Source organism: Salmo trutta, unplaced genomic scaffold (genome assembly GCF_901001165.1).
Source record: "Salmo trutta unplaced genomic scaffold, fSalTru1.1, whole genome shotgun sequence".
Lineage (NCBI taxonomy): Eukaryota > Metazoa > Chordata > Actinopteri > Salmoniformes > Salmonidae > Salmo > Salmo trutta.
This window is the reverse complement of record NW_021823006.1, coordinates 7,637-70,333: the sequence shown is the minus strand read 5'-3', so window position 1 is coordinate 70,333 and position 62,697 is coordinate 7,637. Positions and strand designations below refer to the sequence as shown.

The 62,697-nt window shown below is 46.4% G+C and overlaps 1 protein-coding gene and 1 pseudogene across 1 annotated transcript; one reads left to right on the top strand and one right to left on the bottom strand.

Annotated features, from left to right (window-relative positions):
• Positions 1 to 5,995: 5,995 nt before the first annotated feature.
• On the bottom strand, positions 5,996 to 39,108 carry LOC115188035 (protein Jade-3-like; annotated as a pseudogene).
• Positions 30,346 to 35,598, top strand: LOC115188037 (uncharacterized protein DDB_G0271670-like). The gene is made up of 2 exons (XM_029747072.1): positions 30,346 to 30,413; positions 34,911 to 35,598. Exons 1-2 carry the CDS (start codon positions 30,346 to 30,348, stop codon positions 35,596 to 35,598), a joined length of 756 nt encoding a protein of 251 aa, XP_029602932.1.
• Positions 39,109 to 62,697: the final 23,589 nt, after the last annotated feature.

Below are 62,697 nucleotides of genomic sequence, written 5' to 3'. Positions count from 1 at the left end.
CAAACATATGACTATTTCACAGCTATTTAAAGACAAGAATCTCGTTAATCTAACCCCACTGTCCGATTTCAAAAAGGCTTTACAACAAAAGCAAAACATTAGATTATGTCAGCAGAGTACCCAGCCAGAAATAATCACACAGCCATTTTTCAAGCTAGCATATCATGTCACATAAACCCAAACCATATCTAAATGCAGCACTAACCTTTGATGATCTCATCAGATGACACACCTAGGACATTGTGTTATACAATACATGCATGTCTGTTCAATCAAGTTCATATTTATATCAAAAACCAGCTTTTTACATTAGCATGTGACGTTCAGAACTAGCATTCCCACCGAACACTTCCGGTGATTTTACTAAATTACTCACGATAAACGTTCACAAAAGCATAACAATTATTTTAAGAATTATAGATACATTACCCCTCTATGCACTCGATATGTCCGATTTAAAATAGCTTTTCGGATGAAGCACATTTTGCAATAATCTAAGTACATAGCCCGGCATTACAGGGCTAGCTATTTAGATACCCACCAGTTCAGCCTCCACCAAAATCACATTTCCTATAAGAAAAATGTTCTTACCTTGCTTGTTCTTCATCAGAATACACTGCCAGGACTTCTACTTCAATAAAAAATGTTGGGTTTGGTCCCAAATAATCCATCGTTATATTCCAACAGCGACGTTTTGTTCGTGAGTTCTAGAATGCTTCTTCGCGGTGTCGCGCATGGCGCATTGGCGTGTCAAAAATGTCTAAATATTCCATTACCGTACTTCGAAGCATGTCAACCGCTGTTTAAAACCAATTTTATGCCATTTATGTCGTAGAGAAGTGTTAATATTCCGACCGGGAGTATGCATTGAGCCTAAACAGCCGAATAAAATTTCTCCTCAGAAGCGACTCATGCACGCGCATCATTGAAAGGTCCTACGAGCATCCACTTACAAAAGGCGATAATATATTTCAACCTGAGGTTCCCTCGTAAACCTTCAGTTATTTCGGGGCTCTGAGAGCCTATTGGAGCCCTGGGAATTGTCACGTTACAGCTAAGATCCTTACTTTTCAATAAAAAGAGGTAAGACGCACGACTCCTTGTCAGACAGGGTACTTCCTGCTTGAAGCCTTGTCAGGTTTTTGCCTGCCATAGGAGTTCTGTTATACTCACAGACACCATTCAAACAGTTTTAGAAAATTCAGAGTGTTTTCTATCCAAACCTGAACAATAATATGCATATTCTAGCTTCTGAGTTGGTGTAGGAGGCAGTTAAAAATGGGAACATATTTTTCCAAAATTCTCAATACTGCCCCCTATACCAAACAGGTTATTAAACTGAAACTTTCAAAGTCATATCCAACCGTTATGCTAATTTAGAGCAACAGTAGTGTGTGGTCACTTAGCTGATAATGTCAGCACCTTTGTGATAGGGACCGCGCCAGAGCGCTGCTTTGAGACAAGCGTGGGGGATTCCTCTAGATAAATCAATACATGTCAGATTTTTGTTTTCAGGGAATCTCCGTTTCGATTTTTGGTAACAATTAGGCTGCTGGGAAATCCGCTGATGTAAAAAAGGACTTTATAAATCAATTTGGTTGATTTGATAGTAAACTGAAAGCCAAAAATCCTGACTTGCATGACAATTACTAACTATATTCAAAGCACATCCTGTCAATGCATGTCAAAATACCTCCAGTAGGAAGGAGGACTGGGCTGTGACTGGTTATAGTGGAGGCCAGTAGGAAGGAGGAGGACTGGGCTGTGACTGGTTATAGTTGAGGCCAGTAGGAAGGAGGAGGACTGGGCTGTGACTGGTTATAGTGGAGGCCAGGTGGAAGGTAACTGGGCTGTGACTGGTTATAGTGGAGGCCAGGAGGAAGGAGGACTGGGCTGTGACTGGTTATAGTGGGGACAGTAGGAAGGAGAGGACTGGGCTGTGACTGGTTATAGTGGCCAGTAGGAAGGAGGAGGACTGGGCTGTGACTGGTTATAGAGGAGGCCAGTAGGAAGGAGGAGGACTGGGCTGGTTATAGAGGAGGCCAGTAGGAAGGAGGACTGGGCTGTGACTGGTTATAGAGGAGGCCAGTAGGAAGGAGGACTGGGCTGTGACTGGTTATAGAAGAGGCCAGTAGGAAGGAGGAGGACTGGGCTGTGACTGGTTATAGAGGAGGCCAGTAGGAAGGAGGAGGAATGGGCTGTGACTGGTTATAGTGGAGGCCAGTAGGAAGGAGGACTGGGCTGTGACTGGTTATAGTGGAGGCCAGTAGGAAGGAGGACTGGGCTGTGACTGGTTATAGAGGAGGCCAGTAGGAAGGAGGAGGACTGGGCTGTGACTGGTTATAGTGGAGGCCAGTAGGAAGGGGACTGGGCTGTGACTGGTTATAGTGGAGGCCAGTAGGAACGAGGAGGACTGGGCTGTGACTGGTTAGTGGAGGCCAGTAGGAAGGAGGAGGACTGGGCTGTGACTGGTTATAGTGGAGGCCAGTAGGAAGGAGGAGGACTGGGCTGTGACTGGTTATAGTTGAGGCCAGTAGGAAGAAGGAGGACTGGGCTGTGACTGGTTATAGAGGAGGCCAGTAGGAAGGAGGAGGACTGAGCTGTGACTGGTTATAGTGGAGACCAGTAGGAACGAGGAGGACTGGGCTGTGACTGGTTATAGAGGAGGCCAGTAGGAAGGAGGACTGGGCTGTGACTGGTTATAGTGGAGGCCAGTAGGAAGGAGGAGGACTGAGCTGTGACTGGTTATAGAGGAGGCCAGTAGGAAGGAGGACTGGGCTGTGACTGGTTATAGTGGAGGCCAGTAGGAAGGAGGAGGACTGGGCTGTGACTGGTTATAGTGGAGGCCAGTAGGAAGGAGGAGGACTGGGCTCCGGAAGGACAGACAGTAGAGACCAGTCTTGTACAGTTAGACCATCCACCACCACCCAGCCTCTCCACCACCACCCAGACCCTCCACCACACCACCACCCAGACCCTCCACCACCACCACCCAGACCCTCCACCACCACCAGTCAGACCCTCCACCCAGACCCTCCACCCTCACCACCCAGACCCTCCACCACCACCCAGACCCTCCACCACCACCACCCAGACCCTCCACCACCACCACCCAGACCCTCCACCACCACCACCACCACCACCCAGACCCTCCACCACCACCACCACCACCCCCAGACCCTCCACCACCACCACCACCCAGACCCTCCACCACCACCAGTCAGACCCTCCACCACCACCACCCAGACCCTCCAACACCACCCAGACCCTCCACCACCACCACCCAGACCTCCACCACCACCACCCAGACCCTCCACCACCACCACCCAGACCCTCCACCACCACCACCACCACCACCCAGACCCTCCACCACCACCACCACCACCACCCAGACCCTCCACCACCACCACCACCCAGACCCTCCAACCACCAGTCAGACCCTCCACCACCACCACCCAGACCCTCCACCACCACCACCCAGACCCTCCACCACCACCCAGACCCTCCACCACCACCACCACCACCCAGACCCTCTACCACCACCCAGACCCTCCACCACCACCACCCAGACCCTCCACCCTCACCACCCAGACCCTCCCACCACCACCACCACCACCCAGACCCTCCACCACCACCACCACCACCACCCAGACCCCCACCACCACCACCCAGACCCTCCACCACCACCACCACCACCCAGACCCTCCACCACCACCACCACCAGTCAGACCCTCCACCACCACCACCACCACCCAGACCCTCCACCACCACCACCCAGACCCTCCAACACCACCCAGACCCTCCACCACCACCACCACCAGACCCTCCACCACCACCAGTCAGACCCTCCACCACCACCACCCAGACCCTCCACCACCACCACCACCACCCAGACCCTCCACCACCACCACCAGACCCTCCACCACCACCAGTCAGACCCTCCACCACCACCACCCAGACCCTCCACCACCACCCAGACCCTCCACCACCACCACCCAGACCCTCCACCCTCACCACCCAGACCCTCCACCCTCACCACCCAGACCCTCCACCCTCACCACCCAGACCCTCCACCCTCACCAGCCAGACCCTCCCCACCACCACCCAGACCCTCCCCCCTCACCACACAGACCCTCCACCCTCACCACACAGACCCTCCACCCTCACCACCCAGACCCTCCACCACCACCACCCAGACCCTCCACCCTCACCACCCAGACCCTCCACCCTCACCACCCAGACCCTCCACCACCACCACCCAGACCCTCCACCACCACCACCCAGACCCTCCACCACCACCACCCAGACCCTCCACCCTCACCACCCAGACCCTCCACCACCACCAGTCAGACCCTCCACCACCAGTCAGACCAGTCCTTTACAAACTGAAAATCATGTGAAGTACTGTATATTTAGTTGGGCTAAATTGGGACGCCTTTCATCTCATGTTTGAATTGGTCCACAGGGGTGCAGCAGAACAAGCTATTTTAATATTACTGCTCGAAAACAGACATCAGTGATCTGAAACTCAGAATAACAAAGAGGAAAGCATTATTATCTATCAGATAGTGGACTCCACCTCCACCAGTCATCCACCCCCACCAGTCAGAACATACACCCACAGTCAAACATAACCCCACCAGTCATGACATACCCCCACACCCAGACAGACCACACCCCCCGACAGACCATGACTACACCCCGCCAGACATGACATACACCCCCACCCGTCAACCACCCCCACCAGACATACACCCCACCCGTCATACACCCCCACCCCCACCCCCACCAGTCATACACCCCACCCCCACCAGTCATACACCCCCACAAGTCAAGATATACACCCCACCAGTCAGAACATCACCCCACCAGTCAGAACTTACACCCCCCACCAGTCAGAACATACACCTCCCACCAGTCAGAACATACACCCCCACCCAGTCAGAAACATACACCCCCACCAGTCAGAACATACACCCCCACCAGTCAGAACATTACACCCCCACAGTCAGAACATACACCCCCACCAGTCATCCACCCCCACCAGACATGACATACACCCCCTCCAGACATGACATACACCCCGCCAGGACATGACATACACCCCCCACCAGTCAACCACCCCCACCCCCACCAGACATACACCCCCACCAGTCATACACCCCACCAGTCAGAACATACCACCAAACATACACCCCCACCAGACATACACCCCCACCAGATCATATACACCCCCACAGAATACACCCCCACCAGACATACACCCCCACCAGACATACACCAGAGCATCAGGTTCCATAACACTGGCAGCTCTTCTGTTCCAGGGGTCAAAATGTCACAAAATATCCAATTTGATTAAATATACTATTTATTCCCTAGTAAAAAGGATACAAAATCATACCAATACACAGTCAGTGAATTTCATATTCATACATATCAAAAACAATAATTCTCTTAGAAAGAGATTACAACACTCCCTCTGGAAATAGGAGACAAATGGAAGAACTGAGTGTTCATCGACAGTTTCCTCATCTGAAATGATGTGAAAGGACAGCTGGCAGTTCAAGAGATCGCAAAAGAAACAGAGGGGGGTTGAGTGGATTCACCTATTATGTAGATGTTAACCTAGATAGGGGGGTTGAGTAGATTCACCTATTATGTAGATGTTAACCTAGATAGGGGGGTTGAGTGGATTCACCTATTATGTAGATGTTAACCTAGATAGGGGGGTTGAGTGGATTCACCTATTATGTAGATGTTAACCTAGATAGGGGGGTTGAGTAGATTCACCTATTATGTAGATGTTAACCTAGATAGGGGGGTTGAGTGGATTCACCTATTATGTAGATGTTAACCAGATTCACCTATTATGTGATGTTAACCTAGATAGGGAGGTTGAGTGCAGAACAGAAAATCATTTATAGAGCGCGACCGATAAGATGAAAAAATAAAATTATAATTATAATAAATTAAAAATTAAAAAATAAAATAAAAAGACATTTCAAGCATATTTATTGGACAATTGCTATTTTGGATGGCAATTTACTAGACTTCAGTGTGGAAAAATTACACTTTAATTTCTCCGATGCAAATCACTAAATCGACATCAGTAAGTTGTCCCCCCCCCCCCAAAAAAGAAACCCCCATCAGTCAGGCTCTAATCATTTCTATCGAGAGAAGAGAGAAATAAAAAAGACAAGTAGTTTAATCAGAAGACAGTCTAAGGGCTTTCCGTTCACACCGAGCATGGAGGGAGAGAGAACAAAAAATCCATTCGAGAAGACATGTGGCTTAGAGTCCCACTGAGGCGATGATCTGGTTCAGGACGCCTGTCATGCATCAGTCCTGTGCTGCTGTCCCAGTGTCCCTGTGTAATAGATAGATGGCCCAGCCATTGTAGGGGCTCTGGCTCTGCCCCGTGACCAGAGAGCTGCTCGTTCTGACAGAGCCGGGGCAAAGGTCATGTCATGGCTGTCACCTCTGTACTGAGGTCCTACTGGACCCCCCCAGGCTCTGCTTTACCCTACCCTGCCTCGACCTCTGACCTTTAGCCTCTGGCTCCGAGTCACTGAGTTCCAGGTCAGGGCAGTATCCATCCGTCTCCTGGTAGGGTGGTGATCTGGTACTACCGAGTCCCTGGGGGACTCCAGGAACTGGTTTGGCCCAGGGTCGGTCCTTGGCTGATCTGGTACCTTTACCCCCTGGGACAGCTTGTCCCCCCGCAGGTCCTCCGTGGTCCGCACCAAGCTGACCGTCGCCTCCTTGAACGACCGGCTGAAGTGCTCCATGGTGGAATCACTGAAACTGACTGATTGGCTGGCCTTGACCCCTGAACCCTCGCTGGTTTCCTGTTCGCTGGGGGTCTGACAAGAGCTGTCCTTCTGGGCCACGGCCACCATCTTCTCCATCATGCCGTTGGATCTAGGGACGGGCCCCGTCTGCTCTTGGTCCAGTTTGCCGTTTCCATTGGAAGGGTGGCCATGTAGAGCGGCGTGGAGTGTCAACGGCTTACCCATTAGAGGCTTGCCAGTCTGTTTAATGGTCAGGGCTGAGCCCTGGCGGCACGGTTAGTCAGTGTTGGTCCAGCGGCATTACTCCCCTCCCTACGTGACTGACCTGAAGCAGACAGCAGACTGCCATTGGAGCACTCCTCTCTCTTGCCTCGTCCATGGAGCTGAGGCTTCCCTCCTCCTTTACCCTTCCCCAGCCCCCTCCCTTCCCTAGCCCCTTCCCTCCCCCACTGCGTTGGTGAACGTTCCCGCTGTTATCTGGACACAGGGGGCCGTTGCCTGACTTGGAGCCGGTCTTCCCGTTACCCAGCGACACTTTGGGCATCTTCAGCTTCAGGGTGATTCTCGGAGGAGGCCGGAACAACATGCTGTCCACCGGCAGACCTGGAGAGACAAAGACCATGAGAGCCAATCAGAATGATGGGTTAGTCCCCATTTCCTCCCACACCATGAGGGCCAATCAGAATGATGGGTGTCATGAGAATTTTCAATCCCAATGATAATAACTAACACTTATTTAAGCTTTGACAATCCCCGAGGTTTGTAAGACCCTGGGTTTAATAATAATTAGGCAAAGACTCACCTTATGCAAAAGGTCCGTACAGTTTATTCAGAGAACGTTCTAAAGTCCATAATACAAAGACATGCCATTTCATAACTTTCCCTCCCTACCTAATACACGCACATACCGACACACAAACAGTAGGTGGGATGTATCTTTTCCCCATAGTTCTCACCACTCGTTTATCCCTTCCGAGATTAGATGAACCTTGACAGAACTCCCTGTCCTGTCGTAAGTTTCTCAGAATTCTAATCAGGTCAGGTCATGAATAGTTCAATTGTTCTCTGTATTTTCTTAGTCACACACATTTCTACTTGTCTCGACCAAACCTTATTGGACTGAAGTTTATCATTCTAATTATATATATTATATATATATAACAACTAACAATTATGCTTCAGGGTGGAGTTCTTTAGTCATTACCTTAAACATATAAATTCCCTTATCAATGGGTTGGCCCCCATCTCCTCCCACAACAGCATGACAGTCAATCAGAATTATGGGTTAGTCCCCATCTCCTCCCATAGAAACTTTTAACTTCTTATGGATGGTGGCAGTATTGAGTAGCTTGGATGACTGACGTGCCCAGAGTAAACGGCCTGCTACTCACGCCTAGAAACTAAGATATGCATATTATTAGTATATTTGGATAGAAAACACTCTGAAGTTTCTAAAACTGTTTGAATGATGTCTGTGAGTATAACAGAACTCATATGGCAGGCAAAAACCTGAGAAAAAATCCAAACTGGAAGTGGTTGTAGTTTTTCAAGTGATTGCCTATCCAAACTACAGTGTCTGTGGGGTCATTTTGCACTTCCTAAGGCTTCTACTAGATGTCAACAGTCTTTAGAACCTTGTTTGAGGCTTCTACTGTGAAGTTGGGGAGAATAAGCTCATTGAGTGAGAGGACTGCCAGCAGGGCATGAGCCTCAGCCATGCGCACTCACGTGAGAGGTAGCTCAGTTCCATTGCATTTCTGAAGAGAAAGGATTTCTCCGGTTGAAACTTTATTGCAGATTTATGATAAAAACATCCTAAAGATTGATTCTATACATCGTTTGACGTTTCTACGAACTGTAATGGGATTTTTTTAGTTTGTCTGACCTGCGCGTCGAGAATTTGGATTTGTGAACTAAAGGCGCGAACAAAAAGGAGGTATTTGGACATAAAGGATGGACTTTATCGAACAAAACAAACATTTATTGTTGAACTGGGATCCCTGGGAGTACATTCTGATGAAGATCATCAAAGGTAAGTGAATATTTATAATGCTATTTCTGACTATTGTTGACTCCAACATGGCGGATATATTGTATGGCATGTTTTTGTGTCTGAGCGCTGTACTCAGATTATTGCATGGTGTGCTTTTTCGGTAAAGCTTTTTTGAAATCTGACACAGCGGTTACATTAAGGAGAGGTTTATCTAAAGTTCCATGCATAACACTTGTATTTTCATCAACATTTATGATGAGTATTCCTGTAAATTGATGTGGCTCTCTGCAAAATCACCAGATGTTTTGGAGGCAAAACATTACTGAACATAACGTGCCAATGTAAACAGATTTTTGGATAAAATATGAACTTTATCGAACAAAACATACATGTATTGTGTAACATGAAGTCCTATGAGTGTCATCTGATGAAGATCAAAGGTTAGTGATTAATTTTATCTCCATTTCTGCTTTGTGACTCCTCTCTTTGGCTGGAAAATGGCTGTGTTTTTTTATGTGTGTAGGCGCTGACCTAACATAATCATATGGTTTGCTTTCGCCGTAAAGCCTTTTGAAATCAGACACTGTGGCTGGATTAACAAGAAGTAAAGCTTTAAAATGGTGTATAATATTGTATGTTTCAGGAATTTTAATTATGAGATATTTGTTGTTTTGAATTTGCCCTGCATTCACTGGCTGTTGTCATATCGATCCCGCTAACGGGATTCAAGCCATAAGAAGTTTTAAAGGGGTACTGAACTTCTGATTTGGCCTCGTTTTGTGGCTTGGTCATAAAGAAATGCAGTGGCCTTGACTGACACCAAACGAGAGTGGCTTTGAGGAGCTCTGGGGCTAGTTAGGGGCTGTCAATAAATTGCACAATGGGAAGATATTTTCATGTTGCACATCTTTTAGTTGTCTCGTTAATATGATTTTTGTTTTACAATTTATAGTTGGTTTGAGGTTAAGTCGTTGAAATTTGGAGCTCTTGACATTTATAATATTGTACCATGTACTTAAATTTACTGATGGTCCCTAACTAATTAGCCCTATAGGGATATCGCTTCCTGAGTGGCGCAGCGGTCCAAGGCACTGCATCTCAGTGCAAGAGGCGTCACTACAGTCCCTGGTTCGAATCCAGGCTGTATCACATCAGGCCGTGATTGGGTGTCCCATAGGGTGGCGCTCAATGGCCACAGTGTCGTCCAGGTTTGGCCGGGGTAGGCCGTCATTGTAAATAAGAATTTGTTCTTAACTGATTTGCCTAGTTAAATAAAAATATATCATTTTTAAAAATGCATAAATGAGTATGACACAACCTGGCATTTAAAGCATGCTAATTTCACATACTATAAAAAGTTATTTTTTTCACATATCCAAAATGCCTATTATTTAGAATGCAAGTACAGGTATTCGGATACGGCACACACACAATCTTACCAGCGGCGATCTCTTGGCTGAGCAGTTTGACGTGGAGGTTGAAGATCTGTTCCTGGGCTTTGCTCTGAGACAGTTTCAGCTTCTCCCTCCGACTCACCATGTAACACAGGTTCCTCACCTGTAGGGGACACAACACTGCCGTCAGGTCAACTAACAAAACACTCACCCTAAGCCACCCAGCAATCTGTCTCCATCTGGTGGCTGTTTTTAGTTTGCATCTCCCCCTTGGATATATGAATTGATTTAGAGGTCAAGCTAGAGATCTATTGCACTTGTCATCATGATGATTATTATGATTATTATTATTATTATTATTATTATTATTATTATTATTAGGTTGGATCCTTGTATAATTATTTTTACATTTGACTACTTGTGTGTGAATTTAGTAAAACTTGTGTGTTGGAAACAATTCTTCATATGCCTATTTTAGCTTAAATTTGAGGGAATATCTACAGGAATTGAGATTTGAGCTCTTCTGATTTGCACTCATTCCCCACCCCAATATTCCCGCTTTCTGAAGCACTTTTATATACCCTAACCTCTTTGGGCCCCAGGCCTGACTCCTAACCTCTTTGGCCCCCAGGCCTGACCCCTAACCTCTTTGGCCCCCAGGCCTGACCCCTAACCTCTTTGGCCCCCAGGCCTGACCCCTAACCATTCCAGAGACCAGAGACTGTCACCCTCCACCCTCACTGACAACCCCCCTCCCTACTGTAACCCCCCCTCCCTACTGTAACCCCGCCTCCCTACTGTAACCCTCCCTCCCTCCCTGACAAACCCCCCTCCCTACTGTAACCTCCCTACTGTAACCCCCCCTCACTGACAACCCCCCTCTCTCTGTTACCGCGGGCAGGTAGCCTACTCTCATTCCTTGCTTAACCTTTTTACATTCTGAAAAGATGGTTATGATATGCACGGGCCATAACCTAATTCCTCTCTTGCCGGGAACAACACGGTGCAGATTCGTCCTGAAAGACCCTGGATTAGAACTGGCAACCTGCCATCCATATAAGCAGCCAACTCAGATATGAAAGAGCTCAGAGTTCATTAAAATAGAAAATCAACATGCAACATTTGTACAGTTCATACAGTTCATTCGAGAATGAATTCACACCCCTTTTCTTTCTCCACATTGTTACATAACAGCCTTATTCTAAAATTGATTTAAATACAATGTTTTCGCCTTGTTTGTTTTTTCAGACCCTTTACTCACTACTTTGTTGAAGCACCTTTGGCAGTGATTACAGACCCGAGTATTCTGGGTATGAAGCTACAGCTTGGCACCCCTGTATTTGGGGAGTTTCTCCCATTCTTCTTTGCAGATCCTCTCAAGCTCTGTCAGGTTGGATGGAGAGCGTTTGCTGCACAGTGATTTTCATGTCTCTCCAGAGATGTTTAAATCGGGTTCAAGTCCGGGCCTGACTGGGCCTACTCAAGGATATTCAGAGACTTGCCCGAAGCCACTTCTGCTTTGTCTTGGTTGTGTGCTTAGGGTTGTTGTCCTGTTGGAAGGTGAACCTTCGTCTCCCAGCCTGAGGTCCTGAGCTGGTTTTCATCAAGGACCTCTCTGTAGTTGTTCCGTTCATCTTTCCCTTGATCCTTGACTAGTGTCCCAGTCCCTGCAACTAAAAAAAGTCCCCACAGGCATGATGATGCTACCCAGGCTTCACCGTAGGGATGGTGCCAGGTTTCCTCCAGATGTGACGCTTGGCATTCAGGCAAATAGTTCATTCTTGGTTTCAGACCAGAGAATCTTGTTTCTCATGGTCAGAGTCCTTAAGGTCCCTTTTGGCAAACTCCAAGTGGGCTGTCATGTGCCTTTTACTGAGGAGTGGCTTCCGTCTGACCAGTCTACCATAGAGGCCTGATTAGTTGAGTGCTGCAGAGACGGGAGAGAAATTGCAGAGGACAACCATCTCCACAGAGGAATCTGGAGCTGTCAGAGGAGACCATGGGGTTCTTGCTCACCCTCCCTGACCAAGGCCCTTCTGCCTCGAGTTTCTCAGTTTGGCCGGGAAGAGAGTCTTGGTGGTACCGAAATTCTTCTATTTAAGAATGGAGGCCACGGTGTGTTCTTGGGGACCTTCAATGCTGCAGACATTTTTGGGTACCCTTCCCTAGATCTGTGCCTCGACACAATCCTGTCTCGGGGCTCTACAGACAATTCCTTCGACCTCATGGCTTGGTTTTTGCTCAGACGTGCACTGTCAACTGTGGGACCTTATATAGACAGGTATGTGCCTTTCCAAAATCATGTCCAATCAATTGAATTTATCACAGCTAGACTCCAATGAAGTTGTAGAAACATCTCAAGGATGATCAATGGAACAGGATGCACCAGAGCTCAGTTTTGAGTCTCATAGCAAAGGGTCTTGATACTTATTTAAATATCGTTTTTCTTTAAATAAATGTACACATATTTCTAAAAACCTGTTTTTCGCTTAGTCATTATGGGGAACTGAGTGTAGATTGATGAGGGGGGGGGGAATTGAATAAAGGCTGTAAAGTAACAACATGTTGAAAAAGGAGAAGGGGTCTGAATACTTAGAATGCACCGTATATGGATATCAGTCAATTGAAATAAGGCTCTAATCTATGGATTTCACATGACTGGGCAGGGGCGCAGCCATGGGTAGGCCTGGGAGGGCATCGGCCCACCCACTGGAGAGCCAGGCCCACCCACTGGGGAGCCAAGCCCAGCCACTGGGGAGCCAGGCCCACCCACTGGGGAGCCAGGCCCACCAACTGGGGAGCCAGGCCCAGCCACTGGGGCGCAAGGCCCAGCCAATCAGAATTAGTTTTTCCATCACAAATGGCCTTATTACAGACTGAAACTGAGGAGTATTTCTTCAGCTGTTCGGGTGGCTTGGTCTCAGACGATCCCGCAGGTGAAGAAGACGGATGTGGAAGTCCTGGGGTTGAGGCCGGTTGGACGTACTGCCAAATTCTCTAAAACAATGCTGGGAGACGGCTTATGGTAGAGAAATGAACATTAAATTCTCTGGCAACAGCTCTGGTAGACATTCCTGCAGTCAGCATGTCAATTGCACGCTCTGTCAAAACTTGAGACATCTGTGGCATTGTGTTGCGAAATAAAACTGCACATTTTAGAGTGTTCTTTTATTGTCCCCAGCACAAGGTGCACCTGTGTAATGATCCTGCTGTTTTATCGGCTTCTTGCCACACCTGTCAGGTGGATGGATTATCTTGGCAAAGGAGAAAAGCTCACTAACAGGGATGTAAACTAATTTGTCCACAAATTGAGCTAAATAAGCTTTTTGTGCGTATGGAACATTTCTGGGGCTTTACTTTTTATTTCACTTTACGTTTATATTTTGGTTCAGTGTAGTATAATTTAATGTGCATGACCATCCGTATGAGTGTGGATAACGTCTTCTAAAACAAAACTAATATAAAGTCCCCCCCCCCCCCCCCAACTCCCTTTTGCCGTCAGAACAGCCTCAATTCGTTGTGTCATGGACTCTACAAGGTGGTAAAGCGTTCCACAGGGATGCTGGTCCATGTTGACTCTAATGCTTCCCACAGTTGTGTCAAATTGGCTGGATTTCCTTTGGTGTGGTGGACCATTCTTGATACACACGGGAAAGGGTTGAGTGTGAAAAACCCAGCAGCGTTTGCAGTTCTGACACAAACTGGTGCGCCTGGCGCCTACTACCATACCCCGTTCAAAGGCACTTAAATCTTTTGTCTTGTCCTTTCACCCTCTGAATGGCACACGTACACTACCGTTCAAAAGTTTGGGGTCACTTACAAAACGTCCAAAATGTCCTTTTGAAAGAAAAGCGTATTTTTGGTCCATTAAAATAACATCAATTGATCAGAAATACAGTGTAAACATTGTTAATGTTGTAAATGACTATTGTTGCTGGAAACGGCTGATTTTTAATGGAATATCTACGTTGTCCGCAACCATCACTCCTGTGTTCCAATGGCACGTTGTGTTAGCTAATCCAAGTTGACCAATGTTGTAAATGAATATTGTACCTGGAAATGGCTGATTTTTTATGGAATATCTACATAGGCGTACAGAGGGCCGTTATCAGCAACAGTCACTCCTGTGTTGTGTTAGCCATTTAAATGATAAACTTGGATTAGCTAATTGATCATTAGAAAAACCCTTTTGCAATTATGTTAGTAGAGCTGAAAACTGTTGTACTGATTCAAGAAGCAATAAAACCAGCCTTTAGACTAGTTGAGTATCTGGAGCATCAGCATTTGTGGGTTCAATTACAGGCTCAAAATGGCCAGAAACAAAGACCTTTCTTCTGAAACTCGTCAGTCTATTCTTGTTCTGAGAAATTAAGGCTATTCATTGAGAGAAATTGCCAAGAAACTGAAGATCTCGTACAACGCTGTGTACTACTCCCTTCACAGAACAGCGCAAACTGGCTCCAACCAGAATAGGAAGCGTGGGAGGCCCCAAAAGATTGTTCTTTTGCCCATCTTAATCTTTTCTTTTTATTGGCAAGTCTGAGATATGGCTTTTTCTTTGCAACTCTGCTTAGAAGACCAGCATCCCGGAGTCGCCTCTTCACTGTTAACGTTGAGACTGGTGTTTTGTGGGTACTATTTAATGAAGCTGCCAGTTGAGGACTTGTGAGGTGTCTGTTTCTCAAACCCACAAACCTCGAACCCACAAATGCTGATGCTCCAGATACTCAACTAGTCTACAGAAGGCCAGTTTTATTGCTTCTTTAATCAGAACAACAGTTTCCAGCTGTGCTAACATAACTGCAAAAGGGTTTTCTAATGATCAATTAGCCTTTTAAATTATCAACTTGGATTAGCTAACACAACGTGCCATTGGAACACAGGAGTGATGGTTGCTGATAATGGGCCTCTGTACGCCTATGTAGATATTCCATTAAAAAAAAAAATCTGCCGTTTCCCGCTACAATAGTCATTTACATTGTTAATAATGTCTACACTGTATTTCTGACCAATTTGATGTTATTTTAATGGACAAACAATTTGCTTTTCTTTCAAAAACAAAGACATTTCTAAGTGACCAAACTTTTCAACGGTAGTGTACACAAACAATGTCTCAATTGTCACAAGGCTAATAAAATCCTTCTTTAACCCGTCTCCTCCCCTTCATCTACGCTGATTGAAGTGGATTTAACAAGTGACATCAATAAGGGATCATAACTTTAACCTGGACTCACCTGGTCGGTCTATGTCATGGAAAGAACAGGTGTTCTTAATGTTTTGTATACCGAGTGTATATCTATTTAAATATAAGTCATACTAACCCTCTCTAAGTCCTGTCGGAGATGCATGAACATCCTCATTCGTGTGTGGATGCTGTCTTCATGAGGCAACAGCAGCAAGTTATCCTCCTCCTCACCAGGGGGCAGCAGAGCACGGTTGAAGTTGCTCTTCCTCTTCAATTTCCAGTACTGGTAGATGAAGTCCAGCAAGGTGGGAGGGAGACCCAGGTTCAGGGCCAGCTCCTCCGGGTGAATCAGAGTAGAAAACTCCTCCTCCAGCTCTAGTAACCTCTGGGCCCTCAGGCCCCCCCTCTCTGGGTCTACGGGGGGTTTGGGCCGGGCCGGACTGAGACCGGAGCCTGGTTCCCCCTGCCTTGGGCTGCTTGTTGTGGGCTGGCTCAGAGGGGGCTGAGACCGGAGCTGGCTCCCCTGCCTTGGGCTGCTTGTTGTGGGCTGTTGACGAGGGCTGACGGCCGGGGGCTGGTGGGTCGGATGGAGGCCTGTTCTTGGGCTTGACTGTGCTTTCAGACAGTAGGACCTGAACTTCACCTCGTCTCCTTCATCCAGGATGGTCTTCATCTCCAGGCTGTACTCGAAGGCGCACGTCACATGGAACGGGGATGGTGCAGTTCTTCACTGAGCACTAAGAGGGATGGAGGGAGGAGGAGAAAGGTATGGGTTCATTAACTCAGGGGTTGTGGAAAGTGAGGTCTGCAGAGGTACTGCAGGAGGTCCGCAGCCAGATTTAAAATATATATTACATTTTCTTTTTTTAACCATGTCATTTTTTAATGAATATCACTAACAAATGAAACTCATTTTGGCCGAGGTAACGATACGTCTGTTCTTACCCCAGAGCATCATGGGCCTTGGAGGGCTCACACGGATGCCGATATCCACAGTACCCCCCACCAATTATACATTTCTCAACTCCAATACTTCTCGTATTACACCCCCCCACCCCTGCCCCCAAAACATTAAGTAATTGAAGCTTTAAACTGCCAAAGTTCTCTCTGCCTCATGGCAAATGTGTAGAACTGCAGGAAACGTGCTTGAAACTGTTAAATGTTCTCTTTGATGCTAGATGGGCCTATAAAACGTTCCTTCCCAGGCCCTGAGACCTGGTTCATACAGCCATGCACTGCCAGTCACATTCCTTATACGCCAATCTCTGTCTCACTGTAGTCGTGTTCTGATATGAGGGGGTCCTGATGAATTTACTATAACAGAAGGGGTCTCAGAAACAACCCCTTACTTAATACACCTTCACGAGCCAATACAAAAAGATCAACCAGACTATATATTACCAAATAAGAGACTACAAATGTGAAACACAACAAAACAACAAAAACAAGAGACGTGTGATATCTAGTCACGTAAATATGTCACACAAACAGTCCAACCACCTCGCTCACCTGTATACAGGCTCCAGTCTTCAGTTTACAGAGGCTGCAGATGAGAAGACCAGCGGGATGGAGGGATGTGGGACACCTTGGTGATGGGCTTCCATCCTCTCTGGACACGCTATGTCTCACCTAGAAATACAGGAAGAACACACTGTTACGCACGCTATTGGTCAGATTTACTGTTGGAGATACACAGGACCGTACCGTCAGTCCAGCTAGAGATATACAGGACCGTCAGTCAGTCAGCTAGAGATATACAGGACCGTCAGTCAGTCAGCTAGAGATATACAGGACCGTCAGTCAGTCAGCTAGAGATATACAGGACCGTCAGTCAGTCAGCTAGAGATATACAGGACCGTCAGTCCAGTCAGCTAGAGATATACAGGGACCGTCAGTCAGTCAGCTAGAAGGGATAAGACTACAGGACCGTCAGTCCAGTCAGCTAGAGATATACAGGACCGTCAGTCAGTCAGCTAGAGATATACAGGACCGGTCAGTCAGTCAGCTAGAGATACACAGGACGGTACCGTCAGTCAGCTAGAGATACACAGGACCGTACCGTCAGTCAGCTAGAGATACACAGGACGGTACCGTCAGTTAGCTAGAGATACACAGGACGGTACCGTCAGTTAGCTAGAGATACACAGGACCGTACCGTCAGTTAGCTAGAGATACACAGGGACCGTACCGTCAGTCAGCTAGAGATACACAGGACCGTCAGTCAGTCAGCTAGAGATACACAGGACCGTCCAGTCAGTCAGCTAGAGATACAGGACCGTCAGTCAGTCAGCTAGAGATATACAGGACCGTCAGTCAGTCAGCTAGAGATATACAGGACCGTCAGTCAGTCAGCTAGAGATATACAGGACCGTCAGTCAGTCAGCTAGAGATATACAGGACCGTCAGTCAGTCAGCTAGAGATATACAGGACCGTCAGTCAGTCAGCTAGAGATATACAGGACCGTCAGTCAGTCAGCTAGAGATATACAGGACCGTCAGTCAGTCAGCTAGAGATATACAGGACCGTCAGTCAGTCAGCTAGAGATAGACAGGACGTAGTCAGTCAGCTAGAGATATACAGGACCGTCAGTCAGTCAGCTAGAGAAAGGAGGGGAGATATACAGGACCGTCAGTCAGTCAGCTGAGAATGCAGGACCGTCAGTCAGTCAGCTAGAGATATGCAGGACATTCAGTCCAGTCAGCTAGAGATATACAGGACCGTCAGTCAGTCAGCTAGAGATATACAGGACCGTCAGTCAGTCAGCTAGAGATATACAGGACCGTCAGTCGCAGTCAGCTAGAGATATACAGGACCGTCAGTCAGTCAGCTAGAGATATACAGGACCGTCAGTCAGTCAGCTAGAGATATACAGGACCGTCAGTTCAGTCAGCTAGAGATATCCAGGAACGTCAGTCAGTCAGCTAGAGATATACAGGACCGTCAGTCAGCTAGAGTATACAGGACCAGTCAGCTAGAGATATACAGGACCGCCAGTCAGCTAGAGATATATAGGACCGCCAGTCAGTCAGCTAGAGATATACAGGACCGTCAGTCAGTCAGCTAGAGATATACAGAACCAGTCAGCTAGAGATATACAGGACCAGTCAGCTAGAGATATACAGGACCGCCAGTCAGTCAGCTAGAGATATACAGGACTGTCAGTCAGTCAGCTAGAGATACACAGGACCGTCAGTCAGCTAGAGATACACAGGACCGTCAGTCAGTCAGCTAGAGATACACAGGACCGTCAGTCAGTCAGCTAGAGATACACAGGACCGTCAGTCAGTCAGCTAGAGATACACAGGACCGTCAGTCAGTCAGCTAGAGATACACAGGACCGTCAGTCAGTCAGCTAGAGATATACAGGACCAGTCAGCTAGAGATATACAGGACCAGTCAGCTAGAGATATACAGGACCAGTCAGCTAGAGATATACAGGACCAGTCAGCTAGAGATATACAGGACCAGTCAGTCAGTCAGCTAGAGATATACAGGACCGTCAGTCAGTCAGCTAGAGATATACAGGACCGTCAGTCAGTCGCTAGAGATATACAGGACCGTCAGTCAGTCAGCTAGAGATATACAGGACCGTCAGTCAGTAAGCTAGAGATATACAGGACCGTCAGTCAGTCAGCTAGAGATATCCAGGACCGTCAGTCAGTCAGCTAGAGATATACAGGACCGTCAGTCAGTCAGCTAGAGATATACAGGACCGTCAGTCAGTCAGCTAGAGATATACAGGACCGTCGTCAGTCAGCTAGAGATATACAGGACCGTCAGTCAGGCAGCTAGAGATATACAGGACCGTCAGTCAGTCAGCTAGAGATATACAGGACCGTCAGTCAGTCAGCTAGAGATATACAGGACCGTCAGGTCAAGTCAGCTAGAGATATACAGGACCGTCAGTCCAGCCTTTACTGTTTTTAACAGCACCTTTCTGACAGACAGATGCATAAAAAGGAACAAGGTAGTTTGATTTTGTACCTCAAGGGATCCACAGTAGCACAGCTAACGTGGGTGCCCACTGGTGCCCGCCCCTCGTAGCCTTCATCGCCCCTCCCTTTATGGACATAGCTGGCACTGGGGGTCAATGCCTAGGACACACGTCCTGCACAGCCAGTTACCATCTGGTACCTTCACTATACCATAACACGCCTGGGCAGGAGAGAGAGAGACAGAGTGGAGAGAAGGTTAACAGGGAGAAGAGAGACACATTCAGAAACATACCCGACCAATAACAGAGATCCAGACAACCTGAGGATGGGAGGAACAGCAGGTCAGAAATCAGCTCAATGTGATGGAAGAATCCAGAGACTCTAACCACTTCTGGGAACACTGGAAACTCTAAACACGAAGAGTTATCTATCCAAAACGGAGATGTTCGGATAAACCCACTTCTCAAATCTTTTTGGCTCTATAACAAAGAACAGCAAAAACATATACATGATCAAATACACATCTTAGAATCAACTATTAAAGATGACCAGAACCCACTGGATTCTCCAATTACATTGAAATGAACTACAGGACAAAATACAAACCTTCCAACCCAAAGAGGCCTGAGGTGTTGATGGTATCCTCAATGAAACGATCAAATATACAGACCACAAATCCCATTTTGGCTAAACTCTAACATCATCCTCATCTCTGGCATCTTCCCCAATATTTGGAATCAAGGACTGATCATCCCAATCCACAAAAGTGGAGACAAATTTGACCCCAATAACTACCGTGGGATATGCGTCAATAGAAACCTTGGGAAAATCCTCTGCATTATCATAAACAGCCAGACTCGTACAATTACTCAGTGAAAACAATGTACTGAGCAAATGTCAAATCAAAGAAACAAACCAAAACAAAAGGCAAAGTCTTCTCATGCATTGTTGATCTCAAAAAAGCTTTTGACTCAGTTTGGCCTGAGGGTCTGCTATACAAATTGATGGAACAGTGGTGTTGTAGGAAAAACATACAACATTATAAAATCTATGTACACAAAAAGTGTGCGGTTAAAATTGGAAAACACACAAACTTCTTTCCACAGGGCCGTGGGGTGAGACAGGGATGCAGCTTAAGCCCCACCCTCTTCAACATATATATCAACGATTTTGGCGAGGGCACTAGAACTGGAGCCCCCAGCCTCACCCTACTCGAATCTGAAGTAAAATGTTTGCTGATGATCTGGTGCTTCTGTCCCCAACCAAGGAGGGCCAACAGCAGCACCTAGATCTTCTGCACAGATTCTGTCAGACCTGGGCCCTGACAGACCTGGGCCCTGACAGACCTGGGCCCTGACAGACCTGGGCCCTGACAGACCTGGGCCCTGACAGACCTGGGCCCTGACAGACAAAAATAATAATGGTGTTCCAAAAAAAGGGTAGCTGCCAAGACAACAAACACAAAATTCCATCTAGACACCGTTGCCCAAGAGCACACAAAAAACGATACATTCCTCGGCCTGAACATCAGCGCCACAGGTAACTTCCACAAAGCTGTGAACGATCTGAGACAAGGCAAGAAGAGCCTCCTATGCCATCAAAAGGAACAAAATTCTACATACTAATTAGGATCTGGCTAAAAAAAAATATTTGAATCAGTTATAGAAGCCATTGCCCTTTATGGTTGTGAAGTCTGGGGTCCGCTCACCAACCAAGAATTCACAAAATTGAGATTCTGCAAAAATATCCTCCGTGTACAATGTAAAACACCAAATAATGCATGCAGAGCATAATTAGGCTGATACCCACTAGAGATGTTAAATTCTACAACCACCTAAAAGGAAGCGATTCCCAAACCTTCCATAACAAAGCCATCACCTACAGAGAGATGAACCTGGACAAGAGTCCCCTAAGCAAGCTGGTCCTGGGACTCTGTTCACAAACACAAACACACCCCACAGAGCCCTAGGACAACAACTAGACCCAACCATATCATGAGAAACAAAAAGATAATTACTTGACACATTGGAAAGAATTAACAAAAAAAAACTGAGAAAACTAGAATGCTATTTGGCCCTAAACAGAGAGTACACAGTGACAGAATACCTGACCACTGTGACTGACCCAACATGAAGGAAAGCATTGACTATGTACAGACTCAGTGAGCAGAGCCTTGCTATTGAGAAAGGCCGCCGTAGGCAGACCTGGCTCTGAAGAGAAGACAGGCTATGTGCACACTGCCCACAAAATGAGGTGGAAACAGATGCACTTCCTAACCTCCTGCCAAATGTATGACCATATTAGAGACACATATTTCCCTCAGATTACACAGAACCGCAAAGAATTAGATAACAAACCAAATTTTGATAAATTCCCATATCTACTGGGTGAAATACCACAGTGTTCCATCACAGCAGCAAGATGTGTGACCTGTTGCCACACAAGAAAAGGTCAACCAGTGAAGAACAAACACCATTGTAAATACAACTCATATTTATGCTTATTTATTTTCCCTTTTGTACTTTAACTTTTTGCACATCGTTACAACCCTGTATATATACACATAATGTGACATTTGTAATGTCTTTATTCTTTTGGATCTTGTGTGAGTGTAATGTTTACCGTTCATTTTTATAGTTTATTATCTACTTCACTTGCTGTGGCAATGTAAACATAAGTTTCCCATGCCAATAAAGCCCTTAAATTGACAGCGGGTCAACACAGCGGGTTAGATGTATTTATGATGAAGAAGGGTTTAACTGAGGGATGAGAGATTGTCATAACGCTAAAGCCAGAGAACTGGGTATGTGTAGAATTATAATTTTTTCTTCACATTTTAGTTAATTAGCATTTTTCAAGAGCGACTTATAACCAGTGCATTTAACTAACGTATATAAAAACCACCACATTACACTCATTGCAAGTAAAGCCTTCTTCAATATAGCCACTATGCGCAAAATCAGTGCTGGTAGGTTCCTACCTGGTGAACACAGATGTTACATTTGTCACAGAAGACCATGTCGTTGCCCTCCTCGCTGTCGGGGGAGCGACACACATCACAGATGACGTCCTCGTCGTACTCGATGCCCAGCCCTTCTACCGTGTCGATGGCGTGGTTCATGTTGTCATGGCACTGACGCTCCAACGCCTCCATGGTGCGCTCCAGCGTCAGCTCGTCTACAGGCCCCTCCCCTGGGAGACAGAATAATACACCAATCAGAACATAGCTCCTGTACAGGTCCCTCCCCCTGGGAGACAGAATAATACACCAATCAGAACACAGCTCCTGTACAGGCCCCTCCCCTGGGAGACAGAATAATACACCAATCAGAATAATACACCAATCAGAACACAGCTCCTGTACAGGTCCCTCCGTTGGGAACAAACCCAGTCAGAACGCTGTTGCTACAGGCCATACAGGGCATTCAGAAAGTATTCACCACCTTGACTTTACAGCCTTATAGACAGGCTTTATTCTAACATGGATTCACTGTTTTCCGTCAATCTACACACAACACCCCATAATGACAAAGCCAAAACAGGTTATTAGGTTTTACAAATGTATTAAACATTTTTTTTAAAATGACTTATTTACATCAGTATTCAGACCATTTGATATGAGACTGAAAAATTGTGCTCAGGTACATCCTGTTTCCATTGATCATCCTTGAGATGTTTCTACAACTTGGAGTCCACCTGCTGTAAATGCAATTGATTGAACATGATTGGTGACCTAAACTGGGACATGCTTAAACCATATGACCAGGTCCTAAAGCAATGGGACTCTCTAAATATTTCTCAGATTATCACCAATCCCACAAGGTATGACTCCATAAACACCTAGAAAAGGCTACTCTCCTTGATGTTATCCTCACAAATAATCCTGATAGGTATCAGTCTGGTGTTTTCTGTAATGACCTTAGTGATCACTGTTTTACAGCCTGTGTTCGTAATAGCTGCTCAGTGAAACGACCTGTCCTGATTTGTTATAGACGCATGCTAAAAAACTAACGAACAAGCCTTCCGTCATGACCTGGCCTCTGTAAAATGGTATAGAATCAGCTTGATCCCCTCTGTCGAAGACGCTTGGACCTTCTTTTTTTATATCTTCAGTGGTATTGTTAACAAACACGCCCCCATAAAGAAATTGAGAATTTAAAAACAGGTTCAGCCCCTGGTTCGACCGTGATCTTGCAGAGTTACTCCACCTCATGAATTGCATTTGGCGAAAGGCTCGGCACACGCATACTCAGGCTGACTGGCTGTCGTTCAGGCAAATGAGAAAAGTTCACTCAGGCTATCCGGAAGGCCAAAGTTAGTTACTTTAAGGAGCAGTTCTCTCTCTGTGGTTCTAACCCCAAGATGTTCTGGAAAACGGTTAAAGACCTGGAGAATAAACCCTCCTCCTCACAGCTGCCCATGTCCCTTAATGTTGATGATGTGGTTGTTACTGACAAGAAGCACATGGCTGAGCTCTTTAATCACCACTTCATTAAGTCAGGATTCCTATTTGACTCAGCCATGCCTCCTTGCCCGTCCAACATTTCCTCATCTCCCTTCTAATGTGACTATCCCCGATGCTTCTCTCTCTTTTTCCCCTGTCCCGCTACAAAGGTTCTCCCTGCAGGCGGTAACTGAGTCCGACGTGCTAAAGGAGCTCCTTAATAAACTTGACCCCAAAAAACTTCTGGTGGTTTCGACCATTTCTTCTTTAAGGTTGCTGCCCCTATCATAAGGTATCTGACCTTGTCAACCTCTCTCTCCTTTCTGGGGAGGTTCCCATTGCTTGGAAGGCAGCCACGGTTCATCCTTTATTTAAAGGGGGAGATCAAGCTGATCCTAACTGTTATAGGCCTATTTCTATTTCGCCCTGTTTATCAAAAGTGTTGGAAAACCTTGTCAATAACCAACCGACAGGCTTTCTTGATGTCTATAGTATTCTCTCTGGTCTGCAATCTGGTTTACGCTCAGGTTATGGATGTGTCACTAAAACCTTAAAGGTCCTCAATGATGTCACCATTGCCCTTGATTCTAAGCAATGTTGTGTTGCTATTTTTATTGACTTGGCCAAAGCTTTTTCTACCCTTAACCTTGTTCTGAACACCTCCAAAACAAAGGGCATGTGGTTTGGTAAGAAGAATGCCCCTCTCCCCACAGGTGTGATTACTACCTCTGAAGGTTTAGAGCTTGAGGTCGTCACCTCATACAAGTACTTGGGAGTCTGGCTAGACGGTACACTGTCCTTCTCGCCGCACATATCAAAGCTGCAGGCTAAAGTTAAATCTAGACTTGGTTTCCTCTATTGTAATCGCTCCTCTTTCACCCCTGCTGCCAAAATAACCCTGATTCAGATGACCATCCTACCCATGCTAGATTACGGAGACATAGTTTATAGATCGGCAGGTGAGGGTGCTCTCGAGCGGATGGATGTTCTTTATCATTCGGCCATCAGATTTGCCACCAATGCTCCTTATAGGACACATCACTGCACTCTATACTCGCCAAAGCGCACACATCCTTGGGTCGCTCGTCTTTTCAGTTCGCTGCAGCTAGCAACTGGAACGAGCTGCAACAAACACTCAAACTGGACCGTTTATCTCAATCTCTTCATTCAAAGACTCCATCACAGACACACAGTTGTGGCTGCTTTGCGTGATGTATTGTTGTCTCTACCTTCTTGCCCTTTGTGCTGTTGTCTGTGCCAAATGTTTGTACCTTGCTTTGTGCTGCTACCATGTAGCGCTGCTGCCATATTGTGTTGTCGTCTTAGGTCTCTCTTCATGTAGTGTTGTCTCTTGTCGTGATGTGTGTTTTGTCATATATTTTTATTTAATTTATTTTAAATCTCATCCCCCGCAGGAGGCCTTTTGGTAGTGCGTCATTGTAAATAACAATATGTTCTTAACTGACTTGCCTAGTTAAATAAAGGTTCAATAAAAATACAACATTTGGAAAGGTACACACCTGTCTATATTAAAGGTCCCACAGTTGACAGTGCATATCAGAGCAAAAATCCAGCCATGAGGTCAAAGAAATTGTCCGAAGAGCTCCGAGACGGCCAAACTGAGCAATCGGAGAAGGTCCTTGGTCAGGGAGGTGACCAAGAACCCGATGGTCATTCTGACAGAGCTGCAGAGTTCCTCTGTGGAGATGGGAGAACCTTCCAGAAGGACAACCATCTCTGCAGCACTCCACCAATCAGGCCTCTATGGTAGAGTGGCCAGACGGAAGCCACTCCTCAGTAAAAGGCACGACAGCCAACTTGGAGTTAGCCAATAGGGACCTAAAGGACTCTGACCATGAGAAACATGATTCTCTGGTCTGATGAAACCAAGACTGAACTCTTTGGCCTGAATGCCAAGCGTCACATCTGGAGGAAACCTGGCACCACCCCTACAGTGACGCATGGTGGTGGCAGCATCATGCTGTCGGTATGTTTTGCAGCGGCAGGGACTGGGAGACTGGTCAAGATCGAGGAAAAGATGAACGGAGCAATGTACAGAGAGATCCTTGATGAAAACCAGCTCAGGACCTCAAGCTGGGAGACGAAGGTTCACCTTCCAACAGGACAACGACCCTAAGCACACAACCAAGACAAAGCAGGAGTGGCTTTGGGACAAGTCTCTGAATGTCCTTGAATGGCCCAGTCAGAGCCCGGACTTGAACCCGATCTAACATCTCTGGAGAGACATGAAAATAGCTGTGCAGCGACGCTCCCCATCCAACCTGACAGAGTTTGAGAGGATCTGCAGAGAAGAATGGGAGAAACTCCCCAAATACAGGTGTGCCAAGCTTGTAGCGTCATACCCAAGAAGACTTGTTTTTGCTTTGTCATTATGGGGTATTGTGCGTAGATTGATGAGAAACAAAAAGATTGATTCAATTTTAGAATAAGGCTGTAATGTAACAGAATATGTAGAAAGTCAAGGGGTCTGAATACACCGTCTCTCAATAGTGTGAAGTCTATCCTTAGTCGCCTCCTGTTTCCTTGCCAACACAGAGAAGTGAGGAAATGTGATGATTTGAGGAGAGAACTCGGAGGCTTTAGAGAAACAGGCAAAGACAATGTCCCCCCCCCACACACACACACACACACACACACACGTGTCCTAGCTAATGTTCCTCTTCCCCCCCACACACACACCATTACCCATGTCTCCCAGCTCAGCGTTGAGTCCTTACCCATGTGTCCCAGCTCAGCGTTGAGTCCTTACCCATGTGTCCTAGCTCAGCGTTGAGTCCTTACCCATGTGTTCTAGCTCAGCGTTGTCCCTTACCCATGTGTTCTAGCTCAGCGTTGAGTCCTTACCCATGTGTCCCAGCTCAGCGTTGAGTCCCTTACCCATGTGTTCTAGCTTAGTGTTGAGTCCTTACCCATGTGTTCTAGCTCAGCGTTGAGTCCTTACCCATGTGTTCTAGCTCAGCGTTGAGTCCTTACCCATGTGTTCTAGCTCAGCGTTGAGTCCTTACCCATGTGTTCTAGCTTAGTGTTGAGTCCTTACCCATGTGTTCTAGCTTAGTGTTGAGTCCTTACCCATGTGTCCCAGCTCAGCGTTGAGTCCCTTACCCATGTGTTCTAGCTTAGTGTTGAGTCCTTACCCATGTGTCCTAGCTTAGTGTTGAGTCCTTACCCATGTGTTCTAGCTCAGCGTTGAGTCCTTACCCATGTGTTCTAGCTCAGCGTTGAGTGCCTGCAGCCAGTAGAGGTCCATGTTATCCAGGTCATAAGAGCACATGGCCTCAGCCAGCTCCTTGATGTTAACGTAACCCGTCTCTGTAGAGGTCTGACTCCAGCACTGGATATACCTCTTCTGTAGGGTGAACAACACCTCCTTAGGCTTCTCCTCTATGGTCCTGCAGACACAATAAGAGATTACTAGCAGACAATTCAGCATCAGTTCCTGAGGTACGGAGACAAGTAGAGGTGTGGTTACCTGATGGAGGGCTGTGGGATGGTTTCGGGGAAGGCAGGCACCTGCACCCCCTTCTCCCACTCCTGTCTCCAGGTGTCCCCCAGCAGGTAATAGTCTTCAGGGGAGACATGGTGAGAGTCTGGCAGCTTCATGGCACTGATCAGGTCTTTCCTGAACACCTTGGGAGAGAGGAGAGGAGACATATAAATACACTTATTACATTGTCTGTGTCCCAAATGATAACCTATTCCCCCTACATAGTCCACTACTTTTGACCGGAGCCCTGTGGGGAATAGGGTGCAGTTTGGGACAAAACACTCAGGAAGCTGACATGAGGCGTGTGTGTGTGTAAAGGAACGGCAGCGTGGCGTACCTCTGACGTGAGGTGTGTGTGTGTGTGTGTGTGTGTGTGTGTGTGTGTGTGTGTAAAGAACACTCAGGAAGCTGACGGGAGGTGTGTGTGTGTGTGTAAAGGAACGGCAGTGTGGCGTACCTCTGACGTGAGGTGTGTGTGTGTGTGTGTGTGTGTGTGTGTGTGTGTGTGTGTGTGTGTAAAGAACACTCAGGAAGCTGACGGGAGGTGTGTGTGTGTGTGTAAAGGAACGGCAGTGTGGCGTACCTCTGACGTGAGGTGTGTGTGTGTGTGTGTGTGTGTGTGTGTGTGTGTGTGTAAAGAACACTCAGGAAGCTGACGGGAGGTGTGTGTGTGTGTGTGTGTGTGCGTGCGTGTGTGCGTGTGGGTGTAAGGAACGGCAGCATGGCGTACCTCTGCTGGTTTCTTGGGCACGGAGGCAGGGGTTCCAGGTTTACTTCCATACTTGTTAGAGGAGCAGAAGGAGGTGGAAGGACCTGAGCAGTACAAGGTAGAGGGACGGGGGGTAGAACGAGGTAGAGGGACGGGGGGTAGAACGAGGTAGAGGGACGGGGGGTAGAACGTGGTAGAGGTAGAGGGACGGGGGGTAGAACGAGGTAGAGGGACGGGGGGTAGAACGAGGTAGAGGGACGGGGGGTAGAACGAGGTAGAGGGACGGGGGGTAGAACGAGGTAGAGGGACGGGGGGTAGAACGAGGTAGAGGGACGGGGGGTGGGTAGAGGTAGAGGGACGGGGGGTAGAACGAGTAGAGGGACGGGGGGTAGAACGAGGTAGAGGGACGGGGGGTAGAACGAGGTAGAGGGACGGGGGGTAGAACGAGGTAGAGGGGTAGAACGAGGTAGAGGGGTAGAACGAGTAGAGGGACGGGGGGGTAGAACGAGGTAGAGGGACGGGGGGTTAGAACGAGTGTAGAGGACGGGGGGTAGGGTAGGAACGAGGGTAGAGGGAGGGGGGTAGAAAAGAGGTAGAGGGACGGGGGGTAGAACGAGGTAGAGGGACGGGGGGTAGAACGACGGGTAGAGGGACGGGGGGGTAGAACGAGGAGGTAGAGGGACGGGGGTAGAACGAGGTAGAGGGACGGGGGGTAGAACGAGGTAGAGGGACGGGGGTAGAACGAGGTAGAGGGACGGGGTAGAGGGACGGGGGTAGAACGAGGTAGAGGGACGGGGGGGGAGAACGAGGTAGAGGGACGGGGGGTAGAACGAGGTAGAGGGACGGGGGGTAGAACGAGGTAGAGGGACGGGGGGTAGAACGAGGTAGAGGGACGGGGGGTAGAACGACGGTAGAGGGACGGGGGTAGAACGAGGTAGAGGGACGGGGGGTAGAACGAGGTGAGAGGGACGAGGTAGAGGGAACGGGGGGTAGAAACTAGGTAGAGGGGACGGGGGTAGAACGAGGTAGAGTGACGGGGGTAGAACGAGGTAGAGGGACGGGGGGTAGAACGAGGTAGAGGGACGGGGGGTAGAACGAGGTGAGGGAGGGGGGTAGAACGAGGTAGAGGGGTAGAACGAGGTGAGGTACGGGGGGTAGAACGAGGTGAGGGGTAGAACGAGGTAGAGGGACGGGGGGTAAAACGAGGTAGAGGGAGGGGGGGTAGAACGAGGGTAGAGGGGTAGAACGAGGTAAACGAGGTAGAGAGAAGGGGGTAGAGAGAGGTAGAGGGGATTTTGAGAATTTGTATACTGGCTCTACGGCGTCTCAAGATGGACAAATAGTACTATTGCAGTTTAAAATCCTTTTTCAAGCGAAGGTCTTTTAAGGGAGTATGTGAGTACACTGGTTCCGTTCATTCCGAACTCGGCGCCAGCCGACAAAGTATGCAGAAGGTTTTAGAGAGGAAGAGGGGGAAGACAGGTTAATGTTGGAGAAAAAACAACAACATTTAAAGCCTTTCTCTGTTTACAGACAGCATGTTATTCTCAATGACTGTCGTGGGTTTCATCATGTCATGATGTAAAGACAGTTGGAACTCACTCTCATTGTCAGAACTGTCACTGCTGCTTGAAGACCTGAGCCGTTTCATCCTGACGTACCCTACAGGGAGAAGAGACATCAGAGGTAGAAGACATGACAGAGCTAAGAGCCAGAATAGCTTGCAGAATGGGGGCCTCTGTACGAGCGTCAACATAGAAACATTCAGGGGAGCATTACTCCTCCATCAGATCCACAGCGATCTTGCATCAATGCAGCGTAAAATTCTGCAGTCAAACTTTCTTCATTATGTAATCCAACGTAATTGATAGGGTTAGGGTCAGGGTCAGGGTCAGGGTGAGGGTTAGGGTTAAAGTTCAACATTCACCTTCTGATTCTATTTCTGTCAAGTCTACACATACAGTTTGATGCTGTAGGTTGGATTTATGCAACGTAGGCACTACAGAACACACTGCAACTGCCTCTGCAAAGCAACGCAGCAAAGCAACGCAGCAAAGCAACGCAGCAAAGTAACGCTGCAACGCTGCAAAGCAACGCTGCAAAGCAACGCTGCAAAGCAACGCTGCAAAGCTGCAAAGCAACGCTGCAAAGCTGCAAAGCAACGCAGCAAAGCAACGCAGCAAAGCAACGCTGCAAAGCAACGCAGCAAAGCAACGCAGCAAAGCAACGCTGCAAAGCAACGCTGCGCTGCAAAGCAACGCTGGAAAGCAACGCTGGAAAGCAACAACGCTGCAAAGCAAAGCTGCAAAGCAGCAAAGCAACGCTGCAAAGCAACGCAGCAAAGCTGCGCTGCAAAGCAACGCTGCAAAGCAACAACGCTGCAAGGCAATGTATTTAGTTGAGGTGTACCAAAATGCAGTGACTATTGGTGTCATCGAGGCGTTTGCCTACATAACGTATGTCTACATTAGATAGTGTCTACAGAAAGTAGTCACACCCCTCCACTTTGAACACATTTTGTTGTTACAAGGTGGAAGAAAAGTTATAAAATATAAAAAACAAATATATCTTCATTAGGGATTTATTCAACCCAGAGTCTCCACATGTTAAAATCACCTTTGGCAGTGATTACAGCAGAGTCTTTCTGGGTAAGTCTAAGAGCTTTGCACACCTGAATTGTACAATATTTGCACATTATTCGTTAAATTCCTCAAGCTCTGTCAAGTTGGTGGTTGATCATTGCTAGACCGCCATTTTCAAGTCTTGCCATAGTTGACTTTAAAAAAACAAAAGCGGCTTTAAAATCTAACTAGGCCACTCAGGAACAGCCAATGTCGTCTCGGTAAACAACTCCAGTGTATTTGACCTTATGTTCTAGGTTATTGTCCAGCTGAAATGTGAATTTGTCTCCCAGTCTATTGGAAAGTAAACTGAAACAGGTTATCTTCTAGGATTTTGTCTGTGCTTAGATCTACCCCCCGATAGCATAATACAGCCTCCACTATGTTTTAAAATATTAAGAGGGATGGTGGATTTGCCCCAAACATAAACACTTTGTATTCAGGACATAAAGTTCATTTCTTTGCCACATTTGTTGCAGTATTACTTTAGTAGCTTATTGCAAACAGGATGCATGTTTTGGAATATTTGTATTCTGTACAGGCTTTCTTTTCACTCTGTCATTTAGGTTAGTATTGTGGAGTAACTACAATGTTGTTGATCCATCCTCAGTTTTCTCCTATCACAGCCATTAAACTCTAACTGTTTTAAAGTCACCATTGGCCGCATGGTGAAATCCCTGAGCGGTTTCCTTCCTCTCTGGCAACTAAGTTAGGAAGGACACCTGTATCATTGTAGTGACTGGGTGTATTGATACACCATCCAAAGGTGTAATAAATAACTTCACCATGCTCAAAGGGATATTCTTTTTTTTTACCCATCTACCAATAGGAGCCCTTCTTTGCGAGGCATCGGGAAAACCTCCCTGCTCTGTGTGGTTGAATCGCTTTTTGATGTCCAATGAGTCGCCGACGGAGATGGCAGCATCGCGACTACCTCTTAAGCAACTCTGCAGTATTAAGTTTGTTTATGTACCATTTTTTACATTATTAGCTCAGGAGTTGTTTTATGTCATTACACACAGCCGGGAAGAACTATTGGATATTAGAGCGGTGGAAACTCACCAGAACTTCGAGCATTACGACAAGAACTCCAACTTCCCTGGAGCGGATGCCTTGTTTGGTCTCCCCAGGGCAAATCAAACTTACTCCAAAGGCTGACCCAAAACAACACCGGCGTTGGAGAGGTTCTCGAGGTTCTTCTGGTCAGACTTAGGAAGCATACACACCACCCACCGCTCCCGATTATTTTACTCGCTAATGTCCAATCTCTGGATAATAAAATTGATGAGCTCAAGACGAGAGTTGCTTTTCAGAGAGACAGCAGGGATTGTAACATACTCTGCTTCACGGAAACATGGCTCTCGAGATATTCTGTAAAACCAGTTGGTTTCTCAGTACATCGCGCCGACAGGAACAAACATCTCTCCGGGATGCAGAAGGGTGAAGGTATATGTTTTGTGATTAACGACTCATGGTGCAACTGTGATAACATACAGGAACTCAAGTCCTTATGTTCAACAAACCTAGAATATCTGAAAATTAAATGAATCTCCCGAGAGAATTAGTCAATAATAGAAACAGCAGTCTATACCCCCCCCCCAAAGCCGATACCACGACAGCCCTCAAATACCTTCACTGGACTTTATGCAAACTGGAAACAACATATCCTCAGGCTGCATTTATTGTAGTTGAGGATTCTAATAAAGCACGAGGAAAAAGCTCCCGAAATTATATCAACAAAATTGCTGTACTCGCGCTGCTAAAACCCTCAACCATTGCTATACAACCTTCCAGAACGTATACAAGGCCGCCCTCCACTCTCCATTCGACAAATTGGCCCACGATTCCATCTTGCTCTTCCCCTCCCATAGGCAGAAACTCAAACAGGAAGCACCCGTGGCTCAAAAACAGGAAGCACCAAATCGGAACCCACACTTCAAGATTGATTTGGTCACGTGGACCGGGAAATGTTCAGAATAGCTTCAGAAAATAAATATTGGCAGATATACCGGTACGGTGAATGAGTTTATCAGGAAGTGCATAGGAGATGTTGTACCCACTGTGACTATTAAAACCTCCCCCAACCAGAAACCGTGACAGGAGCATTCATGAAAAACTGAAAGCGCGAATACCTGCATTTAACCAGGGCAAGACTGGGAATATGGAACACAAAGAGCGTAGTTATTCCCTCCGCAAAGCAATCAAGCTAAACGTCGGCATAGGGCTAAACGTCGGCATAGGGCTAAACGTCGGCATAGGGACAAAGTCGAGTCCCAGTTCAACAGCTCAGACGAGACATGTGGCAGGGTCTACAGACAATCACGGATTCTAAAAGGAAAACCAGCCACGTCGTGGACACCGACGTCTTGCTTCCACAGGCTGAACACCTTCGCTCGTTTTGAGGATAATACAGTGCCACCGACGCAGCACGCTACCGAGGACTGTGGGCTCTCCTTCTCCGTGGCCGACGTGAGTAAGACATTTAAGCGTGTTAACCCTCGCAAGGCTGCCGGCCCAGATGGTATCCCTAGCCGTGCCCTCAGAGCATGCGCAGACCAGCTGGCTGGTGTGTTCACAGATATATTCAATCTCTCCCTATCGCAGTCTGCTGTTCCCACATGCTTAAAAAGATGTCCACCATTGTCCCTGTACCTAAGAAAGTGAAGGTAACTGAACTAAATGACTACCGCCCCGTAGCACTCACTTCTGTCATCATGAAGTGCTTTGAGAGACTAGTCAAGGATCATATCACCTCCACCCTACCTGACACCCTAGACCCACTTCAGTTTGCATACCGCCCCAACAGGTCCACAGACGACACCATCACACTGCCCTAACCCATCTGGACAAGAGGAATACCTACGTAAGAATCCTGTTCATTAACTATAGCTCAGCATTCAACACCATAGTACCCACCAAGCTCATCATTAACCTGTTGAGGCTAGGGGGCAGTATTTGCACGGCCGGATAAAAAACGTACCCGATTTAAACTGGTTACTACTCTTGCCCAGAAACGAGAATATGCATCCGGTCCCAGCTTTGATGCACCTGGTGGAACAGCAGCAACAATACACACAGGCAGTCTACGGTAGCTGTGATACTGACGATCAGTCAGGTCCAAACACAGCAGAGGTACTGTGCTGCTGCTACCACTAGCGCTGCTGCTACTACTACTAGCGCTACTGCTGCTGCTTCTAGCGCTGCTGCTGCTGCTTCTAGCGCTGCTGCTGCTGCTACTTCTAGCGCTGCTGCTGCTGCTGCTACTTCTAGCGCTGCTGCTGCTGCTGCTACTTCTAGCGCTGCTGCTGCTGCTGCTACTTCTAGCGCTGCTGCTGCTGCTGCTACTTCTAGCGCTGCTGCTGCTGCTGCTGCTACTTCTAGCGCTGCTGCTGCTGCTACTTCTAGCGCTGCTGCTGCTACTTCTAGCGCTGCTGCTGCTGCTACTACTTCTAGCGCTGCTGCTGCTGCTACTACTTCTAGCGCTGCTGCTGCTGCTACTACTTCTAGCGCTGCTGCTGCTGCTACTACTTCTAGCGCTGCTGCTGCTGCTACTACTTCTAGCGCTGCTGCTACTTCTGCTACTACTAGCGCTGCTGCTGCTACTTCTGCTACTACTACTAGCGCTGCTGCTGCTACTACTACTACTACTACTAGCGCTGCTGCTACTTCTACTAGCGCTGCTGCTACTTCTACTGCTACTACTAGTGCTGCTGCTGCTTCTACTGCTACTACTAGTGCTGCTGCTGCTAGCGCCGCTGCTGCTGCTACTACTAGCGCCGCTGCTACTTCTACTAGCGCTGCTGCTACTTCTACTGCTACTACTAGTGCTGCTGCTGCTTCTACTGCTACTACTAGTGCTGCTGCTGCTAGCGCCGCTGCTGCTGCTACTACTAGCGCCGCTGCTAGTAGTAGTACTACTATTACTGCCGCTGCTGCTGCTACTACTACTAGCGTTGCTGCTGCTGCTACTACTACTACTAGCGTTGCTGCTGCTGCTACTACTACTACTAGCGTTGCTGCTGCTGCTACTACTACTACTAGCGTTGCTGCTGCTGCTACTACTACTACTAGCGTTGCTGCTGCTGCTACTACTACTACTAGCGTTGCTGCTGCTGCTACTACTACTACTACTAGCGTTGCTGCTGCTGCTACTACTACTACTACTAGCGTTGCTGCTGCTGCTGCTACTACTACTACTAGCGTTGCTGCTGCTGCTACTACTACTACTACTAGCGTTGCTGCTGCTGCTACTACTACTACTACTACTGCTGCTACTTCTAGCGCTGCTGCTGCTGCTACTTCTAGCGCTGCTGCTGCTGCTACTACTTCTAGCGCTGCTGCTACTACTAGCACCGCTGCTGCTACTAGTAGTAGTAGTACTACCGCCGCCGCTGCTACTAGTAGTAGTAGTAGTACTACCGCCGCCGCTGCTACTAGTAGTAGTAGTAGTACTACCGCCGCCGCCGCTACTAGTAGTAGTACCGCCGCCGCCGCCACCAGTAGTAGTAATGCCGCCGCCACCAGTAGTAGTAGTGCCGCCGCCGCTACTAGTAGTACCGCCGCCGCTACTAGTAGTACCGCCGCCGCTACTAGTAGTACCGCCGCCGCCGCTACTAGTACTACCGCCGCCGCTGCTACTAGTAGTAGTAGTAGTACTACCGCCGCCGCTGCTACTAGTAGTAGTAGTAGTACTACCGCCGCCGCCGCTACTAGTAGTAGTACCGCCGCCGCCGCCACCAGTAGTAGTAATGCCGCCGCCACCAGTAGTAGTAGTGCCGCCGCCGCTACTAGTAGTACCGCCGCCGCCGCTACTAGTAGTACCGCCGCCGCCGCTACTAGTAGTACCGCCGCCGCCGCCGCTACTAGTAGTACCGCCGCCGCTACTAGTAGTACCGCCGCCGCCGCCGCTACTAGTAGTACCGCCGCCGCCACTAGTAGTAGTACCGCCGCCGCCGCCGCTACTAGTAGTAGTACCGCCGCCGCCGCCGCTACTAGTAGTACCGCCGCCCGCCGCTACTAGTAGTACCGCCGCCGCCGCTACTAGTAGTACCGCCGCCGCCGCTACTAGTAGTACCGCCGCCGCCGCTACTAGTAGTACCGCCGCCGCCGCTACTAGTAGTACTACGGCTGCCGCCGCTACTAGTAGTACTACGGCTGCCGCCGCTACTAGTAGTACTACGGCTGCCGCCGCTACTAGTAGTACTACGGCTGCCGCTGCTACTAGTAGTACTACGGCTGCCGCTACTACTAGTAGTACTACGGCTGCCGCTACTACTAGTAGTACTACGGCTGCCGCTACTACTAGTAGTACTACGGCTGCCGCTACTACTAGTAGTACTACGGCTGCCGCTACTACTAGTAGTACTACGGCTGCCGCTACTACTAGTAGTACTACCGGCTGCCGCTACTACTAGTAGTACTACGCTGCTACTAGTACTACTGCTACTATTGCTATGTAATTACTTCGCCACCATGGCCTATTTATTGCCTTAACTTACCTCATTTGCACTCACTGTATATATACTTTTTGTTTTCTTTTGTTCTACTGTATTATTGACTGTATGTTTGTTTTACTCCATGTGTAACTCTGTTGTTGTATGTGTCAAACTGCTTTGCTTTATCTTGGCCAGGTCGCAGTTGTAAATGAGAACTTGTTCTCAACTGGCCTACCTGGTTAAATAAAGGTGAAATACATTAAAAAATATATAATAAAATAACAATTACTACTACTACCAGTGCTGCTACTACTAGTGCTACTACTACCACTACCAGTGCTACTACTACCACTACCAGTGCTACTACTACCAGTGCTACTACTACCAGTGCTACTTCTACCACTACCAGTGCTACTACTACTACCAGTGCTACTTCTACCACTACCAGTGCTACTACTACTACCAGTGCTACTTCTACCACTACCAGTGCTACTACTACCAGTGCTACTACTACCACCACTACTAGTGCTACTACTACTACCAGTGCTACTTCTACCACTACCAGTGCTACTACTACCAGTGCTACTACTACCAGTGCTACTACTACCAGTACTAGTGCTACTACTACTACCAGTGCTACTTCTACCACTACCAGTGCTACTACTACCAGTGCTACTTCTACCACTACCAGTGCTACTACTACCAGTGCTACTACTACCAGTGCTACTTCTACCACTACTAGTGCTACTACTACTACCAGTGCTACTACTACTACTACCAGTGCTACTACTACCACTACTACTACCAGTGCTACTTCTACCAGTGCTACTACTACCACTACTACTACCAGTGCTACTTCTACCACTACTACTACCAGTGCTACTACTACCAGTGCTACTTCTACCACTACTACTACCAGTGCTACTACTACTACCAGTGCTACTACTACCAGTGCTGCTACTACCACTACTACTACCAGTGCTACTACTACCAGTGCTACTACTACCAGTGCTACTACTACCAGTGCTACTACTACCAGTGCTACTTCTACCACTACTACTACCAGTGCTACTACTACTACTATCAGTGCTACTACTACCACTACTACTACCAGTGCTACTACTACCAGTGCTACTTCTACCACTACTACTACCAGTGCTACTACTACCAGTGCTACTACTACCAGTGCTACTTCTACCACTACTACTACCAGTGCTACTACTACCAGTGCTACTTCTACCACTGCTACTTCTACCACTGCTACTTCTACCACTACTACTACCAGTGCTACTACTACCACTACTACTACCAGTGCTACTTCTACCACTACTACTACCAGTGCTACTACTACCAGTGCTACTACTACCAGTGCTACTTCTACCACTACTACTACCACTGCTACTTCTACCACTACTACTACCAGTGCTACTACTACCACTACTACTACCAGTGCTACTTCTACCACTACTACTACCAGTGCTACTACTACCAGTGCTACTACTACCACTACTACTACCAGTGCTACTACTAGTGCTACTACTACCACTACTAGTGCTACTACCACTCGCATTCTTCATATTTTACAGAGGTCAGGGGTCGTTCCATAAGGATCAATGGAAGATTTAAGGGCCATTTGCCATATCAATATCCTTAAAAATCCACAGTAAAAATGTCTGATGCTGTAGTAAGAGAGAGAGAGAGATATAGATATATATATATATATATATATATACACATACATACATACAGGTGTTTCTGCAGACACCCTGGACCCACTCCTGTCTGTATACAGCTCCAGAGGGGGGTGTTCAGTGTATAAGGTCGGCAAACAGAGATTCATTATTACATTAAGAGCAAAAACGTTATGTTACACATTCAGTATATTTATTAGGCTACATTATTGGAAAATGATGACATTATACATCCGAAAGTTTACATTATTAGCTACTATTACATTTAGTGATGGGAGGAAATGGATAGTTGCATATCAGGATATTAGTTGATGATATATCGTATGTTTTGACAATCACGATATTATTTTTACTGTACATTTTACTGTACATTTCCAATGTTGAACTACCCTAGCTAATTCAACTCAAAGATTTACTATGGAGTTGAACAGTGACTAGCGTGGGCGAACTGGACTTCCACAGTCATATATGGGTTTTATGTATTAAAAACTACTGGTTTCATTCAGCACCCAAAGAACAGCCAACAGATTGTCGTGTGTAATTGTGAGGTTATTATTTTTAGTGATAAATCTGTAGCTTAATTCTTATTATTTTATTTTTTAAATAAAAACCTGAATTTAATATGCCATTGTAACTCCCAGTCCGCTCACACTAGTCGCTGCTCAACTCCGTTGTAAATCGTGGAGTTGAATTGGCTAATAACGATCCCCAAACCTTAGTCACTGAATAGAATAGTTTGGATATAAAATCAGGCATATTGCCTCATGGTGCTGTTTCCTCCTCTATATGTACAACAATAGTCCACCATTACAAAACATGTAGACTGGGACAAAATCCCGACGGCCTTGGCGCCAAACTCGGGCCTCGCTGCATGATGGGGAATTATTACAACCCTGTGGCGTCTGAAACCAAACAACTACACTAATTTCTGGCTGCTTTGCTAGGCTAAAATAGCACTTCATTTAGTGGTCAACGCCATTCCCCCCCCCCCCCCCCCAGGACTGAATTAAAATTGAGACGTGAACACGTTTTTAGTATGGATGTGACCGAGTATCACATGAGTTATTTTAGCGACATAACGAGGCTGAAGTCCTTGTGTGAGAGCGCAGGGGGAAGGCAAAGCAGGCCGCAGCCTGGCTTGTAGGCTACAATACCGGGCAAGCCTTGCCACACTGAGACCGCACAGAATACAAGCAAATTATTCAGCGACCTTACCTTGGATCCTCGGTCAATTATGCAGCTTATTGCAAATTCCTCACATATAAACACGGGCACTCTTAGTAAAACTGTTTTGTATAATTTCTTCTTTCCACACTGAATATTTCCCAGGGCTAGCTGCAACCTCTCCTCACCAACACACAACAGCCCTATTGAAGACCACCAAAGATCTGTAGAAGAAAACCAAGATAGACCACAGCCCGTCGTTTCAATCGGGAACTACTGAGTCATAGTGGGCAGAGCCAAGCAAGAGCTAGCGAGATCCTATTGGCGCGTTCCAAGCCAATATTTGCATATTTCCGTTAGGCTACGCCTACTCTGTGTGTACTCTTTAACAATGCATTTTTTTTTTCGTAACTTTGGCAAAGACTAAAGTCTACAAAAAAGTAGTCCACTCTCTTCGTGACATATTTTAGTTTTGGACAACAGAAAACTGTATTGAGATCAAATGTTTAATCGGTGAGAAAATGTGCAGAATATCGGTCAAAATCCATCTTCTCCCATTGCCGGCCACTAGGCTTCCTCACTTCACATTTATCTATCCAGTAAATCATGTCTCATTGTTCTATCTGTGGTACCACCCTATCCAAGTATGGGCAGCTGCAGCCAAATATGGCGACCGGAAAGTGGGTTTGTCGAAAGTTGTGGGTGTTTGGAAAGCGAATCAGATAATTGGACGGATGTTTTGCCACTCGACGTGAAGCGTCTCTTCCTGGGTATCACCGAAGATCTGTAGAAGAAAACCAAGATAGACCACAGCCCGTCGTTTCAAACCGGAACTAATGAGTCATAGTGGGCAGAGCCAAGCAAGAGCTAGCCAATATTTGCAGATTTCAGTTAGGGAACGCCTACTCTGACGTGACGTGAACTCAATTCTCCTTCTAAACAACGCATTTAAAAATTGTTTAAAAAAAAGCTTTGGCAAAAGGTAAAGTCTACAGAAAACTTAGTCCACTCTGTTCGTAAGAGATTATAGTTTTGTGAACAGAAAAATGTATTGAGATCAAATGTTTCATCGATGAAAATATTAGCAGAATGTCGGCCCGACTACCATATTTGGTAGTGAGTGGAAAACGCCAAGCGGATGCTTCACATTTCTACATCCGGTGAAATATCTGTGGTATCACTATCGCGTCGCCAGAGGTAGCTAACTTGTCAAAATATTTTCTCTCACACGATTTTATTTCAAGTAGGATTGCAGCCAACACAAGAAATAACTAATATCGATAACCATCTAGATGTTACCTTTATACATACAATCTACTACTCAATAGGGAGGGCATGAACGGCAACACTTTCTCTACTGTTTGACAAGCACTACTGTCCGGCAACGGCGTGGGAAGTAGCAACCAAGCAGCCAATATCAGGGTGGCAGTCAGAGTTAGCACAGGCATACAACGCACGAAGCAACATTAAATAACGTCAGATATATAAATGCAACATATAAAGTGTTGGTCCCATGTTTCATTAGCTGAAATAAAAGATCCCAGATCTGTTCCATAATCACAAAAAGCTTATTGTGAGCGTTTCTCCTTTGCCAAGATAATCCATCCACTTGACAGGTGTGGCACATCAAGAAGCTGATTAAACAGCATGATCATTACAGAGGTGCACCTTGTGCTGGGGACAATAAAAGGCCACTCTAAAATGTGCAGTTTTGTAGCACAACACAATGCCACAGATGTCTCAAGTTTTGACAGAGCGTGCAATTGGCATGCATGACTGCTGGAATGTCTACCAGAGCTGTTGCCAGATAATTTTATGTTAATTTCTCTACCATAAGCCGTCTCCAATGTAGTTTTAGAGAATTCGGCAGTACATCCAACCAGCCTCACACCCGCAGACCATGTGTATGGCGTTGTTTAGGAGAGCATTTTTCTTCTGACATTAATGTTGTGAACAGAGTGGTGGGGTTATGGAATGGACAGGCATAAGCTACAAACACAATTGCATTTTATCGATGGCAATTTGAATGCACAAAAATACAGTGACGAGACCCTGAGGCCCATTTTTTTTTTAAGGTACCTGTGACCAACAGATGCATATCTGTATTCCCAGTCGTGTAAAAATCCATAGATTAGGGCCTAATGAATTTATTTCAACTGACTCAGTTTTAAATAAACTGTAACTAAGTAAAATCAATGAAACTGTAGCATGTTGTGTTTATATTTTTGTTCAGTATACAATTATTTGTGTAGAACAGTGAACAATGTCACAGACTAATCCTCTGGCAGAAAAACAGAGGTCCAAACTCCCGTGGTATGGTAGCTCATTGTACGATAGTTGCGTGGTAAACGGAAGGGAGAAAAACACCAATCAAAATCATCTAACCTATAGCGGAGCGCTTTGAACACACACTCCTTTCCACACGCCCACTCCTTTCCTTTTGTCACACCCACACTCCGGCCGCCATATTGGGATGCAACTTCCCCCTTCTAACTGTCTGCTGGGTCCTAGACTCCACCCAGTTTAGGGCTGTGTTGATCAAGGCTTTCTTCCATTGGACATGACTGTAAAAACACCATCAAATCAGCACCAAGTGATTTTAATTTTGGAAATCTATTCCAAAGTATTGCCACTCATAAGCAAGGTTTGAAATCATTATGTTTTAGTCAAATTGTATATCTGTCTGTCAGTTTGCAGTCTACAAATTACAATTATGTTCCGGCCCCCAGACCACTCAAGAAAAAAAAAAAAAAAGGATGAATCATTTAAAATTCCTTATATTAAGCAAACCAGACGGCACATTTGTTTTTATTTTATTTTACGCATAGCCAGGGGCACACGCCAACAGTCAGACATAATTTACAAATGATGTGTGTGTTTAGTGAGTCTGTCAGACCAGACGCAGTAGGGATGATGTCATGAACCGGCTCAAAGTGCGTAACAAAAAAAGGAGACAACGTGGAGATCAGGAATAACAAAATATATTTATTAACTAAAGTAAACTAAATATAATTAACAATGATGTGTAGTCAGTAATCAGTAGTGTACGTGAGTGGTTGTGTATAAATGTGATAATGAAGGGTGTTGAAAGGTGCCAACGCAAACTAACAAAAAATACCACAACCAAAATCTGTGTCTGCATGGAGAGAGTCTCTTCAATGAATGGGGAAGAGGTGCATTTATCCTGGGACACACCCAGCCCAGGTCTGTCCCATTTCGCTGACAACCCTCCCGGCTCCGCCCACTGACATCCTAATAAGGAAAACAAGAGAAAAGAGAAAGAATTCGGCAGACAGAATGGGAGGGTCGTCACAGAGTGGGAGGGTCGTCACCCCCCCCATAAAACCGGGGACTAACAAAGACCCCAGAACACCATACCAGTCACACAACAAATTGATCCAGCCTTTGCGTCCGCTTGCCCCAGCCAACATCATCCTCCCCAGACCTCAGCGGACAGGAAGCAACCTCAGGGGACAGGAAGCAACCTTTAAGAGGAAAGAAAACGAGACCAGAAGGGAACAGACAGGAGCGACAGAACAGGACAATACCAGACACAAAATAACAGTGGTCAGTCACGTGGACATTCAGGAACAGGGCGCACGAGAGAGCGCGTCAGCAATGACATTATCAGTCCCCCGGATGTGCCGCACATCAAGATCGTATTTATTTTTTACAAGCATTCCACATCATGGACCTCAAAAAGGTGAGAGGGTTATGGTTGGTGTAGACCACAATAGGTACTACTCCCGACCCGACATACACCTCAAAGTGTTGTAGCGCCCATATGCTAGCACTTTTTCAATGACCGAGTAGTTCAACTGAAATGGTTAAACTTTTTGGAAAAGAAACAGGCCTCTCAACTCCAGACACATCTGCTAACGGCAAAACTGCACCTGCCCCCACATCACTAGCATCCACCTGCAAGGTATATGACATATCCAAGCGAGGAGCAGCCAGCACCGGAGTTGAGGTAAGCAACCTCTTTGCATCTTCAAAAGCCTGTTGACAACGAGAAGACCAGACGTAAACAGCCTGTTGACAACGAGAAGACCAGACGTAAACAGCCTGTTGACAATGAGAAGACCAGACGTAAACAGCCTTAGCTTTCAGCAAATCTGTTAAGGGAGCGACCACAGTAGAGAAGTTCCTACAAAAACTACGGTAATAACCAATCATTTCCAAGAAATGCATCAGTTCCTTTTTAGTAGTTGGTGGTGGAAAAGCATCAATAGCTACCACTTTAGCCCGAACAGGACGCATTTCACCCTGCCCAACCACCTTTCCAAGGTATGTAACGGTCGCCTGAGCAAACTCACATTTAGCCAGATTGATCGTGAGGCGACCCGCAGCCAGAAGTTCGAACAAGGCTTGAATACGGGACAGATGTTCCTCCCATGTATCTGCATATATCACTACATCGTCCAGATAAACAGCGCACCCGGCCAGACCGGAGACAACCCTGTTCACAAGTTGCTGAAAAGTGGTAGGTGCATTACGCAGGCCGAAACTCATAACCGAATACGAGTACAGACCAGAGGGTGTAATAAGGCAGAGATTCCACGTCCTACTCGTCAGTGGCACCTGCCAATAGCCCTTTAACAGGTAAAATTTGCTCACAAACTTAGCTGCGCCAACTTGATCAACGCAGTCCTCCATCCGAGGAAGAGGAAATGAATCAGGCTTAGTGACACTTTACCTTACGGTAGTCCGTACAAAATCTGTTTGTCCCATCCGGTTTACTGACCAAGATACAGGGAGAAGCCCAACTGGAGAAAGAAGGCTCTGCTATCTTACTCTTCAGCATGTACCTGATCTCAGCATCCAGGCAACTCTGTTTCTCTGAAGAAACTCTATAGAACCGCTGATGAATGGGATCAGCATCTCCAATGTCAATATCGTGTTCTATTAAGTTTGTACGTGTATCAGAAAACAAACATGGAAATCTCTGAATCAGACCAACCATCTCTTTCCGCCCATCAACAGGTAGATGAGCGAGAAGGCTGTCTGAAATATCTAGTGTCTCTGAATTTTTCAATCTACAGTATGCAATCGTCGGGACCAGGAACATCTTCCTCATCATGCACAGACCTAGCATGACAAGAACCCAGCGGAATAACGGTATCGGCCAAAATAACAGGTTTACCGTCCTCTGTAGACTCCCACTGTTCGGCCTCAGAGGAATGTGCATAATAGGGTTTTAACAGATTTACATGGCACAGTTGGTGTGCTTTTCTCCGTTCTGGAGTGGCAACTAGATCGTTTTGGTCAGTGTACTGGAGCACAACCGTATATGGACCTTGAAACTTGGCTTGAAAAGGAGAACCAACAATTGGCAGCAGAGCAAGAACCTGGTCACCTGGACTAAAGTGACGAGGCTCAGTTCGCCGATCAGATACGCCCTTCATCCTCTCCTGTGAAGATGATAGCTTCTCTTTAGCCATTTCACCAGCGGCGTACAGGCGTCGCCGGAAATCACACACATAAGATAACAAGGACTGAGGGGGCTCAGGAGACTTCCAGTCATCCTGGAGAACAGAGAAGTCTACGCACCCTATGACCAAACACAAGGTCATTTGGACTGAAACCCGTGCTCTCCTGTGAAACCTCCCTAGAGGCTAATAGTAACCAAGGCAACCCCTCCTCCCAATCCTTATCCATCTCAGTACAATAAGCTCTCAACAAAGACTTAAGTGTTTGATGGAAACGTTCCAGCGCTCCTTGACTTTGCGCATGATAGGCGCTAGACAAATTGTGTTTAATATGGAGCTGTTGGAGAACCTGACCAAACAGATTAGAGGTGAAATTAGATTCTTGATCACTCTGAATGATCTTAGGGATTCCAAACAGTGAGAGAAACTGAGTCAAAGCTTTTAGCACAGACTTAGTGGTGATAGACCAGAGAGGACAGGCAGCAGGAAACCTAGTGGTGATAGACCTGAGGACAGGCAGCAGGAAACCTAGTGGTGATAGACCAGAGAGGACAGGCAGCAGGAAACCTAGTGGTGATAGACCTGAGGACAGGCAGCAGGAAACCTAGTGGTGATAGACCAGAGAGGACAGGCAGCAGGAAACCTAGTGGTGATAGACCAGAGAGGACAGGCAGCAGGAAACCTAGTGGTGATAGACTGGAGAGGACAGGCAGCAGGAAACCTAGTGATGATAGACCTGAGAGGACAGGCAGCAGGAAGCCTAGTGGTGATAGACCAGAGAGGATAGGCAGCAGGAAACCTAGTGGTGATAGACCAGAGAGGACAGGCAGCAGGAAACCTAGTGGTGATAGACCAGAGAGGACAGGCAGCAGGAAACTTAGTGGTGATAGACCAGAGAGGACAGGCAGCAGGAAACCTAGTGGTGATAGACCAGAGAGGACAGGCAGCAGGAAACCTAGTGGTGATAGACCAGAGAGGACAGGCAGCAGGAAACTTAGTGGTGATAGACCAGAGAGGACAGGCAGCAGGAAACCTAGTGGTGATAGACCTGAGAGGACAGGCAGCAGGAAACCTAGTGGTGATAGACCAGAGAGGACAGGCAGCAGGAAACCTAGTGGTGATAGACCAGAGAGGACAGGCAGCAGGAAACCTAGTGGTGATAGACCAGAGAGGACAGGCAGCAGGAAACCTAGTGGTGATAGACCAGAGAGGACAGGCAGCAGGAAACCTAGTGGTGATAGACCGGAGAGGACAGGCAGCAGGAAACCTAGTGGTGATAGACCTGAGAGGACAGGCAGCAGGAAACTTAGTGGTGATAGACCTGAGAGGACAGGCAGCAGGAAACCTAGTGGTGATAGACCAGAGAGGACAGGCAGCAGGAAACCTAGTGGTGATAGACCAGAGAGGACAGGCAGCAGGAAACCTAGTGGTGATAGACCAGAGAGGACAGGCAGCAGGAAACCTAGTGGTGATAGACCGGAGAGGACAGGCAGCAGGAAACCTAGTGGTGATAGACCTGAGAGGACAGGCAGCAGGAAACCTAGTGGTGATAGACCAGAGAGGACAGGCAGCAGGAAACCTAGTGGTGATAGACCAGAGAGGACAGGCAGCAGGAAACCTAGTGGTGATAGACCAGAGAGGACAGGCAGCAGGAAACCTAGTGGTGATAGACCGTAGAGGACAGGCAGCAGGAAACCTAGTGGTGATAGACCTGAGAGGACAGGCAGCAGGAAACCTAGTGGTGATAGACCAGAGAGGACAGGCAGCAGGAAACCTAGTGGTCTGACATCACAGTGAACAGGTAACTACTACCCTTTTTAGAACGAGGCAGAGGACCAACACAATCAATAATCAGATACTCAAAAGGTTGGCTGAGTACAGGAATAGGAAGCAGTGGTACCGGCTTAATAGCTTGCTTAGGTTTACCAGTTAATTGACAGGTGTGACACGTTTTGATGAACTCAAAAACATCCCTCTTTAACCTAGACCAAAAGAAAAGTATTAATATGCGATTGTAGGTTTTCCTCACACCCATATGTCCAGCAACATCGTTGTGGGAAGTTGTCAACACCAACTCACAAAGCTTAACTGGTACAACAACCTGACTAATCGCCTCCCCCAGAAAACTACTACCACGAAACACCGACTATCTCATCAGGACATCCTCTTGGAGAAAATAGCCATGAGCGACATCTCCCAGCTGTTCAACAGGCACAATTTGGTCACGCAACTCTTTTAATGTGGGGTCAGTCCGTTGCGCATCGATTAGATCGGAGCGGGATACAGATAACGGGATAACAGGGAAAGTAGTGACAGTCTTTATGGTATTCTCGTTAGCTGGCGCAGTGACCAGGTCGCCACGCAGAGAACACCGCTGGGAAACTCTGCACACTCTCATCAGGAATCCCTACAAATGACGGCTTAGTGGAAACCACTAGAGATGGAAACACGACAGGCCACACATGCTCACCTGCCAAGTTATTCACAAGGATAACGTCGATACCCTCAATAGGCAACGAAGGACACAGCCCCACAACAACCTCACCTTTCACCAGTCCACAATCCAACATCAGTTTATGCAATGGAACTGACAGAGTGTTCAAACCTATTCCCCTAATTAGAACACTATTCCCCTAATTAGAACACTATTCCCCGAATCAGTCTCAGCAGAGAAGGGTAACAGACTCCAACACAAACGATTCAAAGGCACCTGTGTCTCTCAGGATCTTCACTGGCACTAGGTCGTTACTTCCTAACATAGACACAAAACCCTCCGTAATGAAAGGTAAATAGTCTGGGTCAATATGGACTTTCACCTGCCCCTGGGCATGAGACAATGTGTCAGGAGTAAACTGATGTGGAACAGGCACAGCTAACACCATTGGCTTGGATTTAACGTAAGCACACGTACTGAATTTACCCCTAGCCCTGAGAACCAGACATTCGTTTTTCCAATGACCTGAGCTTTGACAGCAGTGACACTCTTGACCCACGTCATCTTTACCACGGGAGTCAGGCTCAACCCTAGTTGAATAAAACTCTGCCCCTGAACCAGAGTATCTCGGTGAGCGAGGCCCAAATCTCTCCGAACGCCCCCACTCACTCCGAACGCCCCCACTCACTCCGAACGCCCCCACTCACTCCGAACGCCCCCACTCACTCCGAACGCCCCCACTCACTCCGAACGCCCCCACTCACTCCGAACGCCCCCACTCACTCCGAACGCCCCCACTCACTCCGAACGCCCCCTCTCACTCCGAACGCCCCCTCTCACTCCGAACGCCCCCTCTCACTCCGAACGCCCCCTCTCACTCCGAATACGGGGCTCTGCAAAGACACTTTTATGAGTCAAAACATACTCGTCCGTCAAAACCGCAGCTTCAGCGACAATCTTTACTTTTCGTTCGTTAATGTACGTCGCTATACGATCAGGGACTGTGTCCTTAAATTGCTCTAACATAATCAGATCACACAGCCCTTGGAAGGTCATAACTGCAGAGGCGGAACACCAGCGATTAAACTGTGAAGATAACTCTCATGCAAACTCAACATGAGTCTCTTTATTATGCCTTTATAAAGTTCTAAATCGTTGGCGGTAAGCCTCAGGAACCAATTCGTAAATCTGTAATACAGCCGTTTTAACCTTTAATCATAACTGACACTGTCGGCTACACTAAGAGCTGAATATGCTTCCTGCACTTTACCAGTCAGCACACACTCCAACATTAAAGTGCGGTCAGAATCAGGCCAACTCCTAGCGCCAGCAACACGCTCAAACAACGAGAAGAATGTCTCAGGGTCCCTTTCATTAAACTGAGGCAACAACCGTAAGTTCCCAACAATATCAAATGTGTCCGGGGCACGACCAAAAGAAGAACGACCCCTAGGTAAATCTGGGTCACCTTCCCAGAGCAAACTCTCCCCTGAGAGCTTTCCTTCCCTAACCTCTTGTTGCAGCTTCATTTTAACACATTCCACTCTCCATCAGAATGGCCTTCAATATCAACCTAACATCATTTTTTAGATGTTTATCACTAATTTTAACTTTGAAGGTCGCTGAACACTACAACAGCTGTTCTTTAGTACATAATTCTAACAGTTCCTCTGATGGAGTTAACTCGTTTACGTAAGACACCATAGTCACAAGAAAATAAAAAAATTGTCGCTCTTCCCCTCTGCTGAGCACACCAGACCACAACCAGATAAATGACAATCACACTGGGCACCACAGAAGAGATATATATGGAGCTTTCCCAAAACCTACAGTAACTCAACCCTAGTCTTCACACGGATTTGCGGTGGGTAATTACGCACTGTAGCCCGACTGGCAAGCAAACAACCCCCCAGCACGCTGGCAGATTCCCCCCAGCACGCTGGCAGATTCCCCCCAGCACGCTGGCAGATTCCCCCAGCACGCTGGCAGATTCCCCCCAGCACGCTGGCAGATTCCCCCCAGCACTCTGGCAGATTCCCCCCAGCACGCTGGCAGATTCCCCCCAGCACGCTGGCAGATTCCCCCCAGCACTCTGGCAGATTCCCCCCAGCACGCTGGCAGATTCCCCCCAGCACGCTGGCAGATTCCCCCCAAGCCAACTGCTCAGTCCACAGACCCGACACAAAAACAAAACGAAATAACCCATGCCCAACATATTCCAAAGTGAAACACGTCACTAAGCCTAACAGAGGGGGAAAAAGGCTATAGCTCCGGGTAGCTAGTGTCACTACCCAACCCAAGAGTCTCCAGCCTGAGAATGGGCCTGGAAACTAACCAATCTACATTCTCCAACGCAGCACACAACCAACTATCCACCACAGTGGCAAGTTGACCAAAACAAACAAAGGCAACCAGTACTGGGCACCAAACATTACAACGCAAACAAGCTGTAACAAAAGATGCAAACAAAGCACCTACAGAGTTCAACATTATTTCCACGTTCTCCCAAACACAACACACTCGTAAGCCAAACAACACTAATATTAGTCCTTCATAATACATCAGAGTGCTATACGCCTTAAATGTCTAGAAACCGACCTTATGATCCCGGACGAGCCCCCACTTGTCACAAACCGGCTCAAAGTGCGTAACAAAAAAAGGAGACAACGTGGAGATCAGGAATAACAAAATATATTTATTAACTAAAGTAAACTAAATATAATTAACAATGGTGTGTGTGTAATCAGTAGTGTACGTGAGTGGTTGTGTATAAATGTGATAATGAAGGGTGTTGAAAGGTGCCAACGCAAACAAACAAAAAATACCACAACCAAAATCTGTGTCTGCATGGAGAGAGTCTCTTCAATGAATGGGGAAGAGGTGCATTTATCCTGGGACACACCCAGCCTAGGTCTGTCCCATTTCGCTGACAACCCTCCTGGCTCCGCCCACTGACATCTTATTAAGGCAAACAAGAGAAAAGAGAAAGAATTCGGCAGACAGAGTGGGAGGGTCGGCACAGAGTGGGAGGGTCGGCACAGAGTGGGAGGGTCGGCACAGAGTGGGAGGGTCGGCACAGAGTGGGAGGGTCGGCACAGAGTGGGAGGTTCGTCACAGAGTGGGAGGGTCGGCACAGAGTGGGAGGGTCGGCACGGAATCGGAGGGTCGGCACAGAGTGGGAGGGTCGGCACAGAGTGGGAGGTTCGTCACAGAGTGGGAGGTTCGTCACAGAGTGGGAGGTTCGTCACAGAGTGGGAGGGTCGGCACAGAGTGGGAGGGTCGGCACAGAGTGGGAGGGTCGGCACAGAGTGGGAGGTTCGTCACAGAGTGGGAGGTTCGTCACAGAGTGGGAGGTTCGTCACACTGACCAGAGAGGTTCTGTTGATCAGTGTGTGAATTGAACCATTTTCCTGTCCTGATAAGCATTCAAAATGTAACGGGTACTTTTGGATGTCAGGGAAAATGTATGGAGTAAAAAGTACATCATTTTCTTTAGGAATGTAGTGAAGCAAAAGTAAAAGTTGTCAAAATATTAATAGTAAAGTACAGATACCCCAAAAACAATTTTAAGTCATACTTTAAAGTATTTCTACCTAAGTACTTTACACCACTGGATATGGCACATCATACAACACTGTGGAAATATATATTGCATGTTATGAAACTTAAAAGGACAGCATCTGTTTCAGTCAACAAATAAACATTTGTTTCTGACACAAAAAAATATATAATTGTCGAGAAATGTCAACAGACTAGGTTTAATCAAGAGGTTAAGGATGAAAGGTTAAAGGTTAAGGGTTCGTGTCCCCGTCTGTTTCATTACAATATCTTCCAACCAGGTGAACCCCAGTTTATCATCCAGAAGTAACCTTGGGCATTATGAGTGAAAGAGAGAGACCTGGCTCTATATATTTTACTAGTTTAGACCCACTGACACCACCCCCGGTTAGAGGGGAATAAAGCAACCCAAGAATGAACACACAGGAACTATACTGTATAGCAATATACTGTACATACGATATGACAAGAGCTGTACTAACAGTAATAAAGGACTGTATAAAGGACATATCACCCCTGAACATACAGGTTACAAGCTATACAGAGGACATATCACCCCTGAACATACAGGTTACAAGCTATACAGAGGACATATCATCCCTGAACATACAGGTTACAAGCTATACAGAGGACATATCATCCTGAACATACAGGTTACAAGCTATACAGAGGACATATCATCCCTGAACATACAGGCTACAAGCTATTCAGAGGACATATCATCCCTGAACATACAGGTTACAAGCTATACAGAGGACATATCATCCCTGAACGTACAGGTTACAAGCTATACAGAGGACATATCACCCCTGAACATGTCTACAGGTTACAAGCTATACAGAGGACATATCACCCCTGAACAAACAGGTTACAAGCTATACAGAGGACATATCATCCCTGAACATACAGGTTACAAGCTATACAGAGGACATACATTTGAAGTTTACATACACTTTAGCCAAATACATTTAAACTCAGTTTTTTCACAATTCCTGACATTTAATCCTAGTAAAAATTCCCTGTCTTAGGTCAGTTAGGATCACCACTTTATTTTAAGAATGTGAAATGTCAGAAAAATAGTAGAGAGAATGATTTATTTCAGCTTTTATTTCTTTCATCACATTCCCAATGGGTCAGAAGTATTTGGTAGCATTGCCTTTAAATTGTTTAACTTGGGTAAAATGGTTTAGATAGCCTTCCACAAGCTTCCCACAATAAGTTGGGTGAATTTTGGCCCATTCCTCCTGACAGAGCTGGTGTAACTGAGTCAGGTTTGTAGGCCTCCTTGCTCGCACACGCCTTTTCAGTTCTGCCCACAAATTTTCTATGGGATTGAGGTCAGGGCTTTGTGATGGACACTCCAATACCTTGACTTTGTTGTCCTTAAGCCATTTTGCCACAACTTTGGAAGTATGCTTGGGGTCATTGTCTATTTGGAAGACCCATTTGCGACCAAGCTTTAACTTCCTGACTGATGTCTTCAGATGTTGCTTCAATTTATCCACATTAATTTTCTTTCCTCATGATGCCATCTATTTTGTGAAGTGCACCAGTCCCTCCTGCAGCAAAGCACCCCTACAACATGATGCTGCCACCCCCTTGCATCACGGTTGGGATGGTGTTCTTCGGCTAGCAAGCCTCCCCCTTTTTCCTCCAAACATAACGATGGTCATTATGGCCAAGCAGTTCTGTTTTTGTTTCATCAGATCAGAGAACATTTCTCCAAAAAGTACGATCTTTGTCCCCATGTGCCGTTGCAAACCGTAGTCTGGCTTTTTTATGGCGGTTTTGGAGCAGTGGCTTCTTCCTTGCTGAGCGGCCTTTCAGGTTATGTTGATATAGGACTCGTTTTACTGTGGATATAGATACTTTTGTACCTGTTTCCTCCAGCATCTTCACAAGATCCTTTGCTGTTCTTCTGGGATTGATTTGCACTTTTCGCACCAAAGTACGTTCATCTCCAGGAGACAGAACGCATCTCCTTCCTGAGCGGTATGACGGCTGCGTGGTCCCATGATGTTTGTACTTGCGTACTATTGTTTGTATAGATGAACGTGGTACCTTCAGGCATTTGGAAATTGCTCCCAAGAATGAACCAGACTTGTGGAGGTCTACCATTTTTTTCTGAAGTCTGGCTGATCTCTTTTGATTTTCCCAGGATGTCAAGCAAAGAGGCACGGAGTTTGAAGGTAGGCCTTGAAATACATCCACAGGTACACCTCCAATTGGCTCAAATGATGTAAATTAGCCCATCAGAAGCTTCTAAAGCCATGACATAATTTTAGGGAATTTTCCAAGCTGTTTAAAGGCACAGTCAACTTAGTGTATGTAAACTTCTGATCCACTGGAATTGTGATACAGTGAATTATAAGTGAAATAATCTGTCTGTAAACAATGTTGGAAAAATTACTTGTGTCATGCACAAAGTAGATGTCCTAACTGACTTGCCAAAACTATAGTTTGTTAACAACAAATTGTGGAGTGGTTGAACAATGAGTTTTAATGACTCCAACCTAAGTGTATGTAAACTTCTGACTTTAACTGCATCATCGCTGAACATGTTTACAGGCTACAAGCTATACAGAGGAATCATAAATAAAGCAACGACAACAAAGTATTGAGAACAATATATACGTCACACAACTCACTTTACACCATCCCACAAGTACAGAGATATGAGTGAGTCCAGTTGTTGATGGGCAGAGACATGTTGCTCTCTGCCACTGCTTGAGGGAGACTGACAGTTTTGTGGCCATGTTGCTCTCTGCCACTGCTTGAGGGAGACTGACAGTTTTGTGGCCATGTTGCTCTCTGCCACTGCTTGAGGGAGACCGACAGTTTTGTGTGGCCTGTATAGTGAAGAGGGTGGCCAGATGTCCGGCCTCCTAGCAACCTCGCAGGGCACTAGCCAGCAGCATACCACCTGCATCCCACTGCTGGCTTGCTTCTGTCTCTCACTGTTCAAATAAACCATTAAAATTATAGACTGATCATTTCTTTGTCAGTGGGCAAACGTACAAAATCAGCAGGGGATCAAATACTTTCCCCCCCCCCTCACTGTATATTGGGAACAGGAAGTTCGGTACAATTTTATAAATGCAGACAGATAATTTGTTCATTTGACATGGTGAGACCTTTTAAGTGTCGTTAAAATGTATTATGCAAGAAATAGCGGTGGAAACGCCTTTATGCGGAAATATTGATACAATCACCATCATATCAAAGTAAACTTGGGAGTCACACGATGACCTGGGGTGCGGTCTCTACCACCACTCAGGAAACCACGCAGTTCATGAGGCTACAGACGAAATGGATGATGAACTTCCGAGGTATAAAGCGCACAGCGATGCTCTTTTCCAATAAATCGAGGGTCTTATTCTGGTGACATGATGCTTTACTGCCGTTTGCCAAATAAAAAAAATGATTATAAATCGATAATAATCTCATCGTGCAGACTAGCCCAGTGGTTCCCAAATGGCAGGAACTCAGTCCGGCTGTGAACTTCCTCTTGAGAGTTGTAATAGCAGAAAGCACAAGGTGGTGCATCACCAGTTCCTCTTAGAGAGATATTTATAACTTGTCAGAAATGTCCAGATCAACCAGCCTACAGACCAGTTAGGTTTTTTTTAGCACATAGATAATTGTTGTATTTTTCTTGTCACTCAAATATCACATGAATACACATTAGACAGGGCAAAACATTTATAGAATTCCAAGAAAATGTGCTTTTAAAACTGCAAAGGATTCTTCGCATCACAATGACAAAATTGTGTAGAATTGAAAGAAATACGTTTTTTTAAACTGGGTGAACAGATGATGTTATGAACAGTGTTTGATTTGCAACAAGTCCATTAGGTGGAAACATTCCACTGGTGGGAAAATGTGGATATTTTCATTACGCGGATTCAAGAATATTCACATACAATCAAAATCGCCAATTAGATGGAAATCAAGCTACTGAGAAAGTAGTGTAAGTCAGAACATGTCCCACAGTAAAATCTCAAACACAACACATACAAATGGATCTTTAATATATTAGTAATGACATGTTCATTTGATTCTACAGAGATACAATAGGAAACATTTAGCAATACAAAAGTCCCAATCAGATCATTCCTTCAACAAATACAAATGTTAAAGTATACGGCGTGCTTCCCAAACGGCACCCTAGTCTTTTATAGTGCACTACCCTGGTCAAAAGTAGAGGACTAGGGGGCACCATTTGAGAAGCAGGTATTTCATCACAGGGATGAGGTTCTGTCCCAAAGAAAACAACATTACCACATATCTTTACTGTCTTCAATACATTCTAAATGCTTTCTAAGAACATTTATTTAATTCACCCCCCCCCAATAAAATAAAAATAACATTAACTAAAACATGTGAACTAATATTTACATAATGGGTGTAGTCTACATTGGTGTAAGCAAAGTGTTGCAGGTACAAACTGAATCATGTGGCTTGAGGTGTCTATTTGTGCACACCAACTGTAGCAAACCATGTTTTCAGTAGGTCTCCTCCCCATTTAGTCCCGCTTGCTTCTGTTTATTTCCTAGTGAATACACCCCTATGTCCAATCAACTATTTACACCAGTATCACCCTGACAACGTGTCTGGAAACAACACAGGAAACACAGGTAACCACTAAGGAAGTCCCGTTGTCTTGCTGCTCAACCAAAACACACAAACAAATGGGTTAGTGGTAATCGGGAGTGGTTGGGACGCCCCTACCCTCAACCTAACTTGAAGACTTGCACATATGGCACCGAATGAGGATTTAGCGTTCGTCTGCTGATCGTTCAGCGCACTGTGTTTTAGGGACCACCCTCTATAGACGTCTGATTCTACATTCTACATATTTCACCTGATTCTACATGTGAAATCTGTACGCACTCGGTTCACAGATTACGTTCAGAGGGGCCAAGTACTCTGGGCCAGAAAACGCTAGTTCTGTGTCTGAGCGTTTAACCTCTAACCGAACCTTAACTCTTACCCAGGACTATTTTAAAATGGCAACTTCACTGGGATGACAGATCCTTGGACGTCCAAGGATCCCAGATAGCAAGGACCCTAACAAATACCGCAGAGAAAACACATGATGTACGGGGTAAAGTTTCACCAAGGTACAGATCATGGATCAACTTTTCCCCTCCACAAATTCTAACGTAAAAATAACATTAGTAGGGGAAATACAAAACTGATTCAAGATCAGAATCTAGGGGCAACTTCACTCTACACCGATCATTTACCTCAATGGTTTCAATGGCGTGTTACACACACACACACACACGGACAAAATTCCCTTACAGAACAGCGAAGACCAAAATATACACAATATAAACAAGAAGAGAATACTTTCAAGAAATTCTAATAGCCTAATATATAATGCAGCGTTTCCTCCCTTGGCTTTTTGCCCTTGCACTACCAATCTGGTTCCAATAATCAAAGCTTGATGAGTCGATGATTTGCACTAGGGGTGCTTTCAGTTTGATTTGAACGTTTGCTACGTTGCTTAACGGCCACTGAACGACATGTTTCCCAAAACGTTCTTGAACAGATTGGAGGTACATTTGCTCCGTGAGGTGGGGTGGAGGGGAGTGGGGTGGAGTGGAGTCCGGTGGAGTGGAGTTCAGTTCAGTGGGGCGGAGTGGAGTGGAGTGGAGGCGGGGTGGAGTGGAGTCCGGTGGAGTGGAGTCTCGGTGGGGCGGAGTGGGGTGGAGTGGAGTTCGGTGGGGCGGAGTGGAGTTCAGTTCAGTGGGGCGGAGTGGAGTGGAGTGGGGCGGAGTGGAGTGGGGCGGAGTGGAGTGGGCGGAGTGGGGCGGAGTGGGGCGGCAGTGGAGTGGAGTGGGGCGGAGTGGAGTGGGGCGGAGTGGAGTGGGGCGGAGTGGAGTGGGGCGGAGTGGGGCGGAGTGGAGCGGAGTCCGGTGGAGTGGAGTGGAGTGGGGCGGAGTGGAGTGGAGTGGAGCGGAGTCCGGTGGAGTGGAGTGGAGTGGGGCGCGAGTGGAGTGGAGTGGAGCGGAGTGGGCGGCGGAGTGGAGTGGAGTGGGGCGGGAGTGGAGTGAGTGGGCGGAGTCCGGTGGGTGGTGGCGTGGAGGGAGCGGAGTCCGGTGGAGTGGAGTGGAGCGGAGTCCGGTGGAGTGGAGTGGAGCGGAGTCCGGTGGAGTGGAGTGGAGTGGAGTGGTGCGGAGTGGAGTGGAGTGGGGCGGAGTCTGGTGGAGTGGAGTGGAGTGGGGCGGAGTCCGGTGGAGTGGAGTGGAGTGGAGTCCGGTGGAGTGGAGTGGAGTTCGGTGGAGTGGAGTTTCGGTGGAGTCCGGTGGAGTGGAGTGGGGCGGAGTGGAGTGGAGTGGAGTGGGGCGGAGTGGAGTGGAGTGGGGGCGGATGGAGTTCAGTTCAGTGGGGCGGAGTGGGGTGGGGTGGAGTTTAAAGCAACGTATTCTAAAGGTAGCGCTGCATTTTGAACCCCTCCCTGTTTCAACTGGTCGTTCCAGAATTAAACCGTTTCCGTTTCATTGCATATTGCATTCTGTTTTTTCGTAATGAACGCAGGCCAGCTGTGTGGTGCTAGGGCAAAAAACTAAAATATTCACCCTTTGGAGTCCCCAGGAATATCTGCTAATGTTGATCAACCTGTCCTCTCTACCATCACCATGTGATTAACCTGTCTTCTCTCCTACCTGCCATCATATGTTGATTAACCTGTCCTCTCTCTACCATCACTATGTGATTAACCTGTCCTCTCTCCTACCTGCCATCACTATGTTGATTAACCTGTCTTCTCTCCTACCTGCCATCACTATGTTGATTAACCTGTCTTCTCTCCTACCCGCCATCACTATGTTGATTACCTGTCTTCTCTCCTACCTGCCATCACTATGTTGATTAACCTGTCTTCTCTCCTACCTGCCATCACTATGTTGATTAACCTGTCCTCTCTCCTACCATCATTATGTTGATTAACCTGTCCCCTCTGCTACCTGCCATCACTATGTTGATTAACCTGTCCTCTCTGCTACCTACCATCATTATGTTGATTAACCTGTCATCTCTCCCTACCATCATATGTTGATTAACCTGTCCTCTCTCCTACCTAACATCATTATGTTGATTAACCTGTCCTCTCTGCCATCATTATGTTGATTAACCTGTCCTCTCTCCTACCTGCCATCATTATGTTGATTAACCTGTCCTCTCTACCATCATTATGTTGATTAACCTGTCCTCTCTCCTGCCATCATTATGTTGATTAACCTGTCCTCCCTACCATCATTATGTTGATTAACCTGTCCTCTCTCCTGCCATCATTATGTTGATTAACCTGTCCTCCCTACCATCATTATGTTGATTAACCTGTCCTCTCTCCTACCTACCATCACTATGTTGATTAACCTGTCCTCTCTCCTACCTACCATCATTATGTTGATTAACCTGTCCTCTCTCCTACCTGCCATCACTATGTTGATTAACCTGTCCTCTCTCCTACCATCATTATGTTGATTAACCTGTCCTCTCTCCTACCTAACATCATTATGTTGATTAACCTGTCCTCTCTCCTACCATCATGTTGATTAACCTGTCCTCTCTCCTACCTACCATCACCATGTTGATTAACCTGTCCTCTCTCCTACCTACCATCACTATGTTGATTAACCTGTCCTCTCTCCTACCTACCACACCATGTTGATTAACCTGTCCTCTCTCCTACCATCATTATGTTGATTAACCTGTCCTCTCTCCTACCTACCATCATTATGTTGATTAACCTGTCCTCTCTCCTACCTTCATTATGTTGATTAACCTGTCCTCGCTGCTACCTACAATCATTATGTTGATTAACCTGTCCTCTCTCCTGCCAATATGTTGATTAACCTGTCCTCTCTCCTACCATCACTATGTTGATTAACCTGTCCTCTCTCCTACCATCACCATGTTGATTAACCTGTCCTCTCTGCTACCTGCCATCTTTATGTTGATTAACCTGTCCTCTCTCCTACCTGCCATCACTATGTTGATAACCTGTCCTCTTTCCTACCTACCATCAATATGTTGAATAACCTGTCCTCTCTCCTACCATCATCATTATGTTGATTAACCTGTCCTCTCTCCTACCTACCATCATTATGTGATTAACCTGTCCCCTCTGCTACCTGCCATCATTATGTTGATTAACCTGTCCTCTCTCCTACCTGCCATCATTTATGTTGATTAACCTGTCCTCTCTCACCATCACCATGTTGATTAACCTGTCCTCTCTCCTACCTGCCATCATTATGTTGATTAACCTGTCCTCTCTGCTACCATCATTATGTTGATTAACCTGTCCTCTCTTCTACCATCATTATGTTGATTAACCTGTCCTCTCGCCTACCTGCCATCACTATGTTGATTAACCTGTCCTCTCTCCTACCTGCCATCACTATGTGATTAACCTGTCCTCTCTACTATCACCATGTTGATCAACCTGTCCTCTCTCCTACCTACCATCACCATGTTGATTAACCTGTCCTCTCTGCTACCTACCATCATTTTGTTGATTAACCTGTCCTCTCTACCATCACTATGTTGATTAGCCTGTCCTCTCTGCTACCTGCCATCATTATGATGATTAACCTGTCCTCTCTCCTACCTGCCATCACTATGTTGATTAACCTGTCCTCTCTCCTACCTACCATCACTATGTTGATTAACCTGTCCTCTCTCCTACCTGCCATCATTATGATGATTAACCTGTCCTCTCTCCTACCTGCCATCATTATGATGATTAACCTGTCCTCTCTCCTACCATCATTATGTTGATTAACCTGTCCTCTCTCCTACCTACCATCATTATGTTGATTAACCTGTCTCTCTGCTACCATCATTATGTTAATTAACCTGTCCTTCTCCTGCCATCATTATGTTGATTAACCTGTCTCTCCTACCTACCATCCTATGTTGATTAACCTGTCTCCTACCATCATTATGTTGATTAACCTGTCCTCTCTGCTACCATCACTATGTTGATTAACCTGTCCTCTCTCCTACCTACCATCATTATGTTGATTAACCTGTCCTCTTCCTACCTACCATCATTATGTTGATTAACCTGTCCTTTTCTACCATCACCATGTTGATTAACCTGCTCTCTCCTACCTACCATCACTATGTTGATTAACCTGTCCTCTTACTGCCATCATTATGTGATTAACCTGTCCTCCCTACCATCATTATGTTTATTAACCTGTCCTCTCTCCTGCCATCATTATGTTGATTAACCTGTCCTCCCTACCATCATTATGTGATTAACCTGTCCTCTCCTACCTACCATCACCATGTTGATTAACCTGTCCTCTCTCCTACCTACCATCACTATGTTGATTAACCTGTCCTCTCTCCTACCTACCATCACCATGTTGATTAACCTGTCCTCTCCTACCATCATTATGTTGATTAACCTGTCCTCTCTCCTACCTACCATCACTATGTTGATTAACCTGTCCTCTCTCCTACCTGCCATCATTATGTTGATTAACCTGTCCTCTCTCCTACCTGCCATCACTATGTTGAACCTGTCTCTCTACCTACCATCACTATGTTGATTAACCTGTCCTCTCTCCTACCTACCATCACCATGTTGATTAACCTGTCCTCTCTCCTACCATCATTATGTTGATTAACCTGTCCTCTCTCCTACCTACCATCATTATGTTGATTAACCTGTCCTCTCTCCTACCTTCATATGTTGATTAACCTGTCCTCGCTGCTACCTACAATCATTATGTTGATTAACCTGTCCTCTCTCCTGCCATCACTATGTTGATTAACCTGTCCTCTCTCCTACCATCACTATGTTGATTAACCTGTCCTCTCTCCTACCATCACCATGTTGATTAACCTGTCCTCTCTGCTACCTGCCATCACTATGTTGATTAACCTGTCCTCTCTCCTACCTGCCATCACTATGTTGATTAACCTGTCCTCTTTCCTACCATCACCATTGATTACCTGTCCTCTCTCCTACCTACCATCATTATGTGAATAACCTGTCCTCTCTCCTACCATCATCATTATGTTGATTAACCTGTCCTCTCTCCTGCCATCACTATGTTGATTAACCTGTCCTCCCTACCATCATTTTGTTGATTAACCTGTCCTCTCTCCTACCTGCCATCATTATGTTGATTAACCTGTCCTCTCTCATACCATCACCATGTTGATTAACCTGTCCTCTCTCCTACCTGCCATCATTATGTTGATTAACCTGTCCTCTCTGCTACCATCCTTATGTTGATTAACCTGTCCTCTCTTCTACCATCATTATGTTGATTAACCTGTCCTCTCGCCTACCTGCCATCACTATGTTGATTAACCTGTCCTCTCCTACCTGCCATCACTATGTTGATTAACCTGTCCTCCTACTATCACCATGTTGATCAACCTGTCCTCTCTCCTACCTACCATCACCATGTTGATTAACCTGTCCTCTCTGCTACCTACCATCATTTTGTTGATTAACCTGTCCTCTCTACCATCACTATGTTGATTAGCCTGTCCTCTCTGCTACCTGCCATCATTATGATGATTAACCTGTCCTCTCTCCTACCTGCCATCACTATGTTGATTAACCTGTCCTCTCTCCTACCTACCATCACTATGTTGATTAACCTGTCCTCTCTCCTACCTACCATCACTATGTTGATTAACCTGTCCTCTCTCCTACCTGCCATCATTATGTTGATTAACCTGTCCTCTCTCCTACCTGCCATCATTATGTTGATTAACCTGTCCTCTCTCCTACCATCATTATGTTGATTAACCTGTCCTCTCTGCTACCTACCATCATTATGTTGATTAACCTGTCCTCTCTGCTACCATCATTATGTTGATTAACCTGTCCTCTCTGCTACCTGCCATCACTATGTTGATTAACCTGTCCTCTCTCCTACCTACCATCACCATGTTGATTAACCTGTCCTCTCTCCTACCTGCCATCATTATGTTGATTAACCTGTCCTCTCTGCTACCATCACTATGTGATTAACCTGTCCTCTCTCCTACCTACCATCATTATGTTGATTAACCTGTCCTCTCTCCTACCTACCATCATTATGTTGATTAACCTGTCCTCTCTGCTACCTACCATCATTATGTTGATTAACCTGTCCTCTCTGCTACCATCATTATGTTGAATAACCTGTCCTCTCTCCTGCCATCATTATGTTGATTAACCTGTCCTCTCTGCTACCATCACTATGTTGATTAACCTGTCCTCTCTCCTACCTACCATCATTATGTTGATTAACCTGTCCTCTCTCCTACCTACCATCATTATGTTGATTAACCTGTCCTCTTTCCTACCATCACCATGTTGATTAACCTGTCCTCTCTCCTACCTACCATCACTATGTTGATTAACCTGTCCTCTCTCCTACCTACCATCATTATGTTGATTAACCTGTCCTCTCTCCTACCTACCATCATTATGTTGATTAACCTGTCCTCTCTCCTACCTACCATCATTATGATGATTAACCTGTCCTCTCTACCATCATTTTGTTGATTAACCTGTCCTCTCTCCTACCATCATTATGTGATTAACCTGTCCTCTCTCCTACCATCATTTTGTTGATTAACCTGTCCTCTCTCCTACCATCATTATGTTGATTAACCTGTCCTCTCTCCTACCATCATTATGATGATTAACCTGTCCTCTCTGCTACCTACCATCATTATGTTGATTAACCTGTCCTCTCTCCTACCTGCCATCATTATGATGATTAACCTGTCCTCTCTGCTACCTGCCATCATTATGATGATTAACCTGTCCTCTCTGCTACCTGCCATCATTATGTTAAAACCTGTCCTCTCTCCTGCCATCATTATGTTGATTAACCTGTCTCTCTCCTACCATCACTATGTTGATTAACCTGTCCTCCCTCCTACCATCATTATGATGATTAACCTGTCCTCTCTACTACCATCATTATGTTGATTAACCTGTCCTCTCTCCTACCATCATTATGATGATTAACCTGTCCTCTCTCCTACCATCATTATGTTGATTAACCTGTCCTCTCTACCATCATTATGTTGATTAACCTGTCCTCTCTCCTGCCATCATTATGTTTATTAACCTGTCCTCTCTCCTACCATCATTAAGTTGATTAACCTGTCCCCTCTGCTACCTGCCATCACTATGTTGATAAACCTGTCCTCTCTCCACCTGCCATCACTATGTTGATTAACCTGTCCCCTCTTCTACCTGCCATCATTATGTTGATTAACCTGTCCTCTCTACCATCATTATGTTGATTAACCTGTCCTCTCTACCATCATTATGTTGATTAACCTGTCCTCTCTCCTACCATCATTATGTTGATTAACCTGTCCTCTCTCCTACCATCATTATGTTGATTAACCTGTCCTCTCTCC

Bases quoted from the DNA above. Each gene is read 5' to 3' on its own strand.
- LOC115188037 (XM_029747072.1), top strand. From the start codon at position 30,346: ATGTATTTAGTTGAGGTGTACCAAAATGCAGTGACTATTGGTGTCATC. The intron at 30,414-34,910 runs GTATGTCTACAT...TACTACTTCTAG, and splicing joins GAGGCGTTTGCCTACATAAC to CGCTGCTGCTACTACTAGCA.